This window comes from Camellia sinensis, chromosome 15 (genome assembly GCF_055761805.1).
Source record: "Camellia sinensis isolate YWXY chromosome 15, ASM5576180v1, whole genome shotgun sequence".
Classification (NCBI taxonomy): domain Eukaryota; kingdom Viridiplantae; phylum Streptophyta; class Magnoliopsida; order Ericales; family Theaceae; genus Camellia; species Camellia sinensis.
This window is the reverse complement of record NC_138975.1, coordinates 9,018,466-9,090,554: the sequence shown is the minus strand read 5'-3', so window position 1 is coordinate 9,090,554 and position 72,089 is coordinate 9,018,466. Positions and strand designations below refer to the sequence as shown.

Below are 72,089 nucleotides of genomic sequence, written 5' to 3'. Positions count from 1 at the left end.
TAAAAAGGGTAAATTAAACTGATCCCCCGTCTTTAGAAAAAAGAAGGTAAACTTTATAATTTTAATATAGTTATATTAATTTATATTTTAATAAAATTAATTAAGTTAAAATTAATCCATACGGTACGAAGACTATGAGCTCAATATAATTATATTAAAATTACAAAATTTATTGTATTTTTTAAAATCTTAAAAGAGATTAGTATAATTTACTCAAATAAAAAATATAATTATCACATTTTTTATAATTTATCTAAGTTATTTTTGTCTAATAATGTATGAGTAAAGATTACACTAAATATAAATTTGTAAAAATAAAAACTATAATTGTATAGAGTATAAATAATGTGACAATACTGCATTCATTCTAGTGGAGTACATGTCCTATTCAAAATTAATAGTACCACCAACCAAGGATTTTGAACATTTTAAAAAAATTTGTTTCAGACAAAATACAGCATTTTTATTTTTTTGTACATTGCCTTCTTTTAGGAAATGAGTTAACTTTTTGACATTTTGACTAAACTTAAGCTAAAAAGTCTCATTTATGATGGATTTTTTTGACTTTTTTAATTTTTATGAAAAAATATAAAATAATTATAATTTGAATGTGACATTTTATCTTATTAACTTGTTAACTTATTTTATTTTTTTGTGTGAATATTTTAACCTACCCTCATGTACCAAACCAAACGAAACCACTCTCTGTGGTACGCGTTTCAATTGTTTGTACATTAATTTTGACAAATATTTTGAAAAGTAACATCCCAATTATTTGTAGGTCTTGTATATCTAACATGATGCAAAAAAGTCAATTGTTTGTAGATTATTTTTAACAATTATTTTGAAAAGTAACCCGCAATTGAGGGAAGAACATCCCAATTACTTGTATGATAATCAAGACAGAAAATGTCTTGTATATCTAACATGGTGCAAAAAAGTCAAGTGACAATCACAAGAGAATATCATGAATAAAGGAAAAGTTATGCTCAGCTAGCTACGGTACACGACCAATATCTATACAAAAGGAATAATATTTACAATACGCATCTTATTAATTTTATTTTTTAAAAGAATATTGTTAATATTAAACAATCTCTTTTAACATTTGCTTAAATTGTAATAAGAACTGTGAGTTTCATTAGTATAGAACCTTGACAAACTTTAAACAATAACCTTGACTACAACCACCTAGCCATTGTTACTCATAAAAAGTCACTTTTTTAAGTCAGGTTTCCATCAATTTTATTCACGTAAAAAGGTGAGAAAGACACACCTCTGCACACATTTCTCTAACTATACTACTAGCTCACAAAAAAATTTAATTTATTTTAAGATAAATTATAAATATACTTCTTGAGTTTTGCTTAAAATATAAATTATTTTCTGTGATTTAAGAAATTACAAATACACCATTGTCAAAAAATTTTATTTAACAGAATTAATTAAAAAAAATAAAATTCATAATTGCTCTTATATACAATAATAAAATCACCTAAATTATTAATTGATTTTATGATTTATTAATAAAACGAGTGATTTATTATGAAATTAGAAATCTCAGGAGGTGTAATTAATTTTCAAAATCACAAAACTAATTTATATTTTAATCAAATTTCAAAAAATACATTAATAATTTACCCTTTATTTTATATCTTCAATCTAAATACTATTTCATTATTCCACTCAATCATTTATATACACAAGTTTCGTTAATCTAATCCGACAACTATGGCCTACATCTATTAGGCACTTCACTTTTTTTCTTAGTTGGGGGTGGAAGATGGAAGATTGCGAATTTGGAAGTATAGCTTTTTAAGTATTTTTTTTAAACAATTTTTAATATTATTGCTAAAGTAAAATATGCTTTTTTTTACAAAAAAAAAAAAAAAAAAAAAAAAAACTTGTTAAGGTCTTTTACATTTTAGAACCTATCTAAGCTAGAAGCTCCTAAAAAAAATAAAAATAAAAGACAATTTTTGTTTTTTTTTTTAAATAGACAAATAAATTCAAAGAAAGCAACAAGTGGCAATGCCGCAATGGCAAGACACGTGAATTTTGATCCTACGACAGGAAATCTGGAGAGAGAGCATGGTGTACGAGCCATGAATAATTTGATCATTAAGAAACTAGCAGGAGGACCCACCTTTGGACCAATCATTCACCATGGCTCTGAAATTTCTCCGCAATAGGACATATTTTTTTTAAAAAAAAAAATAAAATTTGATCTTGTAATAAAATAAAATATAAATTTTATTTTTTAATTTATTTTCATTTTCAATCAATTGCTTACGCAAACTTAACAATAACAAAAAAAAAAAGGCATTTTATTGTCAAACACAATGAAAAAAAATATTCTAAACATTTTATGTATGCTTAAATTAAGTTTAATAGTTAAAATATATATATATATATATATTTTTATAGATTTTACTTATTGAAAATAGACAGATAATTTAAATTAAAAACAAATTAAAAGATCAAAATGTAAATTAACAAAAAGTCATCATTAATTTAGTTACAAGGTTAAATTTTTTTTCATAATTTCCTTTTTTTATATGTTGTATAGGCACAAAAATTTATACCAAAAAATAAATAAAAAAAACAAAATAATATGAAAAGTCGTTATTCTATTACTTTAATATAAAAATTTATTAAGACGATTTCTATTTTTTTAAAATGTCACAATTACATTATTCTTGTCAATAATTCTATATAAAAAAAATCTATAAAAATATAATTTTAATTTTACATTTTCTTGCATAGTTGTCCCACATGTTACTATTTCGTTTTTTGAGAGCACTATGTTTTTTTTTTGGTAGTGCGCCTTGAAACAAAAGGTTTTTGCATTCTTAAGGAATTTTAAAATCCTAGCTCTATAATTCTTACAGCCTATTTTGGGAAGTAAAAAAAAAAAAATTAAATAATTAACATTTAAATTTTTGTGGCATTTTTTAAAAAAATGTTAAAATAAAAATGAAAATATGATGTGATTTACGTAAGCCAATAAATTGACTTTTTTCCTAACTTTTTTCCTAATTGGCAAAATAGGCCACAATTGGTCTTTTATATGTTCTTTAGGCTTGGTTTGAGAAGTAGGTTAGCTTTTTAGCCTTTTTAGTCTGGGGTTAAAAAACTTAATTTTGAAAGGACTTTTGATTTTTTTTTAATTTTTTAATTTTTTTATAAGAGAAAAAATATAATGATTATAGATTAGATATAATATTTTATTTTATTAAATTAAAAAACTTATTTTATTTTAGCTAAAAAACACCTCCAAACCCACTTCCCAAACAGACGCTTATTAATGTATTTGTTTGCTTCCCTGATATCTAGCACAAGGAGACCCCTAAAGTTATTGATGGACCCCAACCCCATACTTTTCTCTTAGAAGATATGTAATAAAAAAAAATTATACAAAAAATCTTAATTTTTTCATTTAAAAATAAAATACCATCAAATTGGCTTATATTTTAAAAATACCACTACTAGATCATTCTATCCAAAAAAAAAAAAAATTGTGTATAACCAGTCCGTATGAATATCATTTTCAAAATGAAAATGTATAAAATGGAACGGTCTATAGACAATAGAAAAAAAGGGCAAATTACATATACCCCTCGAGGTTTGGCTAAATTACAAATACCTTTCTTGAGGTTTGAGAAATTACAAATTCCCCCTGAATGCTATATTTGCATAACAAATTAGGGAGTAATTTGTTATGAAATTTAAACCTCAGGAGGCAAATTGTTATGAAAATACAAACCTTAGGGGACGGGATGTAATTTCTGAAACTTCAGGGGTATCTGTAATTTAGCCAAACCTCAGGGGAGGTATATATAATTTGCCCTAGAAAAAAAAGAAGCAAAAATAAACAAAAAAAGGTGTGTACTTAAAAAATGCTATAAAAAGTATCTCAAAAATCAATTATGCAGTAAAGATTACACTCAGAATATATATATTTTATTTTCAATTTTTTTAATTATTAATTTATAGTTTGGCCTATAATAATCAAATAAGAGAGAGAAAGTGGTTGAAAGAATGAGCAAAATAAATACATAAATTGATAACAAAATAAGCCCATTCACAGTAAATATGTTAAAAATATAAATATTAAAAGTGTGTTATAGGATAAAAAATAATAAAAATAAGACTAAAAAATATGTGTCAAAAATTTATTAATTGAGTGAGTGAATAATGAGACAATAAATATATTAAGGGTTAGTTTGGGATGTCTTAAAAAAGTGTATTTTTTATCTTTTTACGAAAAGATGGGCAGAAAAATAGAGATGTGATGTGATAAAAAAAAAATAAAAAGATAAAAAGATGGATTATATAAGTTATGCCAAACCTAACCTAAGACGGGGGTTAAAAATATATATAAAATAATAAATAAAGTAAATAACAGTTAAAAAGTGCAATGGGCCCACCCCACGGCACTATGTCAGTCTCGCTTTCTCTTTTCTCTCTCTCTCTTTCCTTTCCCCCTGTCTCTCTCTCGGCTGGCTAAATTGGTTGGTAACTGTGACCAGCTCCTTGCCATTGACATGTTTAATGGGGTTTTGCAATATTTCACCATTCTAAAATTTAGGAATGGTTCAGTATGTTCTAAATAAATGTATTTTTTAATTTTTTATAAAATATAAATTAAGTTTGAAGTGATATAGTAAAAAAATAATATGATTTAAATAAAATAATATAATTTAAAGAAGATAATGACTTTTTAATTTTTTAACTTTTATTAAAGATGTCAAACTCGTTTGGGAACAGGTTAATTTAGTAACTTTTTGACTATTTGGCTAAAATATGAGCTAAAAAAACTAGTATGTTTGAGATGACTTTTTGACTTTTTACAAAAAGATGTGCAAAAAGTAGAGAGAAAATATAATCTTTGACTTTTTAATATGAGTTATTGACTTTTTGGTTAATTTAATAATTTTTTGATTTTTTGACTAAAAATGAAGGTTGACAAACGGAGCCTTAGTCCTGACATTAAAACATTGCTTAACATATCCACTATGATGTCCTAAAGACAAATTGTTTAGAAAAACTTTTTTCAAAAAAATATAAGAATTTATGCGTAAGTTTTAATAAATAAATTTAGGATTAATTACATTAATAGTCTTTATAATTTAGAAATTGTGTCATTTTTATCTTTGACTTTTTAATTGTAATATATTTGATTCTGAATTTTAAATGTTGTTTCAAATAAGGACATTTGAAAATATTATTAAATTTTTTAAGGGTAAAATCGTCAATTTGATAAAATATAAATTAATTTGACAAAAATAAATGTCAAAAAATCATTTTTAATTTTTTTAAAATTATTTTTATCCACCAATGTAAAATTATGTAAAAATTAATAAAAATTACATGATTAATTTTTTTAAATTAATTTTACATGATCATCATCTTAACACATAATAAAAATTAATTTGGTAAAAAAAATATATAAAAAATTTATCAATTTTACATAATTTTATTTTTAGTAGGTAAAAATAATTTTTAAAAATTAAAAAATATTTGTTTGACATTTATTTTTATCAAATTAATTTATATTTTATCAAATTGACAATTTTACCTTTGAAAAATCTAATTATATATTCAATTGTTCTTATTTGGAACAAAATTCAAAATTAAGATCAAATATGTCATAATTGAAAAGCCAAGAACCAAAGTGGTACAAGACCCAAACTATAGGACTATTTGTGTAATTTACTTATAAATTTATTATCTAATAAATTTTATAAAAATTAATAACATTTTCCACCGATCACTATTAGAAACGTCACAAAAAAAAAAATGTTGAATTCTGTTATTAATTTCTTCACAAATAAAACAACGAGAGAGAGAAAAAAGAGTACTCACCTACTGTAGCAGAGTGGAAGGTAGTGCTTCCATCTTTCACATTTCTACTTCCAGTAATAATGGTAGTCTTCCTATCATCTCCCAAAAACATAATGTTAGTTTTCTTCTTAGGCACCTCCACATTTTCCCTATACACCCCAGCTTTAATCCTAATTACATATCTCTTACTACTCTTCTCCGGCGCTGCCGCCACCGCCGCCTCCACCGTCTTATAATCCCCACTCCCATCTGCCGCCACCACCACATCCGGCGTCACCGCCGTACTCTGCAACAACCGCCTATCCCCGGCGGACAACCACTCCGGCCACTCTCTCTCCTCCACCTCCTTCAATTTCCTCCCAGTCAATCTCACCTCATTCGCAATGTCCGAATCAGTCATGTTTTTTATCATCGCTAAAGCATTGCTACACATCTTCTCCACGTGATTTTCACCTTCCTCCAACACCTTCCTGACGCGCTTGTCCGCTCCGTCGTGCGAGAAACCGTCGAGGCACGTCTCCTGATTCGTCATGGCTGCGCTCATTAGGGTTTTGAGATCGTCGGCGTGTTGTGAGAGAGATTTTTTGTTCGGATACACATTGAGATCTAGCTCGACTTTCCGGAGCTCGTCGAGCGTGTCGTCGATCGTCTCGAGACAGTCGTGGAGAGCGGTTTTTTCTCTCCCCGTCAAGCTATTCTTCCTCTTCTTCTCGAGCTTTTCCACTATGAAGTAATTGCGTTCCACGGCGGTGATTGTGATGTTCAGAGACATCATAATCACGTCTTTCTGGTTGGTGACTTTTTGGCTAAGTCCCGGAACACTGGCTATGGCGGAGAAGCATAGATCGGGGTAGAATGTGCTGCTACATGAGGATTTGATAATGGCGTGGTTTGCAGAGGATTCGATTGTGTTGTTTTTGTGAGAGGTGACTCCGGCGACAATGCCGATTACGGCGGCAATGAGCAGGAGAGAAGAGAAGAGGACTAAGAAGAGCTTTTTTTTGCGACTGGAGATGGAAATGTGCTTGCCGGAATCTGACATTCCGACGAAGAAGTATTTGATTTGGCTCATGGCTTGGGGTTTTGGTTTGGGAGGAGGTGTGTGGACAAGGGTTTTTATCGGGGACTTGAGGGAGTGTTTGGTCTTTTAATCATTCAATTTTTTAATTGCATGCCATGTGAATCATAAGGCAGGGTGCTTTTCTTTTTGGGAAAATTCCAATTCAGGTTAAATTTTTAAAAATAATTATAGATAAGTGATAAATTTTATAATTATTAATTATTAAAACTATAATCTTATTATAAAATTGTAATAATTTTTTAAAAGTACAACACGTAATTTCTCTTTTCTTTTTTTGAAAAATGTTTTTTATCTTTATTCTTAATGTGACACTTAACATTATTTTATATTGTATTTCGAATATCTCTGGCACAAGCATAACTTTTATTGTTGATGTGTTTTTAATTTTTACTTTTTATTTATTAATTCTTAATTAGAAAAATTAGTTCTAAGCATACTGTAGGAATGTTTTGGGAAGATAGTTAAAAGTTAATTTTTTGACTTTTTTATTTTTATTTTTTTGTAAGAGAGAAAGTGAGTTAAAAATCAAGAAGTAACTTTTAACCCACTTTTCAATATACCCCTTATACGGTTTTATAATAAAAAATCATTTTAAGTCTTCATTTATGAAGTAGGTTGACTTTTTGACTTTTTAATTATTTTAACCTGGGGTTAAAAAGTCTCGATTGAGAAAAACTTTTTGATTTTTTTTTTGACTTTATAAGAGAAAAATGAAATGCTTATAGTTTAGATACGATATTTTGTTTTATTCACTTTTAACTTAGGGGTTGTTTGGGGTGTCCTAAATAAGTGCACTTTTTGTCTTTTTAGATTAAAAATTGAGAAAAAAATATGGATGTGTAGGTTAACTTTTTGACTTTTTATGGAAAAATATGTATTAAAAAATTGTAAATATTAAGAAAAATTAGGATTGAGAGTTATGCAACCGTAATTATTGACTTTTGGTGAATATTATTAGCTTTTTGACTTTTTCTTATCTTCCCAAACTTGACCTTATTTTATCTTTTTGTGATGCCAAACATAGCTTAAGTGATAACAAAAAAATATAACTATGAGTCATAATCAACACTGCAATAATACATAATTTCTATATCATACTTCATACTTGGCACAATAAAAATTATCACTTCATAAAATAATTAGTATGATTTTGTGACATAGTAGCATCACAATAATGCCTAACTAGCATATAATAAACACCCAACATTACCCACATCTCTTCCATATGAGATAAAAATGCATATGATGTATCTATATAAGCAAGTAATTGTTTGTTTATTTGGAATAAATATTGGATATTCATGATTGTCTTTGTATTATTAAGGAGTTGTTTGGGATATCCTAAAAAAGTGTACTTTTTGATTTTTTGAATTAAAATGTTGAGAAAAAAATATGATTGCTTGGGTTAACTTTTTGCCTTTTTATAGAAAAATGTATTTTAAAAAATTGTATAAATTAGTGTGTAGGAGAAAATTAAGATTGAGAGTTGTGCAACCGTAATTTTTTACTTTTAGTGAATAGTGATAACTTTTTAAGTAACTTTTTAACTTTTTAACTTTTTGATAACTTGTCAAACTTGACCTAACTGTCAAATTTTTTCTGTTGTATGAATGAGACATCAGGGATATTCAGTTAACCTCATTTTTGTAATATTTTATTAACTATTGACATTACGTAAGATAATAAATTTTAAATTTTTATTGAAATTTAATCAATAAATGGCCTTCCGTTTTTTACGAGTGAAAATAAACGACGAACATTTCACAAAGTTTTCTAAGTTTCTTATTAGCAAACAACACGTCGCGAATTAAAACCAAACCTAATAATTATTTCTTTTGTTTTTTAATTCATTGATTTGTTATTTTATTTAGTAGACATAATTTTTGAATGACAACACGTGACCGAGGTGGCATGAAGTGTCAGCCGAGGTGCTACGTGTCCTGGTCACAAAGGTAAGGTAATCTCGGCTAGGCCGAGGTTATCTACGAAAATACCGGAATCCAGAATAAGCGGATAAAGGACAAGAGCCCTAGATTGGGAGAGGACTTTAATTTGGATAAAGATGAGACTCTTAGAGAGTTTATCACAATCCTGCTGGGAGTCCAAGATTAGCAGTAATCCAAAGTCCATCGAAGTTAGGCTTCTATTGGGATTAAGTTTGTGTTGATTATAAAAGAGAGGCACCCCCATGGGTCTAAGGTACGCTTTTTATATTCTAAATAGTGAGTTAAGCACTTTTGCTGTCTTTGAGAGATAACTAACTTGATCGTCGGAATGCTCCCGGGTGGACGAACCACCGCCGGAATCTCTTCTTTCTTTGACAGGTCGTTCGGGCTTAATCTATTCTGCCGGTGCTCTCCAGCTAAGTACTAGTTTGGTAATGTGGTCAAAAATCGACTCACACAATTTGGCGCCGTCTGTGGAAAAGAAATGAGAATAAATGGCCAATACCGGACAGAAAAAGAAGATTGAGGACGACACTCCTACTGGGAGTGAGAAACCTATTGACCTTGACATCGAATAAGACAATTGCAACAAAGAGACTCATGATAAGAATCACGGAGAGAAGGACGTCGGCCAAGAGGGTGACGTACCAAAGAAATCAGATCGAGGCGGGTATTATAATGAAGGCGACCTCCAGGTATGGAAAGATAGATGCCTGCGGAGGGACGACGAGATGAAGGAACTGACAAACAAATTAGCGGAACTACAATCGATCGTCAATTTCATGATGCAAAACAACGTTATGCAACCACTGTTTCCGTTACAAGATACACCGATTTCAGCGGCCAAAAAAGATGCCCAGACAGGGGGGCAGAGGACGATTCCTTCGACTCCGCAGCACGATAGAACTAAGAAACACTCTCGCCGGCCTTCAAGGGAGGTCAGGCGAGGAGAATCAAGAAGAGGAGATTCACGGAGGACGCATCACACTAAGGAAGCCAATCCCAAAGAACATTGGCATGTTCATGGGAAAGAGCTGTGTTTCGACGCAACTAATGGAGAGGTCCAAAAGGACTCACAATGATACTAGGAGTAGCACACCAAAAAGGCTGAAATCCGTTGATAGCCGAGCTCCAGGACGGACCAAAGAGGATCTGAGGAGTTACTGCTAGAGGAAACAACAAGATGCGAAGGTAACCTCTCCGGTCAAGCCTATTCTCGGTGGAGTTGGAAAAATTTGAGGCCCCAAAAAGGTTCAAGATGTCGAGGTTACAGATATACGACGGTATGTTAGACCCTAACTTTCACGTCGGCTTATATCTGAACTCGATGGCATTGTACACTAGGAACGACCCGTTGCTTTGCAAGGTGTTTCCCTCATTCTTCGAGGAAATTGCATCAGATTGGTTTCACAAGTTGCCAAAAGAAACTGTGAAAACCTGGGAAGGCCTGGCCGAGATGTTTGTGGCCAGGTTCGTGACAAACAAACTACAGCCATTAAGAGTGGCCGCTCTGATGGCTCTAAGAATTGGTGAGGACGAAAGCCTTAGAGCCTATGCTGAAAGATATTACAAGGTATTCAACTGAATACCAGGATGTAACCAGGAGGTGGCGGTCGTATCTTTTAAGAACGACTTGAAGGATGACTGCTTGCTTCGAAAGTCATTGGCAAAGACATTGCCAAAAAGTATGGAGGAACTTATGGCCAGGATAGAAAAATATGCCAGGGCCGAGGAGGGCATGTAGAGAATAAAGGCATCAAAACAAGAGAAGAAAAACGGCTTACCGAAGCGAGACCGAGGTGATAGAGGATACAACAAGCAAGAGACAAGACTAAGGGCCACACAAGCAGTCACTACAGTATTTCGGATTCTGATCTACAAAGTCCTAGAGAGGATCAGAAACCAACCATATTATAGGGCACCAGAGAAGGCTCCTGGCGAGTTTATGGGACGAAGCTTGGGAAAGCACTGCGTCTACCATAATAAGAATGGGCCTCTGACTCAGAGATGCAGGGCCCTAAAGGCACATCTAGAAGACCTGGTAAGACAAGGTCATCTAAGGCACCTAGTAGATGAGACCAGGACAAGAGAAGAGCAAGCAAGACTGCCTTATGCACCAACAACATCGCCACCTCCAGCATCGCAACCGCAGGGAGACAGACCTCGAGTGAATCTCGAAGGTCAATGAGAATGAAATCCGTGGGGAGACCTAGAGGGTAAAGCAGTTGCAGCATGTGTACCAGGTCCGCCAGAAAAGACCTAGGGTAGACAAATGCCAGGGATCAGTGATGTCCTTTACAGAAGATGATCTGGAGATGGTACAACATCCACACAACGATGCCTTGGTAGTATCCCTCCAGATTGGAGAATGCTAAGTGAAACGCATCTTAATCAACCAGGACAACTCTTGTGACATTATGTATGTCAGATGTTACAAGGAGCTTGGCCTTCATCAAGACGATCTGGAGCAATCCAATAGTCCTATGGTTGGGTTCAATGGAACACCGACATGGCCCTTGGAAGCAGTAAATCTGGAGGTACAGGCTGGCACCAAGAAGATTAAAACTGAGTTCACTGTAATTGATACTCCCTCACCTTACAATGCTATCCTGGAAAGGTCGTGGCTGCATGCAATGGGGGTTGTTCCCTCAACATTGCACCAGCTGTTGCGGTTTCCAACAGAGCATGGAATTGAAGAGGTCAAGGGGGATCAACTGCAGGCAAAGAATTGCTCCATGGCAGCAATGAAATCTACCTACAAGGTAAGAGAAACAGAAATAGCAGAGATCGAGGACGATGATGTGAAAGTCCTGGATGACGTCGGTAAAGAGCCAGCCGAGAAGAGTGAGGAAGCCCTGAAGAAAATCTTTGTCTAGCAAGGAGATGAAGAATGCTTCTTCCTTCTCGGCTCGGGCTTGGCCGAGGAAGAGGAAAAAGAGTTAGAGGCATTCCTAAGAGCAAATCTAGAGGTGTTTGCATGGACACCATACGAGATGCCTGGCATTGACCCCGAGGTCACTTGCCATAGACTGAATGTGGACAGGTCGGCCAAACCTGTAATCCAGCGAGCAATGAGGCCAACGTTAATGCATGTGGAGACAGTGGAAGAGGAAATAGATAGACTTCTGGAGGCCAGAGCCATTTGAGAGGTAAACTACTCGACATGGCTATCAAACACAGTAATGTTGAAGAAAAAGAATGGGAAGTGGAGAATCTGTGTGGACTTCACCAGCCTGAACAAGACGTGTCCCAAAGACAGCTTCCCATTACCCAAAATTGACCAATTGGTAGATGCCACTTCAAGGCATGGAAGGATGAGTTTCCTGGATGCCTACATGGGGTACCATCAGATCGCCATGTGCCCCCCAAATGAGGAAAAGACTGCATTTATCACCCCAAAAGGGCTGTACTGCTACAAAGTGATGCCTTTTGGATTGAAAAACGCAAGAGCGACTTACCAGAGATTGGTGACAAAGATGTTCAGACACCTAATTGGCAAAACTGTGGAAATATACATAGATGACATGGTCGTGAAGACCAAGGAACCTGAAGGTCATCTAGAAGACTTGAAGGCAGTCTTTGACATCCTTAAGACATATCGGCTCCGACTCAATGCATCGAAGTGTGCATTTGGAGTAGGGTCTGGTAAGTTCTATTCTTAGGATATTTGGTTACCAGAAGGGACATTGAGGCTAGCCCGGATCAGATTAAAGCCATCTTAGAATTGAAGAGCCCAACATCGACAAAGTAAGTACAGATGTTGACTGGAAGGGCCGCTGCCCTAAACAGATTTATAAGTAGAAGCTCTAATAAGTGTAAACCTTTCTTCAACTTAGTAAAGAAAGCCATAGACTTCTTATGGACAAAAGAGTGCGAAGCCGCCTTAGTCGACTTGAAGAAGTATTTGACCACAGCTCCAGTTCTCTCAAATCCAGTACCTAGAGATGAGCTGTTCTTATACTTGGCAGTTTCAGAGCATGCAGCAAGTGCAGTAATAGTCAGAGAAGAAAAGGGAGAGCAAAAGGCAGTTTACCATGTGAGTAAAATCTTGACAGATGCAGAGACCAGATACCTACCCTTGGAGAAGTTAACACTGGCTTTAGTAATGGCTTCCAAGAAATTGAATCACTACTTTCAAGCCCATAAAATTATGGTGTTAACTGAACATCCTTTGAGGTCCCTGATGCAGCAAGGAGATCTAACATGCAGAATAACCAGATGGACAGTAATGTTGGGCCAATACGACATGGAATTCAGACCCAAGACAACAATCAAGGGACAAGTCTTAGCTGATTTCGTGGCCGAGTTCACACCAGACGCTGTTATACATTGGGCTCCGTTGAGCCGAAGTATACAACGTCCCAGTGAGCAAGGAAAAACCTAGCAGGGGACAGCGGAACAAAGGAAGGAAGAAAAACTTAGGCCCTGCAGTATTTACATCGCGCGACTCCTTCCGGTTATTTGTTGATGGAAGTTCAAATCGACAAGGAGCGGGAGCAGGAGTAGTGCTAGTATCTCCAGATGGGTAGGTATTGGAGCAATCCATTCGTCTGGGGTTTAAGCCCTCAAACAATGAAGCAGAGTATGAAGCACTAATAGCAGGATTAAAGCTGGCAGCAGCTATGAAAGCTGACGAGGTAATAGTCTTCTGTGACTCCCAGCTTATAGTCAACCAAGCAACAGGGAGTATGCAGCCCGAGATGAAAGGATGTCGGCCTATGTAAAGGAAGTGGACAGACTGATAGCATTGTTCCAAAATTGCCAGCTATAACAAGTCAGCCGAGATGACAACAACCATGCCGATGCCCTGGCCAATCTAGCTAGTGCAATGAAACCAAGAGAAGCAAGAACAATAATGGTTGATTACTTGCAAGGACCAAGTATAGAACCATTGAACACAGAGCATGAAGCAATGTATGTGGAGATGGGACCAAGTTGGATGGATGCAATAAAAGTATTCCTTAAAGAAGGAAAACTGCCAGATGATCGAAAAGAGGCGCACAAGATCAGACTGAAGTCGACAAGATTCTATTTAACAACAGAAGGACATCTCTACAGAAAGTCTTTTACTGGACCCCTTCTGAGGTGTGTGCATCCTGCACAAGTTGAAGACTTTCTCTACGAGATACACGAAGGGGTATGTGGAAGCCATGCCAAGTCACTTGTCCATAGGGCCATTACTCAGGGGTACTGGTGGCCTTACATACAGAAAAATGCTGAAGCCTATGTCAAGAAGTGTGAGAAGTGCCAAAGGTTTGCACCTTTGATACATCAACCAGCAGCAGACCTGAACCCAGTGTCCAGCCCTTGGCCATTTGCCTAGTGGGGCATGGATCTTGTTAGAAAACTGCCTCAAGCAACTGGACAAAGGAAGTACCTGCTGGTGGCAACATATTAATTCACCAAATTGGTAGAAGTTGAACCCCTTGCCAAAATTCGGGACGTTGATGTGAAGAACTTCATATGGAAAACCATCATCACCAGGTTTGGAATCCCAAGGGCAATAATAGCAGACAATGGTACACAGTTTGACAGCAAGCTAATTAAGAACTTCTGTGCAAAATACAAGATCAAGAATTACTATTCTACCCCAAGTTTTTCTCAAAACAATGGGCAAGCAGAAGCATCCAACAAAGTTATCTTGTATGGGATTAAGAAGAGGTTGCAGGCAGCAAAGGAAAAGTGGGTGGATGAGTTACCTAGTGTACTTTGGACATATCGGGCCACGCCGAGAAGATCAACTGGGGAATCCCCATTTGCCATGGCTTTTGGCGTAGAGGCAGTAATTCCATTGGAGGTCGGCATCCCAGGGATCAGACCCCAAGGAGTAGAAAATGGGACCAATGAGGCATTCTTAGCCCGAGATCTAGATTTGCCAGAGGAACGAAGGGAAAAAGCAGCAATTCAGTTGGGGGCATACTAGCAGCAGCTTGCCAGGGCTTATAACACGAAGGTTAACCCACGAGAGTTCCAAGTAGGCGACCTCGTCTTAAGAAAGGTTGTCGGCAACAAGAAGGATCCCAGAAAGGGCAAGCTTGGCCCGAATTGGGAAGGACCCTATAGAATTATCTCGGTCTTGGGCAACGGGGCATATCGACTTAAGGATTGTGAAGGCAAAGAGCTGCCAAGACCCTGGAATACTTGCAATCTGAAATTTTTCTATTACTAGATTTTCTTGTCTCTTAGAAGTTTTCTCTTGTTTTGTTATTAGTCAAAGTATTAACAAAGTTTCAGCTTGATTTTTGAACTTGTGTATTGTGACTAATCAGGTACTTGACGATGTTTCTAAGTGAAAACTGATGAATAACTTAGACTTATTGTATGATAGAGTTCCTACTTGCATACAATAGAGTTGAACTAAGTTTGTGATGCTTTTGATTGAAACATGACGAATAACTTAGACTTATTGTATGGCAGAGTTCCTGCTTGCATAAAATAGAGTTGAACTAAGTTTGCGATGTTTCTGATTGAAACATGATGAATAACTTAGACTTATTATATGGTAGAGTTCCTACCTGCATATAATAGAGTTGAACTAAGTTGAATCAAATTGAACTTGCCATATCAGCAGGGTAAACACAGATCGAAGCTAAGTGCATGCTAGTCAAGATTAACAAAGAGGCCGAGGTTGATAACCTTGGCCAGTCTTTGTTTGAATCTGACCTCGGCGACAAGGTCAAAAACCCTATGCTTAATGAGAACCCAAGTGGAACTTAGGTTCATATTAGGGGGCAGAGAGCTAGAATAATCGCTTGGGAGCCGGAATTTACAAGCTAAAGTTGGCTGAACATTTGTTGAAATTTTGAGAAAAATTTACAAGTTGAAGTTAAACCGAGGTTATGTTAAAGGAAGATGGTTTAACACTTGTTGAAATTTTGAGAAAAATTTACAAGTTGAAGTTAAGCCGGGGTTATGTTAAAGGAAGATGGTTTAACACTTGTTGAAATTTTGAGAAAAATTTACAAGTTGAAGTTAAGCTGAGGTTATGAAGATGGTTTAACACTTGTTGGAATTTTGAGAAAAATTTACAAGTTAAAGTTAAACCAAGATTATGCTGCAATAATAGAAGACAGAGGACTTGAGTAAAGTGGCAAGTTGTGAGTAACACTTGTGAAAATATTATGATAAATATTTTCGAGTGTTAGGTCAAAGCCGAGGTAAACTGTTAGTGGGTACAGCCGAAGTATTCCACATTGAGGAGATTACACAGTCAAGGTATACGTTGAAGACATACAAATTGTTCAAAGAATAAGAGTCATATAAGAATAAAAGAAGACAAATATGCAAGCATTCGAAAGAAGAAGTTGTATTCACATTCAAAAGAAAGGGCACATCGGCCTACAAAAGGATTACTTGTGCGAAATACAAAAGTGGCACCTCGGCCAAATTAAAGCTTACATTTGTTCCAAAAGTGAAAGAAAGTCTAAGGTACAGAAAAAAGAGAAAAACGTAAACGAAACTACTCGGCGTCAGCTGCGGATTGTGTCTCGACCCCAGAAGACAGTTGGGAAGACTTCTCGGCATCCTTCTCAGCCTCGAGCTCAGCATCGATCTCCTGTAGAGTTTGATCGAGGCTCTTCTCGGCGATAGGCACCTCGAAGTTTGTCTTCTAGGAGGAGGCATCCTTTGAGGCCTCATCCTTCTCATCCTGAGTCAAGTCACCTTGCTCATTCAGAGTAAGGGACTTGGCCCCAGCAGCTTCCTTCTTTTTCCTCACCAAAGCTTCCTCCTCGAACTCAAAATCGTCTTCGGATTGTATTGGAGTAGGGGGGAATGACAGGGGGAGGTCGCCAGCATTTTTTAGGGGGGAGTCCTCAAGGACATCAAGCTTTCAAAATTTCTGGAATATTGTTCAACTAATCCATTCCACAATGGATGAGATTTCATACTAAATATTATGATGATATTTCAACTTGTGAACCTTAAATTAAAAGTCCTGTTTAATTTGCAAATAAAATTGAGCTTGATATTTATTTCATTAAATGTATTTTAGTAATTTTGTACTAAAAGTAAAGAGTTTTAAAATAAATTAAACAGGTCATTTAGTTTCGATTTAAAAGAAATGGAATGGTTTCGGTTCCATTCTGCTTTTTGGGAAGCAAAAACTCCATAGTTTGTGATCTAATCTAAGCTACACAGTTTTAAAATCTAACAAAATAATTTCTGATGATCATAGTCTTTAGATGAAGCAATGTTCATGCTTGGATCTACAAATCAACATACATTTATTTCAATAATTAAAGCAAAATTCAAATATAAACAACATTGAACATAAACAGAAAGTTTATCAGCATATAGGGAAAGAAAAATACATAGATATATATATATATATATATATCAGTGTGTGTGTGTGTGTGTGTGTGTGTGAGAGAGAGACAGAGAGAGAGAGAGAGAGAGAGAGAGAGAGCATGCTGACTAAGCTCGCGCGAGAGAGATAGAGAGATCGTAATACGCCGTCGCCGCACCATCGCTAGCCGTCGTCGCTCTTCGAGAGAGAGATCGTCGGTGAACACTCGCCGTCGTCGCTCGTCAAGAACCTACCTGTCACACAAACTCCTGTGATTGTGATTGTGATTGTGATTGTGATACACGAACTCGAACTCGTCTATGTGATTGGGAACTCGAAATCTCTGTGATTGTGATTGGGAATTGGAAATAATATATAAAGTTTTAGGGATTTTGGGGGTTTTGAGGGAGAATGGTCTTAGGGATTTTGGGAATGAAAATATTTTGAGGGTTTTGATCGAGCGCCAATTGGGCTAAAGGAGAGGGAGATGAAACATTTCAGTACTTTTTGCAACGGTATAGATAAACCGTCACAAATGAGAAAATCCATTTATTAAAACGACACCGTTTTAATAAGGGTTTTTTTGCGATAGAGAATTGCTGTCACAAATATCCACTATTTGCGACGGTAAATTTCACCCGTTTCAAAAAAATTTCTTTTTGCGACAGTACACAATGCATCACGAATACTTCTCTATTTAAGACACTTTTTCTTGTGTGCTTATTAGCAATGGGGTAACTACCGTCGCAGAAGACATTTATTTGAGACGGTTGCAAATGCCGTCACAAAAGATCACTTTTTGCGATGGGATACACGTCGTCGCAAAAAGTTCCGTGTTTTATAGGCACTTTTCTTGTAGTGAATATAAGATGATTACAATATATAGCAACCTTTTATGATTTATTATTAGATAATGATATCAAATACAATGGTTGTTTGCGTTTATTTTTTGGGTTATTTTAGCAAGATTTTCTCAATTATTAGTGAATATTATTTTATCTCCCTTAACTATAAAAATGCATTATTTTGACCCCCCACAAACCCTTTTTAGACTACCTTTAAAAGGATGTATTTATACAACTTTCATAACTGAGGGGTCAATATATACGGATTCATGGATAATGGGTGTAAAGTGATATTCGTTAATAGTTGAGGGGTCTTACTATAATTAACCCATGCCTTATTTGGTGACTTTTTTGACTTTTTGAAGAGCTAAACATAGTGTTTGGGGGGTTGGATTTTTTTTTTAATATATTTTTTATGAGTGAAAAAATTGATATAACATCTATTTTTTTTTTAATTGATGGCAAAGCAGCTTAATAATTTTTTGACTTTTTAATCATTTTAATTAAAAATTAACTTTTTTAAAAGTTGCCAAATGACCCTACAGATAGTGACATAATATTGAAGTTATAACTAATTTTTTCTCCAAAGTTCTTTGGTTGGTACCTAATAAACCTGTTACTTTATTTCTGTTTCTACAAATATAGTCCATTTTTTTCTTTTATTAGCCATTAGAGCATTGTATCAAAATAGTCAAATTTTTAATTAAATTTTAACTAAAAGTCTATTTTCTATTTTAGCTAACCATCTTTTCAAATACATTCTCTAACAAACTTTCTATTCTTTATTTTATTTGTTGAGTCCTCTTTTTTTAGTTACATGTAGCTAGTGATTTAATGTTTAATTAAAGTAGCTAGTCAATAATTGAGTTTGATGAAATGTGTTTCTATAATTCTGTACTAGAAAATAGTCAAGAGAAAGCTCTAATGAACTTGGCAATAATGCTCTTACAATGATCTCACTAGAACAGCTTGAGTGAGATGAAGCTAATTAGCAATAGCAAATATGCCACTAAAAATAAGCAAGACAAATGAACACATCCATTACCTCCTATTGAATTTCTTTAATTGCTTTTAAAAAACCAAACACAAATAAAGAAGAAGAGTACATAGAGGAACAGCCAAGAGGGGACAGAAAGAGCAAAGTAATCAATCAGGTACTTGATTTGGTTAGGTTAGCACCACATGTGCCCTTTGAATAGGTCCAAAGGGTCGCAGTGGGCAGAAGACATGAGTCCAGATCCCCACCTTGAGCCCCTCCTTCATTCCCTCCTTGCAGGGACCTTCGGGTCCACTTTGAGGCCCAGTTTTGATAATTCGAACCGTTCATATTTTTAGATTTATTCATTATATTATACCTTTAAAAAATCAAGTTGATCGGATATCAGAAAGTATGCGTTCAGAAAATTGGGATTACAAACTATTTTTTAATAAATAGTTTTCCGAACACATACTTTATGATATTCGATCAACTTGATTTTTTACAGGTATGATATACTGAATAAATCTAAAAATATGAACGGTTCAGATTATCAAAATTGGGCCTCAAAGTGGGCCCGAAAGCCCTATAAGGAGGGAATGAAGGACCGAAAGGAAGGGGAGGATCCCAATTCAGAAGACATAGGTCCTCCCTAAATTAATGCTCAAGAATCAAATATACATATGATAGTTATATGTACAACTGTATAAGAATTATAGTTTGAATAGTAATCCACAAATATAATATTTATACAAAAGTTGATATCAAATATACATATATAATAACTATATTCAAGATTTATTTTCTTAAAAGGGTTTAACTCTATGAATTTTTTTTTTTTTTTTTTTTTGGTGGTAGCAATCACAAAAATACATATGAATATATGAAATTTTACTTAATTTATTAGTGGAAATCATTTAAAATTAATAATAAATTATCCATTCACATACATTCTGTGATTAATTTTAGGACTAATTTATGTATTCTTAATTTTCCAAACAATTGACAAGCAAAGAATGTTAAACTTAGATGGCTTTTTCCATATACATTCTAATTTTTTGGCTTTCTCCATGTACATTCTAACTTTTTGTATATTGCTTTGCAGACCTAAATTTGAACTGAACCTTTATGATATTAATATAGTTTGGGTTTTCCACATGCTTGGAGTGGTAACATTCAAAATTGGTATCCAATACAAACATCCAAACTTTTCATTGTTACTTTTCTTTGTTATTTTTGCTTTTCACTTTGTTTGAATTTTGAATTTGGGAAATATTTACAAAAAGAAAGCTAAAATAATTACACAAAAAAATTACAGAAAATGAATGATGTGCCCGAGATTCAACTTGGATTTAGTGTGGGTCACATTTAAAATAATTTCTAACCACACAATGCACTTTATGTTTTTTAATTTTGTGCATTTAACATTTTAAAAAAAACAACTTCTACTTCATTTAGTAGAGTGGAGCAATTTGTAAAAGAAAAGAAAATAGAAACAAATAATTTTACTTTATTATTTTTTCAAAATTCAAAATTCAAATACAATTTCATTTGAAATATTTCTGTCTCCCACTCCTCACTCTTTTTGTAAGCACCATCGTTTCACACTAATTCTTCAAATGTAAAAGATAGGGACAAAATATCTAACATGATCAATTAAGGTATTTTTAATCATATGACTATTGCCCACTTTGAATTAACTATTTAGATTTGTTAAGATTGAACTACTTGTTAAATGATTGTGGCTTTTTCAATCTAGATTATGCCATCAATGCACAAAATAAGAGAGATGGCCACTACAAGAAAAACCAGTTTTGGCGAGTAAAATTCAATTTTTCGTCGCTGAAAGTAGCACAATTGGCGACCAAAATGGAGTTAGTAAAACAGTTTAGTAGCCAAACGTATAGTTATTGGCGACTAAAAATCAATTTAGTCGTCGATTATATGGGTTTTAGCGACTAAAGTTTTTTTAGTAGCCAAAAGTGAAGGTTTTTAGCCACTAAAATAATTTAGTAGCCAAAAGTATAGGTTTTGGTGACTAAAAAATAGTTTGGTCGCCGATTATACATGTTTTACCGACAAAAATAAAATTTGTAGCCAAAAGTGAAGCTTTTTGGCTACTAAAAAAAATTTAGTAGCTAAAAGTCTACAATTGGCGACTAAAATTCAGTTTAGTCGCCAAAAGTGGTTATTTTTAGGCGGAACTTATTTTTTTAGCAACTAAAAAATAATTAGTAGCCCAAAATTATAGAATGGGCGACTAAAAAATAGATTAGTCGCCAAAAGTCGCCCCAATTTTTTTTAGTAAATAATTTATTTTTTACATAAATTATATTGAATAAAAATAATTATATTTATATATATAGTTTTATATTAATACGGGTCAATATACTATATAAATAATATATATTACATATATATTCATGTGGTGTTGTAATGGCATGATGGAGGGAGTGTGTTGCTAAAGGTGTAAAAGGTGGAAAGCAGGAAAGTTAATTTTTTTTTTTTCCACCGAACAACCTTTGGCGACCAAAACTATTGGTCACCAAAAGTGTTTCTTTGGGCGGCTAAACAGTTTGGTCGGCGTTCATTAACTATTAGCGACTAAAACATTAGTCGCTAAATGTATAATTTTAAAAAGTGGAATTGACTATTGGCGACCAAAACTTTGGTCGCTAAAGACCTGTGTTTTTGCTGACTAAAACCTTTTTGGTCGCCAAAACCTCCGGCGACCATGTTTTTGCGATAAAACCGGCGACTAAAAAATTTAGTCGGGGAAACTAAAAATAAGGTTTTTGACGACTAAAAGTGGACTTTTGACGACTAAAAATTTAATTGCCGAAAGTGATTTTTCTTGTAGTGGACTCCAACATAGATACATGCATGTAGGTAAATTACATTGTATTTCTTTTATCAGCAAAATAGAACATATTGATACATCAAATTAAAGTATAATGTCAAGAGATACATCAATGAAAAAAAATAAATAAAAAGCAAAGGTTGGAGCATCAACTTTAGAGTGAGACCCAACAAGATTGGACCACCATAAATTACATTGTATTTGGAGAAAACATAACAAGATTAACGGTTTTAATATAATTATATTAGGTTCTCTTAAAATTTTAATTAATATAATAATAATTTTTTTAATTAATAATTAGTTAATTATAAACAATTATGATCTTATAGACAAAAATTTAAAGGCAAAAATACTTTTTAGGAATGAAATATCTTAGTTACTAAAAGTGTTATCGTTGTATTTTTAACAATGGAATAAGACATATAGCCATGAATTACTATCATTTTATGACCAAATTTATTATCTAAAAAAGCAAACCTTTTTGCATCAACTTGTTTTGTCACCAATGCATTTATTAGCAACATTTACAAAATTGTCGCAAGAGGTTTTTTGTTGGAATGATTTTTAAAAGACAACCCTTGCAACAATATGAATTGGTTTCTAAATATTTTTTACAATAAATTTTTCACTTTTAAGAACAAAAAAGTTTGGTCTCTAAAACCCTTATATGATGTAGTGTTATTATCATATCTTTTACACTATAATATGCATTTTATATATTATTTATTTTCGTATCTTCACACTATTTATATTACTTAACCTTACTGAAAAGAAAAATAATATAATTATATTAAAATTATAAAATTGGCTATGACCCTGTTTGGTAGAACTGTGGGAAAGTGATTATAATTTATACCCTAACAGCTTATAGCTTATAGCTGTGAACATAAGCTGATTTTTGACTTATAAATTAAGCTTTTCCTCCTCCACTCAAAGAATAAGTTGATTTTTGACTTACAAAAAATTATAAGCTGTATTGTTAAGCTGAACCAAACATATTAAAATAACTTAAATTAAACTAAAAACTGAAATAAGTTAAAAATAAATCTTACCAAACAGGACTTATATACTCCAAACGATATGAGTATAATTTGTCCTATTATTTATGTATTATCACTTTGCATGAGCAATAATATAGCATTTGAAATAATGAAAAAGCACATGGAGGAGGGACCCATTACTCCATGTGTTCATTGGCTGTCCAATGAGGGCCAGATCCAACTCTACCAAGCTCTATCTTATTCTTCTCATATAAGTCTACTTTTCACACACACTCTTCACCACCAAGCTTCTCATATTCAACTTTGGTTATCCAAACAGTCTCTCCCCACGAGATTTCATAGCAATTAGTGTCTTTGTATTTTTATCAGCCATTGAGATTGATAGGGACTTACTTTTTGTGATTGCCCATGGCCACTTAAATCACGCTTTTAATATTCCACTTTAATCATATAATATTATATTATGATCGTGTTGCATGGAATTTCTTTACAATATTTGACCCTACAAGTGTTGGAAAGTGGGAACCAACTTTATTTTACAAAGAAATGCAAACGAAAGCTGTGAAAATCTTGAATACGTTAAACAGTAAAAGTGCTTTTAGTTAATTTATTCTCCAACAAAACTCAAGAAAAAAAATTAAAAAGAATCTCATGAGCATATTAAGTTATTGATGTCAAATCAATAATATTAAAATTAAGGATAAATTATACTAGTGATCCTTACATTTTATCCATTGTGTCATTTTGATCTCTCCACTTTCAATTGGCTCAATTTTGACAATTAACATTAAATTTTGTGTCATTTTGATCCAATTAATAATTCTGTTAGTGTTTTTGATTGAATTGGTTAAGTTTGTCTTATTGAGTTTAGTAAATTTAGTTTTATTCTAAAAAATATCATTCATGCCACTTATATATATAGTTATCATAAAAAAAAAATGCTAAAAGTTGTAATCAATTGTATCGAATTAAAAAAAAAATCATAAATTTATAGTCAAAATCGAATCAATTGAAATTATAAAGATCAAAATGACACAAAAACCAAACTATAGGTTCTATTGTTGCAATTTGCCCTAAAATTAAAATTTGACATTATGCCGTGCTACAACATTATAAATTAGTAGTCTAGTCTTATAGTGTAAAATGTAATTTTTTTTTTTTTGACAAAATGTCAAAATATAAATATTAAAAGAAGATTTTGTCAAATTTTAACAATTACTAAACCTTGTCTTACATTTAATACAAAACTTAATAAATTATAATTGGAAATGCTTTTTAGAATCAAATTTTGGCTTTAGCATTTTTTTTGTTTGTATGTTTGTTTGTTTGTTTGTTTTTTTTTTGGTAACAAATTTTGAGATTGATACATGGAATTAAGCATAACTTTGTAAAGTAATAATCCACTTGTTTCTCGAAAAAAATGAAATGAGATGAAACGTACTTAACATTATTTGATTGATGGGAAATGTTTTAGTGCATATTGTATACCGTATGTAATTTTATATAAAATTACGTAAATTTTTACGAACTTACCTAAGTGACATCACAAAAATATGTGAATTGAATACAAATTCTCATAAATTCATAAAAACTTAGTGATTACTTGAATTTGTATTCAACTTACACATTTTTGTAGGATTGTTTATGTAAATTCATAAAAAATTATATAATTTTATATAAAGGTGTATACAGTGCACATTGCACGCCAGATTTTTTTCCTGATGATTGGAATAGTGGATCCCACATCTTGCAATTTGCATAAAGAAATCCTCCACTTCAATTGAGACAAGCAAACATGAGATAACAAATCTAATTTTTCACTAAGATTTCAAATAGCACTCCCAAATTTAAGTGAATTATATTTTTCATGCTTTTTAGTACTTCACCAAGATGCTATAATAAAAGTTGGTATATCAAAGAATACTGTAATGAAGTTGGAATATGGATAATGATGTCGTGTAGCTTTAAAACACTGTGTGGCATGGAATGTACATAAACAATAATTTTTTTTTTTTTATCAATCAAAAGAAGATCTTTATTAATAAATCAATGGACACAAAGAACAGCCAATACATTAATAAAGGGAGGGGGAGATGGTGCAAACATCATCATAGCTCACCTCCTAATCCCAACCAGGTTGGCACCAGGAGGCAAGTACAATCATCTGACAGCACCACCTCAAAGCTGGTGAGAAACCGACCAAAGGAGATGGAAAGACAAGAAAACAAACAGAGCAACAGCAATAACAGACAACCTAAAATAACCACACCCATCCACCTGTACATAAACAATAATACTAGAAACACATATTGGATAATAGAATAATTCACAGAAAATGTAATAAAATTGTGAGATTAAACCCAATTATAGAAGGATTCACATTTAGAATAAATCTCAACCAATACAACAATTATCTGATTAAAAAAAAAAAAACCAATACAACAATTACATTTTTCACTGAGTTATTCTATATTTTAATTTTCTTGACATTAGTGGTTACATACAAGGGCTATATGCATCCCTCAGATGAATTCTAGTTAGAGGTCTTGTGGTTGGTGGGAATTAGGTTTGATGATGGCTGAACTGTTTATATAGCTATTTGTGTGTCAAGCTTGCCTTCCTCAGGGTCACTCTCTCTCTCTCTCTCTGAATCTCATCTTACATTTTCAAAAGCAATGCACAGAAGCAACCAACTAATGTGAAATATATATCCAAAAATAATATATGGCTGAATCCTTGAATGTCTTTTTTCATTTTGAAATTTCAAACAATTGTACCTTTCAAAAGACCTACATAAGCAGCCTTATGAAATGTCCAAAATAGTACTAGGATCTTAAAAAATAAAAATAAAATAAAATAGTGGTGGGATGTCCCAAAAAAATACACTCAGAATTTTATTAAAGAAAAGCAATGTATTATTCAAATTCATTCTAAGTGTGGATGTCATCAAAGATGAGTCGAATGTAGATCTCATATATTTTTTATTTTTTTTAATAAAAAGATTAATATAAATGTATATAACACTTAATTTATTAATGATTTTAATAAATTTAAATTATTTTTGTCAAAATATTTTTGTCATAATTTGAGTAAGTGAAAAAAAAAAAAAAAAAAAAAAATCTTAGAATTGTCACGGTTCTTGCATACCTTACATTTTTCAAAAAAAAAAAAAAAATCAAAAATTTATCTACAAAATGGGACCCATATTAAAGATTAAGGGGTGAGACTTACCTGGCTCATATATAAGTCACATTCTTTATTTTTTATAATCATTGTTTAATTTTGTGAATTATTTTTATATGCTTAGCACAACTGCGTTGAGTGATTTGGAAAGAGAGAAAAAATATATGAGGGAAAAGGGGGATTGGGTTCAACTTCTTTAGATTACAAAAGGGAGAGAAAGAGAGTAGGAACGTGAAAATTTTGAATTAATTGGTTTTAGGAAAATGCGTTGGACTCCTAGTGGGGTACTGGGGGTTCTCTCTGATTGGAGGAAAAAAATTGTTTTATTTTGTTTTGTTTTTTTTTTTTTTTTCAGCCAATGGAGAGCCGACACCTCATTAGGGGTTATCAGTGGGGGTCAGCTCACTGGGAGTCGGTAGCACTACTCTTGGTTTTAATAGGGAGAAATGTAAAGAAAAAAGAAAAAGTACATTGACATTAACAAAACTTTTATTCCCTCTCTCTGAGTCAATTAAAAAAGAGCAATGTTCAATGATATCACTACTCTTTCTCTTCTTTTCTTTTTTTCCTTGCTTTCGACTAGAATACATAAAACGGACTAAAGCAAAACACTTTATAAAACTATGTCACTTCCTTTAGTTAATTTTTACTATTAGAAACAAATTGAAAGAGTGTAAATTATTACTTTCATATACAATAACCATTAGCATTGCAGTAATGATACAATATTACCGATGTATTGATTTTTTTTTTTTTTATTTCAAAATAAGTCAATCTAAAAAAGTAAGTTGATTGTTGTCCACAACAAGGATTGCTCAACTGATGTAAATATTAATGTTATCAATGGCCACGTTTGAGAAGTAATCCATTTTAATTTTTGACTATTTTAGCAGGTTACAATTTTTGTGTTTGGAAAGATGATTGAATTTTTTTGTACTTAAATGTGATGTTTACTAGAGAAAAAGTAAAATGATTATAGGTTTGATGTGATATTTTATCTTATTAACTATTTTAATTTATTTTTGTCTTTTTGTGAATTTTAGTCCAAAAAATAGCCCAAAACCCACTTGCCAAACAGGGTCGAAGAAGTTATTACTTTCAATGGGCTTGGTTTGGTAAACTTCTTTGGAGAGGTTATGGATTTGAATAGAAGATTTTAGCATGTTTGTTGCAATGGTTGAATTATAGTAGTTGTTTAAATAAATTGTAAAAAGAATTTTTTTTCACCAATGCTATTATCCCAAAATTTTTGTCCCAAATTTTTTCGGAGTGAGATGTTTATGTTATTGAATTGGTGTATCTATTTGGTTCGGAGTTTTTAATTCGTATTTCATATTTTATATTTTAAGTGATTTTTAAAAGTATTTTAATCATTTTTTTAAACTTTTTTAGATCTACTCAATGTTGATATATTTAAGAAGTATAAAATTTGTAAAAAAAAGTTTAAAAAAATTTATTAAATGCAACAAAATATAAAAATGTACTGAATTTTTATTTTTATTTTTTTTAAAAAAATCACTTTCTAGGTGTATTAAAAAATAAATAGTTTTCATAAAATATTAAAAAAAAATCACTAAAAATACAAAAAATAAAATATGAAAAATAAAAGACTCAATTTTTTGAAAAACAGAGATAACCAAACACGGGCCAGCCCGTGTACTCCAATCTTGTGTCAATGACCTAATTGCCATGGGTCACATAAAGGATAACCCAACTCTTCCTTGGTTTTAGTATTAGCCCAAGTTCATGAGTCCATCTCATGAGCCCAAAAATGAAGGGCCGTCTCTTTGGGTATTTGAGTTGACACGTCGGGTTAACGGGTTGTACCAATTTGGGATCCATAATACCCATTTTGCAAATTCATGTACCAGGGTTTAGGGTTTTGCATCCCCCCCCCCTCCCTCTCTCTCTCTCTCTCTCTCTCTCTCTCTCTCTCTCTCACACACACACACATTGATACACGCACAGCTAGATGGTTCTACATATCTAGACATTGATTTCCCTAATTTATTCAAGAAAAATGATTTATACCCCGAGGTGGAGGCCCATGATTGGATGAAAAAAAACAGTTTTTTATTTTATTTTTTTTTTTTGAGTTGGCTGCCAGTGGGGGCGCGCCACCTCACTGGGGGTGTGACCCCCACTGGGGGTATAAGGCACAGCCGTTTACTCAAATGTTGTTATTATTATTATTGTTTTTCAACCCAGGTGATTTGCAGCTTGCGGTTGTTTTGTAATTCATTGTTAGTTTTTTCGACTTTTTGTAGGGTTTGGTTTGAGTTTTTTATATTAAGTTTTTTGAAAAGTGAGTTTTTTATTTTTTGTGTATTTTTTTTTTTGTTTTTAGTGAATATTTTTAAAATTTTAAGCATTTTTTTTACTTTTTTAGATACACCTTACTTAGATGTATCTAAAAAGTAAAAAAATTGTGAAAAAATATTTTAAAAAAATTAAAAAATACATAAAAATATGAAAAATATACTAAATTTTTTTTAATTTTTTTATATTTTTGGTATTTATTAAATTTTTGAAAGATTTTTTCACAAAAATTATACTTTTGATGTGTATTTATGTTAAGTGTCTAAAAATTAAAAAAAAAATTGTTTAAAATATTAAAAACATTCAGTAAAACAAAAAAATACAGAAAACAAGAAAGTAAAATTTTTTAAAAACTGTTTTCAGAAAAACGAAACCAAACGAATTGCAATTTTTTCGTGCAGTTTGCTTGTAATTTATGTATCTTATTACACAAAATTACATTGAGAATTTTTGGTTTTTTTTTTTTCCCCCCTCTCTTGCCTCGCATTAAACATAACAATGATTGATACACTACAACAAAAAATGATTTTTCCGGCGCGCAATGTACGCCGTAAAAACCTTTCTACGACGTGCATCAACACGTCATATTATGACTAGTTATGGAAAGTCATTCACTTTCAACGACATGCTTCGTACGCCGTTAAAAACTATTTAATAGCAGATTTTGTATGTCGTTAATTTTTCTACAACATGTTATAGTACGCTGTTAAAAACTATTTAACGACAGATTTTGTGCGTCATTGTTACTTTTTATACGACCACTTTTGCATGCTGTTATTTGGTGGGACAAATAATAGCGCTGATTGTGCACCGTAAAATATATAATACAGCCACTTGCTCAGCCTGCCGTAAATAAGTAGAACATACCACAACATACATGGAATGCTGTGAAAGATTTCATACAACGACCTAATTTGCTTGCCGAAGAATGTGTATTTTCTTTTTTAAATTCAGCAGGTCTATTTGGCATGTTTTGTACAATCTAATATTACAAACAAGATTCACCAAAAATATTAATCAACCAGCAAAATATTATTTCAACTATAAAAAATAAACTATATCTGTACATTATAAACATTCAAAAATTGTCAATATATACATTCCAAAGATCCAAAACCTAACTGCAAATTCAAAAACATCCAAAAGGACTATCCTTAAATTCTAAATTATCAAAAAAGTTATAAACCATCCAAAACTGTACATATATAAGTTTGTAAACATTACCCAAAACTATTCGAAAATCATAGAAATTTATTCATTAAAGTCCTCAAAAACTATCCATAGATGTTAGTTCTAAAGTCAAAGCCAATGAAATGGGTTGGCCAAGCAACGGTGCTTCCAATAGCATCCTCAAGCACAAATATCTCATGATTAGGGTGAAACAATGGTGCATTGACTATGACATAATTAACCCATACTTTCCAACACCCAAGACCAAGAGGCATGTGATGTACCAATGCTTTAGAATTTGTTGATGCAATTGTGCCTTCCGCAACCACCACTTTTGTTCCATCCCAATTCAACAATTTGCATTTGGCATTGTCCAAGGATCCACCATTTCCAGTTTCATTTGCGTCATGCAACTATTATGAAAGCAATACATAAGATAAGCTAATGAATTGAAGACAAAATTCAAGTTATTATTAATGCCACATAAAATTTACCCAAATATCTTCATCATCTTCATTGTTTTCGTCACCCTAAAAAAAATGTAATACAATATCAAATTATATTTGTTTATCCAAATTTAGTAGACAATGTGGGATGTATATGAAAATTTGACAAAAGCTCTTGAGTAAAAAAGCAAGCAAGCAAAGCAAACAAAAGCAGAAGCACGAGAAAAATGAAAATGAGTAAATTAATAATGCCAAAATAAAAGTGGACCTAATTCAACAAACTTGAAAATCAATAAAATTATCGTTTTGCTATCAAACAGCCGAATTGCTCCATGAATTTACTTTCAAATGATTACTACATTGTCTAGACAAATATATAGTCTCAAATGGTATTGAGGCAAATGTGTTAATGACATTCAATAATTTTACGAGCAAGAGGGATTGATCCCAATGCTCGAAGACAAGAATATTATGCCCATCAGCCAATCAATTCAAAGCTGCAAAAAGATTATAAAGCAAGTGCCAAGAGATACAAAGCAAGAATACTCTATTTTCTTTCCTTTTTTCAAATAGATTCTTTTGCTAAAGCAACATAGAGTGATCATGGACAACAACAAATTTCTAAACCAGACACGTGGCAGAATATATCCCAGGTCTTCTAAACCTCAATTTTTTCCTTTTCATTTCGGGCAGTATATGGACAACAACAAAGACATGTGTGTTGCTTACTAAAAGAGACTTAATATAAGGCCATAGTGCATCCAAGCAGTTGCACCAATCACCCAAGATCAAGAAAAACATGGTGTGTTTCATCCGATTAAGGAAATGCATCACCAAGTCTATCCACAGCATTATTTGCAGCCATATATGCAAGATTTCCATTGATAAATTTGAAGTCCTTAATACCGTGTTTGTGTTATTTGTTTAGTTCAGCAATTTAACATCAGAGTTGAATATTATACGTATTCAAACATATCTAACAAACCAACAAAGAATATAGTGGAGAACAGAAAGAAAAAAATAAGTAATGTGAACACTGTAATAAAACACCTCATATATTTAATAAATACCATGCCAACAGAAGAGCAAGGTCCAAGAGTCAATAAAGTAATAGCTGAGATATTAAAAGGGTAACATGAATGATTGATATTTTGGATCACCGCATATTGATCTATTATTGGAAACAAAAATTTGATATTGGATGGTCCAAAAGCAGGCATATCTTTGAAATGCTACACGTAGCATTTGACACGAACACAATCAACGCGCTATGTTTCCTATTTCCCATGAGAATAGGAAGTGTTGTAGAAGTAATTCTATTCAGCAACACAACAAAAAGATACTGATAGGATAAGATATGTAAGATCAAAGTTTGGGATTGCTGCCATGTAATGTAAGAAGTACCTTGTATAAATCTGGACGCCGATCACAAAATACTCCCCAACTATGTCTCTTGGATTTGATCTTGTCAAAGATCAAATTGGGCTACAAGAACAGCTCCGTCTTTATCATCAGCAGACACAACAATTTCTCCAGTGGGTCCTGTTCATCAAGGTAAAAATGTTAAACCATATCTGTCAGCTGTACAAGTCCAAAATTACAATATATGAACAAGCATTTAACTCTACAAATGCTACAAGTCAATAAGGTGGAATACTTGCTATAAAAGAGTTGCAATAGAATATGATCTCACTGTTTCCATGCTTAGTCTTGATGATCTCCTTCCCAATGCGATTTGAAGCAACTAGAGGTACCTGAATTTATCTAAATTGATTACTTTGTTTTTATCATTTCATGATACAACATTATGATGGAAATTTTAAAGCAAGTCCTTGGTTTTGGTCACCATGAATATTGATAACAGGGAACCAATATTACTTTGAGACACATTTACTTGTTCCATGTTACTTTTCCATGGCTAAATAAATAGTATAGGTTGTAAAATAAATCAGCCTTTTCATCATCAACTCTTTACATAAAGCACATGAAAATTAAGAATAGACTAGAGTTTCTCGTCATTAGAATATGAAAATTACCAAATTGGCCCCAGCATGCCCTTGTATCACTCGCGTCCAGTGATCACGAGAATCAAGTCTTGTATCTTGAGGTTCAAATCCAATAGCAGTAGGATAAAATAATATTTTTGCACCTTGGAGAACCATAGCTCGGGCTGCCTCTGGAAACCACTGATCCCAGCAAATTACTGTCAAAAAATATACATCAGTTCAATTAGAGATTTTTACTTCCTTTGTGCTTTTCATGATGTTTGGTAACATATTTACATTGCAAAGTTGAAGCCCAAATTACAAACAACAATCTAAATGTATGATTTCTGTAAACATCCTTTGGCCCCGTTTGTTTTGGGAGATAGAATGGAGGGGATTGATAGTGAGGGGATTAATAGTGAGGGGATTATTAGTGAGGGGATTGATAGTGAGGGGATTAGTAGTGAGGGGATTGATAGTGAGGGGATTAGTAGTGAGGAATTGTTAAATTATTTTTATATAAAATAATAAAACAAATAAAAAAATATAAAAAATTAAAAATTATATTTTAAAAAAAATTTCCCATATATAAAAAATAAAAAAAAATAAAAAAATTTCTAATCCCCTCACTATTTTTCTAATACCATCTCTACCTCCTCCTTACCAATCCCCTCTCCAAGGGTATTAGTAATACCAAGGGACTAATAGTCCCAAGGCATTCTCCCAAAACAAACAAGGCTACTACTAATACCTTGGTATTAGCAATCCCAATACCCTCTCTTTCACCCAAAACAAACGGGGCCTTTGTATATATAGCCAACTGCATTTGGCATCATCGGAATAAATTTACAAGCATGCTCAAAATACTAAATAAACAAAGTAAAAAATAAGGAACAAAAAAAGAAAAAGTTCTTACCAACTCCAACTTTTGTAAATTTAGTTTGAAAAACCTGTTTACAAATACCAGAATGGTAAATGGAAGTTCCATAAAAAAATAAATAAATAAAAGCAAGTCACCATCAAAGTTGGTTTATTGAAATATTAAACATACCTTAAAGCCAGTGTCTCCTGAATTAAAGTAAAACTTCTCCTGGTAACCTGACAAGAAGAACTATCCATCATAATCAAATTGAAAATAAAAACATGGCAGATTAAAGGTTAGGTTGTAACCCACGGCCAGATCCACGTACCTGGTCCATCTGGAATATGGGACTTTCTATAGAGTCCAAGATCCGTGCCGTCAGGATCAATTATGGCTACTGAATTGTAATGGGCATTGTTTGCTTCTTCAAAGAAGCTAACTGGTATCACTACCCCAAACTCTTTTGCGAGTTTTTGCATCCTACAGAGCATGCACATAGCCATATCATAAATGTTCAACTGGATTAAAATGTCTATGCAGTTGGAAGCCAAGACATGTTCTTTTGTTCTACAGCACGGAAGACATCTTCACCTGACTTGGCAAATGACGCTAGTACCTGCTTCTTTAACCTGCATAAATCAAACTTAGTCATAAAGTAAAATGAGAAGAAAAATCCATAGATACGTAAACCACTAGGCTATAACATCGTAAAACATGTAATATTTTGACAAATATGTATATTTTGTTTTTTGGGTGAATAATTCATAATATAAAAGACAAAAGAATACAAAAAAACCATAAAAAAAAAACTAAAAAATAAGAAAAGACAGCAACAACCATAAAAAAAACCTGAACATAAACCATAGAAAGCCACATGACTAAGAAACTAAAATAGGAAAGTAACCCATTTACAAACAAGGACACCATGTACAGCCCACATGAGAAAGCAGAACCCAACCAGAAAAAAATAAAATAAAAAACCAGAGTCACAAAACAGCATGACAGCCCAAACAACAGCTACACACAACTAGTAACAGCCTTTTGAGACCAGCTCCAGCTGAACCTAAGAAAAACCAACAGCAGCAAACTCCAAAAAAAACAACTAGTGTTGCACGCCAGCACACTGCAGCAGCAGACAAAGGAAGCTAGCAATAGGACACCAACAACAAAAACCAACCCTTCAACGCAACACTAACAATAGGACACCAACACAGAAACCTCAATCTACTACACAAAATGTTGTGGCGTTGTACGGGGAGCAAATATTCCGGCAAGCCCGTACTCTTTTCTTCCAAGCTCCGTTTATGTCCGATCACCTGCGAGCAAATAATGGTGAGCTGCCTGGCGGTGTGTGGCCGGAAAAACCCTCCGACGATCAAGTTAGCACACACCTTAGGATAGAGAGAGAGAGAGAAGAGTGTTTGAGTGTAAGAATTTCCTTACAGAATGTTCGTCTGTCCCGTATGGGGGGCGCAGACATGCTTATATACCTTCTGCGCCCCATATCCACTCCCAGTCATCTCCTGACACGTGGCTCCGCTATCCCATCTGTCAACGTAAACCTTGCTGAACATCACCTAATCTCAACTGCCTGCCTTCTTAGCTGGAGCTCGGCAGCCGAGCTTCTCTATCCACGGCCATGCTGTGCTTCATTCCCAAGCACTTTACTGGCTAAGCCCAAGGAAGACCAGGCTAGGCGACATCTCGGCAAAGCCTAGCCCAGGGCACCTCCTGTGGTCGGCCTTCCTGCCAATCAAACGATTACCTCGGCTGACCACGCCTTTCCGGGCGCCGGTCGCTCAGCTTGACTGGCTCCACCATCGCCTGCTCAAGTAGCTTGGTCCAACCGAGCACTGCCCTGCCGAGCAGCTTCCTTAAGGTCTGGGGCGGCACATACTTGGCCTAACTCCTGCCCGGCCCAAGTCCTGGCAGCCCATCCCTGGGTGGATCGCCGGTCATCTCGGCCCCATGCACCATTAGGCTCTCAACTTGCTCGGCCGTTACCTCGGCCCAATTCCAGATCATAAGTCTCCCTCTCAATTGCCCCTTAATTCCGTCCACGCGAGCGTGACTGGGATTACCTATACTTCGATCGGGGTAACATTTCTTCGGTCTTCAAAATTCTAAAGGGCGACCGGGTTAGTTAACATTACTGTCTGCCAACTTGCCCGGTTATATTCCTCGGCTGACGTCCTCTTCTTTGAAAGTAGCCCGGTTGTCTCCTTGACTCTTCAACCTGTCTCTTCAGTTCTGACGTTGTCATAAATGGGGACACGTGGCGGGCTGCCATTGGTTCTCAAGCAGCCAACCAGCCGTTTTTCCAAAATTTGAATTTGGACGGTCTCTTTCGTCTATATAAACAAGACCCTTCTTCCTCCTTTTCCTCCTACTGTCTTTCTTGCTTATCAAGCTTCACAGAGCTATTGCCCATCCTCTGCCGTTCCTGAACTCGAGCTCCAAGGTGAAGAACACATTGCCCTAACTTGGTAAGTCCTGAAACTCCCATTTTATTGTCATTTTCTTCGATATTTCACACATTAGGGGAGAGAAACGCAGCTTTTAGGATTCGAGCACCAAAAACCATCCTAAACCCTCCAATACTCATGATGTTCTTCATTTTTCCTGAAGAACACTGAAGAACTGGGGCTGACCGGGCTCCTGGTCTTCATTTGATCCAAAAAACCAATCTAACCGAGCAAATAACATGTTTGTCTCAACCCCAGCAAAAACCGAGATAGCAAAAGGAATCGGTCGCTCGACCGGGCTAACATTTGGTCTGCTTGGGCGACCGAACTCCTTAGTTAGCTTAGACGACCGAGGTGGTTTGGCACTCTTAATGACCGAGCTAAAGTCCAGCTCCTTTCGCGCAACCGCCCTCATACTTACACTCGCCATCATTTTCCTGCAGAGTCCAAGGGGACCACTTGTCCACTCCTGAGGCTCTCCAGGCCGAGCAACAACCAATTACCACAGTGCCAAACTCCTCAGCCGAGCTATCCTAGGCCGACCACAAATGGGGAAATTTCGATTTCTCGTAGATACTCCAGCTGCACTGGCTGCATTCAGGGAGGAGTACGGCATCCCGGCCGATGTCCACCTTGAACTTGTAGAAATTGAGACAACGCTTTGGGGCAGGGAGGAATGCCCCTTCACCGTGCTATCCATCGTCGAAGGGGGCCTTCGTTTCCCACTCAACCCATTGATTACCGAGTTCCTACGCCGAACCGGGCTAGCACCCACCCAAGTGTCCACCAACACTTACCGGATAATAAACGGCGTGCACAAGCTAAACAACCGGTTAGGCATAAGCCTAGGTTTAGCCGAGATCCTGCGCCAATACACCCTAGGCCACACCGGCGACGGCCTCGCCTATTATCTTAAGATTAGACCGAGCAGAGAGAAAATCGTGACCGGCACACCAGACAAGGATCTTCACGATGATGATTTCTTCTGGATGTCAAGCAATTACGAGACAGCCGAGGTACCGGGCTGGATGATAAGCAAAAACTTTGGCAGCACATGTAAGCCGCGCAAATTAGCTCGGTTAATATACTTTCTTCATGTTTCTGTACTTAGTCATTTTCTTTCTTGTTTCTTTTGCAGCAATCCAAGCCTTGCAAGCCAACTATCATTTCCCCAACGTAGAGGCAATCAGGACCGCGCTCCGCTACCGCGACCGAGATTGCAATCAATTGCTCAGCTACAGTCCCACATACAGATACTCCGCTCCCCGCCGGAGTAAAGTTACAGACTTCCTCCGCACTCCAACTCCTCCACCAGATCCAACTCTGCCTGACGTTCCACTCATTCGCTTGACAGAGGAGCAAGAGATGGCCAAACGAAGTAGAATCAAGAACCTGCTTACCGCCACGTCTGCCGAGATGCCGAGCGTTGTCACCCGCTCGCCAGCCGCCGGTCAATCCAGCGGCGCCATGGTCGTTCTTGCCTCTCCAACGACCGGGCAGTCCAGCCGAGAACCTGCTCCTCGCCGTGCTGGTAAAAGAGCTCGCGCAGACCCATCTGCCGAGCTTGTCGCCGAGCTGACTACCGAACATCCTTCTGACACTCCTGTCCCAGTGCCGGCCTGGCGTCCACAGCTAAAGCACTGGGGTCAAGACATCCCAGCCACGGCTTCGATCAAGGGCTATAAAGAGCATTTGCTCGCCTTCAATCTTTCCAAAGCTCTTCTTCTACCGAGCGACGTGGTCGGCAGCGACCACGTCCCTGACACTCGGTTGGTAAAATCATCAGTGAAGTCTATGGCTAGGGTAAGTCAATGTACCTCTGAAATTTTCACAAGTGTTTTCCCGGTTCTTTTTCTAATCAACTTTGCTTCTTGCAGGCCATTCAGAAACAACACCTAGTAATGGAGCGCATCCATAGACTTCGGCAAAAGGCCAATGACACAGCCAACCAAGTCCAGAGCCTCCAAGCCGAGCTCAGCCGGGCAAAGTCTTCACTTGAGATGGCTAACGCAGACAACAACAGACTGCTCGGTCCGCTCGATGCGGCCGTGAAAAAACAGGATGAGCTCCAAACCGAGGTAAACGCGCTCAAAAAGTCGCGGAAGAAAGACTGCTGGGCTACTAACAACGCCGGCTTCAACGAAGCCGAGCAGAGCTATAAGAAACAAGTCTTTGCAACACAAGACATTTACTTCAAAGCTGGCTGGAAGTCCGCCTGCGAGCATCTCGGCCAGGGCTCTGACACCGACGTATTTGCCAATCCTCCTCCTGCTTCGCTACCGGTCTACCTCGTGCTTTACGCAAACGACGTCTTCAGAGCTTTGCAAGCTGAGGCCGAGGAAGGGCTTGAAGAGGGAGACGCCAAGATAGATACAGAGGTAGAGGATGCCGAGGTGCAGGAGCAGCCCGGCCATGACGAGCCCGGTGCCCAAGACAAAAGTCCAACCATCAACCTTGATGCCGCCGAGGACGAGTTTACCAATCTCTCCTCCTTAGTTTAGTTTTCTTCTCTTTTTGTATTTTTGCTTTCAGCGCTTCCGATGTAACCGAGCTCTGTCCCCACCTTTTGTATTGACTTTCTTATCAATGAAAAACTCAAATTTTGCCAAGTGTTTGCACGGTTGTCATCAATTCCTTCTTCAGCAAAACATCTCGGTATAAATCATAGATTGAACAAAACACCTCGTCAACCGGAATTCATAACTCGGTTGAAGTGCTTAAGCAGAATAAAATAGCAAATTCATAAACCGAAATAACTATCTCTGTTGGTAATAACAAAGTTGAACAAATCACCAACTATTCCAACCGGAGTAAATCATCTCGGTTGGGAATAGCAGTTGAACAAATCACCAACTCTTCCAACCGGGATAAATCATCTCGGTTGGGAATCCTAAGTTGGACAAAACACCAACTTTTCCAACCGGAATAAATCATCTCGGTTGGGAATCTTAAGTTGGACAAAACACCAACTCTTCCAACCGGAATAAATCATCTCGGTTGGGAATTCGAAGTTGGACAAAACACCAACTCTTCCAACCGGAGTAAATCATCTCGGTTGGGATTCCGAAGTTGGACAAAACACCAACTCTTCCAACCGGAGTAAATCATCTCGGTTAGGATTCCGAAGTTGGACAAAACACCAACTCTTCCAACCGGAATAAATCATCTCGGTTGGGAATTCGAAGTTGGACAAACACCAACTCTTCCAACCGGAGTAAATTATCTCAGTTTTTTACATTAAAACAACAGTCCAAGTGCTAAAGCAAAATTACTTCTATATATTGACAAAAAGAATTACATTCTGCAGTGCAAGCCAAAAAATTCCTTTGCACAAGAAAAGAAAGCAAAATCTTAGAAATAATACAGTTTCAGGTTGGCCGCATTCCATGGCCGGGGTATTGCTCTTCCCTCTAGATCCTCCAAGTGGTAAGCCCCCTTGCCCGCCAGACCGGTGATCTTGTAGGGTCCTTCCCAATTTGCCTCTAGTTTGCCTTCACCTGGCACCAGGGTGTTGCCCATAACCTTCCTCAAAACCCAATCACCAACTTTGAACGGTCTGGGGTGCACCATCTTGTTGTATTTCTTGGAGAGCTCTTGTTGGTAGACGGCCACATGGATGAGGGCCTTCTCCCGACGCTCTTCCACTAGGTCCAGCTCCAAGGCAATAGCCTCGGCGTTCAGTTCGGGCTCAAAACTCTCGCTTCTTAGGGTAGGCATGCCAACTTCCAAAGGTATGACCGCCTCCATGCCATAAGCCAAAGCAAATGGAGTTTCCCTGGTAGATCGCCGCGGGGTTGTTCGGTATGCCCAAAGGACGCTGGGTAACTCCTCAGCCCATTTTCCCTTTGCCTTCTCCAGCCGTTTCTTCAACCCATCCAGAATAGTCTTGTTCAATGCCTCGGCTTGACCATTGGACTGCAGGTAAGCTGGAGTGGAGTTGTAGAATTCAATCTTCAAATCTTCACAAAATCCTCGGAACAGGCGACCGTCAAACTGGGCGCCGTTGTTAGAGATCAAGATCTTGGGGACGCCAAACCGCGTGACCACGTTCTGCCAGACAAACCGCTTCACGTCTTTCTCTTTGATTGTTGCCAAGGGCTCAGCTTCAACCCATTTCGTGAAGTAATCTGTGGCCGCAATGAAGAATTTCCGGTTGCCCAGTGCTGTTGGCAATGGCCCCACTATATCTAGCCCCCACATGGCGAAGGGCCAAGGACTGGTGAGGGGAAGAAGTTCCCTAGCAGGCTGATGGATCTGATGGGCGAATTTCTAGCATTTTTTGCACTTGCGGACGTACTTTTGTGCGTCGGCCTGCATGCACAGCCACCAGTATCCCTGTGAAATAGCTCGGTAGGCCAAGGACCTGCCCCCTATGTGGCTGCCATAAATGCCTTCGTGAATTTCGTACAAGAAGGCCTCCACACTACTCGGGTGCACGCACTTTAAATAAGGACCGGTGAAGGACTTTTTATACAACGCACCAGATGGAGAGAGCCAAAACCGCTCTGACTTCACTTGGACTTTGTGTGCTTCTTTCTTGTCGGTTGGTAGAGTCCAGTCTCTGAGGAACAAGATTAAGGGGTCCATCCAGGAAGGGCCTAGCGCGGCGCAGAGAACATCCGTCTGCCCGGCGTCTTTAATGCTTGGCCGTGGAAGGAAGTCAATTAACAGGGGGTTTGGAGACGTACTATCTACCATCGAAGCGAGGCCGACCAACTCATCAGCTCGACTGTTTTCTTCACGGCCTATCTGTTGGACACGGATTGCTTGAAACTTCTTGATGTGTTCCCTGACCAGAGCTTGGTACTTCGCCATTCTGTCATCCTTTGCTTCGTAAATCCCAGAGACTTGGTTAACCACAAGCTGGGAATCACTGTACACCAGTAGCTCGAAAGCCTTCATTTGAATAGCGCTCTTGAGCCCGGCGAGAAGGGCCTCGTACTTAGCCTCGTTGTTAGATGCTGGGAAGCCAAGCATGATAGAATGTTCAATGGTTAGGCCATCCAGGGAGATAAGAACGATACCTAGGCCAGCACCGTGACGGTTGGACGCTCCATCAACAAAAAGCTTCCACATTTCCCCCACAAAAAGCTTCCAGCAGTCTGATGGGTCTTGCGAGTTGCGAAGGGCAATGGGATCACGGTTTCTTAGCATTCTGGGTTCAAGTTCCGTGTTGATTGGTTCCACTCCAGCTCCCCTTGGTGATTCGGCACCGGACTCAGCAAGTCGGTCGGTAATGCTCAAGTCCGTAGACGAATCATCCGGTTGCGGTGCTATGTCGGCCGCAGGTTCTAAGCTGTGTGGTTCCATTTCTTCCCCCCTTGGCGATGCGGGACCGGACAGAGCAGATGGGTCGGTGATACTCAACTCCGTCATCGCATCACCGGGTGGTAGAACCGTGCAAACTGAGGGCGCTTCAATGGTGCGCGCAAACTCCGCGTCACTACCTCCATCAATTGGTTGTATCTCGGATGGTCTTGCGTGCATCTCATCATCTGCCACGGTAATATCGACCGGGCATACCGGATGAGTGCCAGGTGAAAACTCGGTGACGAAGTCTGCCAAAGTCTGGGCTTTGATAGCAGTGCGCGGCTGGAACTTCACATCAAACTGTCCCAACTCGACCGCCCACTTAAGAATTCGGCCTGAAAAGTCCGCCCGTTCAAACAAGGCCTTGAGGGGAAACTCAGTCAGTACGATGATGGTATGGGCGTGAAAATAATGCGCCAACTTCCTTGAAGCCATCATCAATGCCAACGCAAGCTTTTCCAGCGGCAAATACCTCCTCTCAGCCGGCAGCAAGGTCTTGCTGACATAAAAAATTGGGAGGTGCTTGATTCCTTCAGCGCGGACTATCACCGCACTGACTGCGTGCTGGGAGACGGCAAGGTAAAGGTAGAGTTCCTCACCCGGCTTTGGTGTAACCAACAGTGGCGGAGTAGACAGATATTCCTTGAGCTCGGCCAAAGCTCGGTCACACTCTTCGTCCCACGAGAACTTTGACTTCAATGCTTGAAAGAAAGGGCGGCACCGATCTGATGACCGGCTTATAAACCGATTAAGCGCGGCGGCCATCCCGGCCAGATGCTGTACGTCCTTATCCAAGTTGGGCTGCTTCAATTCTTGCATGGCTCTGATCTGAGTAGGGTCTGCTTCGATGCCTCGGTTCGTGACTAGGAACCCCAAAAATTTTTCAGATCCCACGCCAAAGGCACACTTTGATGCATTCAAGCGCAGCTTGTGCTTCTTTAGAATGGCAAACATCTCGGCTAAGTCGGACAAATGGTTTGCCTCATGTCGGCTCTTTACCACCATATCATCGATGTAAGCCTCCATTGTTCGGCCAAGCAAAGGAGAAAACATTTTGGTCACCATCCTCTGAAAGGTTGCCCCGGCGTTCTTCAAACCAAAAGGCATGACTCGGTAGCAGAAGAGTCCCCTTGGAGTCGTGAAAGAGGTGATCTCTCGGTCAGGCCCATGCATAGCGATCTAATGGTAGCCGCGGTAGGCATCCAAGAAACTGAGCCTATTATGTCCAGCCGTCAAGTCCACAAGCTGGTCAATTCGCGGCAAAGGGAAGCTATCTTTAGGACAAGCTCGGTTGACTGTCTTATAGTCGACACAAACTCGCCACTTTCCATGCTTCTTGGGCACCACTACTGTGTTGGAAATCCACCGAGGGTAGTGCGCTTCCTGAATTGCTCGTGCCTTAAGCAGGTTCTTCACCTCCTCTGCAACTACATCGGCGTGATGCAGTGCCGATCTCCTTGTTCGCTGGATGACTGGCTTTGCTCCAGGGAAGATGTTGAGGTGATGGCAGAAAAAACTTGGATCGAGGCCAGCCATGTCGTAAGGCGACCACGCGAAGACTTCGATGTTGGCTATCAAAAACTCAACCATTTTGGTCCTCTCTTGGGCAGTAAGGCTGGAACCGAGCAGGAAGAACTTATCCGGCCGCTCTATATCCAGTCGCACCTCAACCAGGTCTTCCACAGCTTTGTCCTCTGTCTTAGTGCCCATATCCTCCAGAACTCCTCGGTCTTCCGGTCCTTCTATCATTTGCACGAACCTTTTGGCAGCCCGGCTGCCGTTCACTGCCACGAAGCACTATTTGGACATGACTTGATCCCCCCAGATCTCCTCGATTGCCCCCATAGCCGAGGGAAATCTCATTACTTGGTGGAAAGTCGATGTCACGGCTTGCATAGCGTGAAGCCACCCCCTTCCAAGGATCAAATTGTAAGTAGATGGCACCTGTAATACCCAAAACTCCACTTTCTTGACCACGGATCCCGCTTTGACTGGCAGGATAATCTTTCCCAAGGGCCACTCCGGTTGTGAGTTGAATCCAACCAGTGGCGAAGTTGCCGGAGCCAAGTCTGTCTCCCAGAGTTTGAGCTGCTTGAACGTATCATAATACATGATCTCGACCGAGCTTCCCTGATCGATCAAGATCCGTTTAACATCAAATTCCTTGACGCGTAGTGTTACTACTAGGGCATCGTTGTGCGGCATCTGGATACGCTCTAGATCCCTTGAGGTGAAACTAATCACGTCTTTTCTTCAGTCTTCCCCCTTTTGATGGCAGGCTGTACCGACAAAACTTCCCTCATATGTTCTGCCTTTTTTATCATGCCCCGGAGTTTGTAAACACGCTCCGGTTTCACGATGCCGTGGATGACATTAATAACTCCCTGTGGTGGTGCATCTCGGTCATCCTGTCCCCTGGGATCGACCGAAGCCTGATTCGGCTTCACGCCGCCATCAATGTAAAGGTTTAGGTGCCCGACCGCGACCAGTTCTTCTAAGTGTTGCCTCAAAGGCAAATAATCCTCAGTCCGGTGGCCTCTCTCCCGGTGGAATGTGCAACGATACTGCGGATTGTAGCCCTTCTGTCCATCGCCCAACTTAGCAGGAAACCGGACATACTCCTCGTCTCGGATTTCACTAAGTATGTGATAAATTGGAATCTTGAAGACCGTGGTGATGCCAGTCCTTGCCTTCAATCTTCTGTTGGCATCCGCAACATCATCTCGGGGGTAGTCATCCCGGTCATTCCGACGTCCTCTGCCCCAGTTTTTGCGATTCGAGCCACGGTCCAATTTCTCTGCTCGGTCACCTGAGCAGCTGGACTCTTGCCCAATTGCGTGCACTTTGCCCGCTGTCTTCTTGTCTGTTGCTACCGGAGTTGCCTTCACAGTAGAAGCTGACGCGTCATCCTCTACTCGGATGTGCTCATTGATACGCTGCATGAGCTGGCCCATGGAGGTCGGTTGGTGCATGGTCAGCGAGTCCCGCAATCTATGGCCGACCGGGAGACCACGCTTATATTGCATGATTGCGAGGTTGACCAGGCAATCCAAGATCTCGTTGAAGGTTTCCCAGTACCTTGAGTTGTATACCTTCAGTGTGTCGCTCGGTTCCATCTTGACACTTAGCAAGTGATCGACTTCCTTTGGTATTTTTGTGTTGGTTTTGAAGCGTGTAACAAACGCCTCGGCCAACTGGTGCCACCTTTGTATGCTCTCTTCCGGCAACCTCTCGAACCACTTTAAGCCCAGCTCGCCTAAACTTGACGGGAAGATTAGGCACATAAGTCCGTCATTTCGCCTATGTCCGGCCATAACCTGTCGGAAGTGGCTCACATGCATGTAAGGATCGGTTTTTCCGGCGTAGAGTGTGAACTTAGGCTGGTGGAAGCCTGCCAGAAGCGGTGTTGTTTCTATTTCTAGGGAAAAAGGGGTGGCACTCAGCCTGGCCAAGTCCGTATCTTCAAAGAGTGGCACTGCTTGGCGGGGTGGAGGCATTCCGACCTCCTCGCTGGCGTGAACCCCGTAGGATAGCTGCTGGAAAGCCGGCATTCTCTGAGCTTCGCGCCGGCGAGCCCGCTCCTTTAAGACCGCCCGTAAATCCTCTGAATGAGCGGAGTAAGAGTACCTCGACGTCGTCACCGAACGTGAGGGTTTGTAGGTGTTGTCTTGCGCGCTAGACTTTTTTGGATGCGCGTCGGAATCACCAACTTGGTAACTTCTGGTAATAGATATGGACTGAGTACGTCGTTGACTCTGACCGCCTGAACGGCGGGATGAGGTGCGCTCACTGTGGTCTCCCACTCCAGCTACACCTTTCCCTTTGACATGCCGCTTCAGATCCTCCATCTCCGCCGCCATTCGCCGGATGACAGCGTCTTGGTCCCTCAACTTATTTTCCAGACGTCTGGCGTTGAGTCTCTCCTCCGCCGGTGACCGTCTGGACTCCGTGAAAGACCATGACTTCTTCCGCGCTTATCCCGCGCGTCTCCTGACTGTCCTCCGGTGGGCGTCCCCAAGTCCGCCATTGGATGGATGGCGGGAGGACTTTCTCTCCTTCGGGTGAACTCCGGGGTGGCTCCGTCTATGGCAGACAACGGAAACTCGTCGTTATTCGCCATGGACGGCGATCGGATGAACTTGGAAGACAAGGTTTTGTCTGTCAAGCTTCCCCCAGAAGGCGCCAATTGTACGGGGAGCAAATATTCCGGCAAGCCCGTACTCCTTTCTTCCAAGCTCCGTTTATGTCCGATCACCTGCGAGCAAATAACGGTGAGCTGTCCGGCGGTGTGTGGCCGGAAAAACCCTCCGACGATCAAGTTAGCACACACCTTAGGATAGAGAGAGAGAGAGAAGAGTGTTTGAGTGTAAGAATTTCCTTACAGAATGTTCGTCTGTCCCGTATGGGGGGCGCAGACATGCTTATATACCTTCTGCGCCCCATATCCACTCCCAGTCATCTCCTGACACGTGGCTCCGCTATTCCATCTGTCAGCGTAAATCTTGCTGAACATCACCTAATCTCAACTGCCTGCCTTCTCAGCTGGAGCTCGGCAGCCGAGCTTCTCTATCCACGGCCGTGCTGTGCTTTATTCCCAAGCACTTTACTGGCTAAGCCCAAGGAAGACCGGGCTAGGCGACATCTCGGCAAAGCCTAGCCCGGGGCACCTCCTGTGGTCGGCCTTCCTGCCGATCAAACGATTACCTCGGCTGACCACGCCTTTCCGGGCGCCGGTCGCTCAGCTTGACTGGCTCCACCATCGCCTGCTCAAGCAGCTCGGTCCAATCGAGCACTGCCCTGCCGAGCAACTTCCTTAAGGTCTGGGGCGGTACATACTTGGCCCAACTCCTGCCCGGCCCAAGTCCTGGCAGCCCATCTCCGGGCAGATCGCCGGTCATCTCGGCCCCATGCACCATCAGGCTCTCAACTTGCTCGGCCGTTACCTCGGCCCAATTCCAGATCATAAATCTCCCTCTCAGGCGTTAACAAGCTCAAATAAAATTTATGCATCCTCGGGTGGTGAAGGACCAAATAACATTCGCTCAAATTTTGTTGTATCTGAGGGGCGGGCCTTAGTGAACATGGAAGCATCCACAGGATTTGCCACTATGGTGTCCTAACCATTGGCTCCAATTGGCACTCCTACTGTGAATTCTGATGTGCAGGCTGATAAAATGCCTCACAATATCAAGTATGTGCTTTTTAATATATACTAATTGTTAACACCCCAAAAAGTGCTGTCTGTATACAGTTGGATGCCTAATGCTGATATGTTGTTCTTACAAGTCCCTTCAAACAGGACCTACTTCTTTCTGAAAAGACTAGTTGATATCATGTGGAATGGTGGTCCTAGCGTTAAAAATTGACCAACCTAGGATGATCTTATACTACTATTATTTTTTTGTTGCACTTGAATGTAATGCAGTTTGTCGTTTCTTCTAAGTGAGGCCTGATGATGTTGGACAGCACTAGGACACTTATAATGCTACCTATGGTTAGTTATATGGTGGTTTAACCTATGAACTCGTAAGAATAGGGTTTGTAAAATGTTGAAGAAATAATGTAGTGTTTAGAGTAGAAGTAACTGGAGTTTGGCTTTATTTGAAAGTGAGAGATTGCAGGAATTTCATAATGTTGTGTGGAAATTTTAGGAAAAAAGTACTTCTGGGTTTAGGAGTCGATTTAAAGTCCAAATTTAGTAAGGAAAGGATTAGCTCATGGAATATAGGCTTTGGAATGAAACAAAAGAAAAAAACTAAGGCAGGTTTGTGATTGAAATAACAGAATCTAATAGCAAAGAATTAAAGACAGAAGAAAAGGAAGAAAGAGAAAGAGAAGGATCTTATGGGAATCCCACTTTGATTCTTTAGGAATTACTCTCCAAGGTTGGGTTGCATCACAAAATAGCACAATCTTTAATTATCAAAATCCACTCTACTAAGTTGAAGAATAAGTGTTGCTATGTTTAGGTTGCTAAACTCCTACTTCTACTAAGATTAGGATCCCAAAAGTGGAAAACTTGACTTGTAACACAATCCTCGACCCACATTATCTATCACATGTGAGCATTAAATCATTTGGTTGACCAAGAACATAGCCTGTGTACTTACTATATCACAGGCCAATTTAAAAGTGACTAGAAATGTAATGACTTGAGAATAAACATAAATACTCAAAATTAACCCAAATTTGATTACATAGTAAGGTTTGAAGCATGCCCCTGTGAAAATCTCCAATTTGTACCTTTACTTATTGTGTTCTACATTAACAACTGTGTTAGAGCCTAATAGGTGTACACACGTTCTTCAGGACAGTTTGTTCATCTGGGGTAATGAGTTTTGGTTGATTTTACACTGCCTCTTTGTCTGTGTCCTGCTCCTGCTGTTCTTTCTTTTTTCATTTCCTCTTCATGTTTGAAAAGTTTGGAATGGGAAAGCAAAATGATTTAAAATGGGTTTTTAAATCTTAACTTTTAGTACATAGAGAACATATTAGCACATGCCTCATATCAGAGACACAGCCACACATGGCAATGAGATACAGAAAAACAACACAGCGAAAACTAAAAGACTCAAGCTATATAAAATGACATATTGTTGATTCTTGAAGAAATGTAACAAGGGTCTTCTTCTGGAAGCCAAGCCACACTAACCCCAGAACATTGATAGAAACATTAAATGGTAATATACATTATGGACAACATGCACTGAAAAACACAGTTGCTCATAAGATTACATTGGGTGACAACAATACAATTGGTTGCTAAGGCCTTGTTTCCTATCCTTGAAATGAAATGCTTTGGCAGTTGCTACTGCAAACCTTTTTATTAGCTTGCAAGCCATGCTCTCAAATTGTGACTTTTTTTTAGTTTATTTTGATTTGGTATAATGTATATGATTTTCCTCAACACTGTCCTATAATTAATCTCAAACTATAGTGATATGTTGACAAATGTTGGCAACTAGGATCTGGCACCCATATACTTTGGCATGATATGAAGCTAATCAACACTTCTTTCAGAAATCAAAATAAACTTTATAATATATATATATATACATTCTGAAATATCCCCAAAGATCACCTAGCAATTAAGATCATATCCTTAAGATCGATTAACTCCATAATATATTCTAAATATATCCAGAGATCACCTTCTGCAATCCTAAAATAATTCTTAGTACCTTCTCCAAAGCCCCAAATGACAATAAGAAGCTCAACCGATGCAGAACAGAAAAACATTCTGCAATGAAGAAAAATAAAGAGAGAAGGGGAAGAAGAGAAGAGATGGGAAGAAGCCAAGGAAAAGAAAAGGGAAAATGAGAGTTTTCTGAAAATAGAGAGGTAGAAATTCAATTCTTAAATCTTTTTAATCAATGCCAAAGCTAATAGCTCGTTACACGAAAACCATATATAATATATATCTTGGAAAAGGCTTAATAGTATTTACCTCTTTAAAAATAGATTGCATTGGTAAATAATTGTTTTATTATCTAATGGCAGTTTTTTGGTCCAATTTACCATTGGTCTGCCCAAGTTTGATTCATGAACATGCAAATCTAGTTTGAGTTTGAGAGGTCAGTCCAACACATACTGTGCGCCACGCGCGTACACACATGTAGGAATCAAAGAAATTTCTTAAATCAATAGAACGGTAATACTAAAAAGGAGACCATTGATTCAACGATTAAACCTGGCATATTAACCTTGAAATTGTGTGTTCGAACTTGAGGGTAGCTTATTTAAAATATTGTTGTTACCTAAAAAACAACCTAAGAGGGGGGTGAATTAGGTTTCTACGAATTAAAATTAATAATATCCCAAAAAAATTAACTACTAGTACAACAAATTATTTACAAGTACAATGATGAACTTAGCAGTAAATGATCAAGCAAAATAACAATAAAGTATAACTAACATACAGGGTAAATTAAATGATTAGCACATGAATATTAGATAAATATAGCAGTAGTATGAAAGTAAAGAGATTAGGAAAGAGGAGACAAACAGATTTATAGTGGTTCGACTTCAACCAAGCCTACATCCACTCCGCAAGCTTCACTTAAGTTTTTCACTATCTTCTAGCTTCACATGGTGCTAGCAATCTTTTCACAGATAGAGCAATCATCCACAGATTTTATACATAATTTCTAAGTCAAGAACACTGAGTGTACTACACTCTTACAAGGTTGAAAAAAAATGTGTTTTTGCTTTCATAGAAAGCTGCAATAATTATCTCTCAAAGATAGATATAAAAATGAAGCTCTGGTTTTTCTGTAAACTTCACACAGGAAAGATAAGTAGGGATGGCAATTTAAACCCGGCCTGACAAGGACCCAGGCCGCCCCATCCCGATAAATAAGGTTTTCCCCAAAAATTATTCCCCCTAGGGTCGGGGCTAGTATTAAAAAAACACATCCCCGATGATTTTTGGGCCGGGGACGGTGATAAATTCCTAGCCCTAGCCCCGATCCCGGCCCCGCCCCACCCTGCAATTTCCCCGAACCATCCCCGTTGCCCCCGTATACATATATATATGTATATAATATATGTGTGTTGGTGAGTGTGTTTAGAATATATTATAATATATGTGTGTTTAGTGTGTTTGATGAGTTTATCCATTCAGAATTTCAGATTCTCAACTCTTCTTCTCTCTCGGCTTCTCTCTCTCTCTCTCTAAAAGCCTCCCTCTTCCACCACTGTCCTCCTCTCCCTCCTCCGCTGCTATCCTCCTCTTCCTCACCCCCGATTTCTATCCCTCCACTGTAGGATCTACAAAGATCTACAAAGAAAGTGGTGTCTTTGGTCTTTCGCAACGTAGAGAGCATTTCAAAGATCTACAAAGAAAGTGGTGTCTTTGATCTACAAAGAAAGCATTTCAAAATATGTTTGTGGTGTTGTTTTATATTGGTCTTTGAATATCTCTTTCTCTCTCTGAGTTTCTTTATAATCATCATATACAAACAGCCCCCTTTTGGGAGTTGCCATTCCTAGAATGTCTCTCTCTTTCTATCTAGATCTAGGTTAGAGATGAAGAACAAGCAAAATTGATTGGTAGATAGAAAGAGATTAACTGGTATATATATTAATTTTGATGGTGTTAATCTGAACAAATCATTGTAATTTATTTATTTATTTATTTTTGCAGTGCTTTTACTTGCAATGCTTCTACCATTTGATTTTTTCCCTTCTTGCTGCTATTTTTTTTTTTGGTGATTCTTCCTCCTGTTGCTGTTATTTTTTTTTTTTGGGTCAGGGAATTTTCAGGGCCGGGGAAACCTGATTCCCGGTAGGGAGTAGGGGTGGGGGCGGGGGCGGTGATAGGTTCCCCATCGGGGATCGAGGACGGGGAGTGTGATCCCCGGCCCCGCCCCGTTGCCATCTCTAAAGATGAGCTTAATGCTATAATGCTCAATGTATAATTTCTGAGAGAGGATGTAAACAAAAATTGAAGAACACTTCTCAGAGAATAGATGTGAATGATTATAAATCAAAAAATATTTTCTGATTTTTTGTAACTTGTTTACATTAGAGGCTTTGGTATATATAATGAAACTTATAGCCGTCGTATTCATTTGAATTTATAGCCGTTGTATTCATTTGAATTTATAGACGTTTATAACCGTTGTACTCCATCATTACTAATTTGAATATCTTCCTCTCCATCATTACAAATTTGAATATCTTCCACTTGAACCTTTTGAACTGCTGCTGTGCTGGACTGTTTGAACCTCTGTTTTGGGCTATTTGAACTCCTGATTTGATCAAATATTAAATACATTCTAACAACATTTAGGATAAAGGTTTATGTGAGAAATAATGGGACAAAATAAATTTTGATTCTATTTTTCTCTTTCAAATAAATCATCAAAATAAATTTTGATTGTATTTTTCTTTTTCAAATAAATTAAAGTATAATTAAATAAATCATTAAAATAAATTTTGGATTCTATTTTTCTCTTTCAAATAAATTAAAACATAATTAAATAAATCATCAAAATAAATAAGTTTAATAATCTCTCCCCTTTTTATGATGGCACACAATGATGTTTTGATTTGATTTAGGAGTAAGAAAGGCTCTCCCTAAGTCATGCTCCCTAAATTCATTTCTAAAGACATAGGTTAGCACATGTGTAATAAATAAACTTTAATCACCAACATGATATAAGATTAAGATATCAAACTATAAATACATAATATCAAATTAGTTTGAAAATAATACCATAATACATAACATCATATAATTTCTCCTCCTGTGATATTATCAAAAGGAAATCATGGGTCAGAATCTGGAGGAGGAGAATGATAGTGATAAATAGCATCTATACAATTCAAAACATATATATATATATATACATACACATACAACTCGCCTGCGTCTCTCTTTTTCCTTCGATAAACGCGTTTGACACGCGACCTCACTTTTGCATCATTAGCTGACAAAAGCAGGCCTCGATTTGTACTCGCCTCGGTTCCCTCTCCCTCATTGTCTTCTTCTTTTTTGCCTTCTTCTTAATCACACACTCTTCCATTTTCTTTTTCACTGTTCTCTTCTATCTCTTCTTCACCACTCACGTCTATTTCTTCTTCCTTATCGAGAGACCAAAAAAAAAAAAATTGAACGGAGGAGGCCAAACCTCAGTCTATTCTCTTATATTTCTCTGCAACTCATTTCTTTTACACCTCTGACCTCTAAACCATGGCTTTCTCATCCCGTCCCTTCACTCTGTTTTCGGACCTAAATGTTCCCATAAGCTCTGCTGGACCGAGTGTCCCTCCTCCTACTCTTTCGGTCATTCCTCTTCCTAACCTTCCTATGATGTCGATTGAGCAAATCATGGCAGCTCAATCTGACATAGAAGCTAATCATTTCACACTAACGTCCTGTATGGAGACGGTAACGGCAGTTACAAAATTGGCTCACCAATTGCAGAAGAGGACGAGTGAGCTCCATTAGGTCAACACCCAACTCTCTCTGCTCCAGCGCATGTACAAGGATGCGCGAGCAGAAATAGGTGCACTGAAGGCCAAAAATAAAGAGCTTAAATGGAAGACCACTTCCATGGCCCGATTTGGAGCAATGTCGTTCTTGGCCTTTGATAGTCAGCGGGGAGTCGTCGCTCTCGACGAAAGCATGGGGGTAGAGGCGTCAAGGGTCGCCCAAGGTGATAAAAAGAATATGAAAACGATGGAAGAGGCGAATAAGTAAGATCGGCGTATGGCCCGAAAAAAATGAAGGGTTGTTTTTTTTTATGTTTTTTTTGCTCGGTGTGTGGCCGTAAAAAAAATGAATGGTTTTTTTTTTTTTTTTTTGATTTTTTTTATGTAAATATTTATATTTTGATTTGTTGTTGTGTTTATGTTTAAGTATTGAAAAATGAAATTAAAAAGCAGAGAAAAAAAAAGAAAATTAAGCCCAAACAAAAAATAATAATGAGAGCAAATTGTTAATGAGTATATGAGAAGCGTTTAAGCATGATTTAATTCTCAATTTCTTAGTAAGAGCATACCAATCTCAAGACTATAATAGACATAACAATGCATAGATCAAACAAGGTTGCCAAGCAAGAGCTTAAATATGGAGCTTAAGTTCAAGTTAATCTTCCTTGAGGAAAACGATATTCCTCTTACATTATCAACAACTAATCAGCTCAAAGGTCATGTTGTAAGAATTAAGATACCAAAAGCATAGAGATACCAAAATAATCAGAGATACTAAAACAATCAAGTCTCTTTTTCTCCCCCGATGACATTTTCAACAAAATCAAGCACAAAAGAGAGTATGGTACATCATATAGGATGAAAGAATATAAGTTTCATTATAGCACAAATAATCATCCATACCAAGATAGCTCTATGATACCAAAAAAATGATAGCACATAATGATCATACAATTGAAGCTCATGCTATTTGACAATGATGGGCAAAAAAAATAGTAACATGTGAAGGTACAAGCTCATAAGTTTGATGTCAAAAACAGAATAGAAAATGAGGGGTTTTAAAAAATAATCAAGTTTAAATTCTTCCTCGTGTTTCATTTGGCAAAATCAATAGGAGATATGATAAATGAAAGCTCATAACTGAAATGTTCTCATCAATAATATCAAATAGGATGCCAAAATGATACCAACATGCAATCTACCAAGGATACTAATATACAATCTAGAAGATTTAACAATCATAACTCAAGCATTATGTAGAATACCAAATATTGCTCATAATAGGTTAAACTCAATATAATCTCATGGAGCTAATGTAATTTAAAAAAAAATGAAACATGTTCAAGGTATAGCAATCCATATGTCAAGAAAAATCATGAATTTCAATATGTATCACACATTTAAGCATGGGCATGATTTTTAGGTAAGAGCATCATCAAAGAGTATACATTGTCAATCACATGAAACATAATCAATCTTTTTCATATCAAAGTAATAACAGTATTAGCTCAAAGGATATAAGATAGAATTTTTACCTCAAAAGCTTAAGAGAGTATATGAGGCATACGTTAGGTTCAAGAGATGGAAGATTTTCAATCTTCAATTTTCTTTCATGAGGAGTTCATCTCAAAAAGGTTTAACAAGTATACATTGCAAATCATATAAAGCATAATCAATCTTTTTCATATCAAAGTAACAACAGTATTAGCCAAAGGATATAAGATAGAATTTTTACCTTAAAAGCTTAAGAGAGTATATGAGACATACGTTAGGTTCAAGAGATGAAAGCTTTTCAATCTTCAATTTTCTTTCATGAAGAGTTCATCTCAAAAGGGTTTAACAAGTATGTTAGCAAAATTGTTTCTCCCCCTAAGTTGGTACTACCATTTTCTAATGTGATTTGTGTAAATATAGCATTCATAAAACAATAACTATTACTCAATAAAAATACAGCACAAATCACTTCTTATCACAAACTCAAAAAGTGAAAAATAATTCAATGATCAAACAAGAGTTTGGAATGCTATTTTTCAGAATTTTCAAGTTGCAGCACATAGCATAATATGCATAAGAAAATAGTGTTATGCTCTTTGTTTTATTAAAAAATGATGCAACAATCTCATTTAATCACATAACATTATCAAGAGGCATTTTCATCAATTCAATCCACATACTCAAGTGTAATAAAACATTTTACTCAATGTGGAACACAACATGAATGCTATAAACAATTAATTCAACAATTTATCAATCAAAAGCATTTCATGAGACGTGTGCCAATATAATCCATATTCAAAAGATATTCAATAGGATAGATGCAATGTCTCTACAAACGTATGATACTTCTTTTCATTTAGACATTATTGATGGATCATAATCAACGAATTTCATAACTCATTCAAATATTCCAATGTAAAACATATAAGCATGAAATTTTCATATTAAGCATATTCTTGAGATCATAAATGTACAATTCAAAATATAGATAGTATACATCTCAAAAACATGCTATGACATCAAAATTGATTCTATAAAGATATGACTAAAAAAGGAATTAACATATTAGTATGAAGTCATATATAAGATGTGAAAAGTATGCTCACAAAAAATATTTATCACTTCTTATCTCTTTTTCATAGCAATGGATGACATGATATACAATGTTAATGAATACATGAATCATTCATATTCTAATAGGCATTCATCAAAATAATATAATTCTCATTTTTGAGTTCAATGAAGGTTTGAAAGAAACTAGCAGAACATGACTTAGCAAACTTAGTACAATTAGGTTACATGGAAGCAATGATTAGACACAACCTATTATACACAAATCACTCCTTAAAGAATATAGAACTTTAAGCTTAAAGGTGTGTTAGTAGTTATACCTTCATTTACCTCTTTGGAATCTTCACCCATACATTACCTCTATTGTTCATCTTGGTGATTTTCATTTCATCATTCTTTTTCTTGTAGGAGCTGATTTTGCTCTTTAGATTGAATACTCTTGTTGTGCATTTCCTCTCGAAGTTCTTAGTGTTCTTTGAGATTCCACCTACAAAATATCTTGATTTCTTTCTTAGTACCCCTACTTTCTTGGGTACATAGGGATTAGTCTCAAAAACATTTAATCTCATAAAAGGTTTAGGAGGATCAAAACCAATGCATACTTTATCAAAAACACATTTTTTATTTCCAAGAAGCTTGTTGAGGCTTTCTTTTCCTTTTACAAAATTTTCAAGAGTTTTGTTTAAATCCTCAACATTGTTTTTCAAAATGTTTTTCCCATTGACAATAGACGTAAAGTCATTTTTCAAAGTAGCATTTTTCATTTTTAAAACATCCACATCATTTGAAAGAGAAGTAACTAATTTCTTTAATTTAGAATTCTCAACACAAACATTTCTAAATATGTCATGTAATTCATTGAAAGCACTTTCAAGTTCTACATAATTAGAAATTACATCATCTTGAGTGGATTCTTGTTCTCCAAGAGCTATGAGACACAGGTTGGCTACTCCATTATTTTCTCTCCAAATGGCTTCATTTTTGCTGCCATCTATCATTGAAAGTTCATGAGCCATGAGTGAGTCTAGGAGTTCTTCAATGCCTAATTTTGTTAGGTCTTTTGCTTCTTGGATAGTTGTAACCTTAGCTTCCCATTCATTTGGCAAAGACCTAAATATTTTTCTTACAAGCTCATCATTAGTATAAGATTTACCAAGAGATTTTAGAGCATTAATAATATTGGTAAATTTATAAAACATGTCAGAAATATATTCAAATAATTCCATAGTAAAGAGTTCATAATCATGAATAAACATGTCAATCCGAGACTCTTTTATTTGGCTAGTTTCTTCATAGGTGATTTTAAGTTTATCCCAAATCTCTTTAGCAGTAATATACCCAGAAATTTTATTGTACTCATTTGCATTTAGTCCACACACAAGAATAAGCTTGGCTTTAGCATTAGCTAAAAGGAGTTTATAATTACGCTCATCAAATTCATCCTCAAGTTTAGGCACACTGATATAGTCTACTACCTTGGTAGGGATTTTAGGACCTTTAGTGATAATGTGCCATAAAGCATAATTGGTAGCTTGAAGATGCAAAGTCATTTTTTCTTTCCAATGAATGTAATTACTACCATCAAAGAGAAGTGTCCTATTGCTAGCTTGTCCAACAGCAGAGTAAGTAGAATACATGGTTGCTATGGATCAAAAACTTAAGATTGTTAAATCTAAACAAGAGCCCCAGGCTCTGATACCAATTGTTATCTAAAAAGTAACCTAAGAGGGGGGTGAATTAGGTTTCTACAAATTAAAATTAGTAATACCCAAATAAAATTAACTATAAGTACAACAAATTATTTACAAGTACAATGATAAACTTAGTAGTAAATGATCAAGCAAAATAACAATAAAGTATAACTAATATACAGGGTAAATCAAATGATTAGCACATTGTAAACGCGCCCGAACGTCCCGAAAAAATCCCGTTTTGTTCATTGGGCTCACTACAGTTCGGACTCAAATGTCACGGTTCTGAATCTAATCCCGCAAAGTGCAATGCGAGACCGATAAATCACTAAAGAGTCCAAATCCGACAAATCATTTTGAAAAATAGATTTTTAGAAAGAAGTGCCAAACATGGACTGCTTTGCCAGACACAAAGTCGCCACCTAAATATTTTGTTTTGGGAGAATTTAGGAAACCCTGACTCGTGCCTAAGGCCACGTGTCCGTCATCACCAAAGTTGCCTCAGCTCGGGAACTTGGGTATGATTAGAGAAGGTCATTTCATGAGCACCCCCGCTCGCCCGATCGAAGATCGGCCACTACTAAGCATGATATCTAGTTTTTGAAAACACATGTGCTCTTATCCCGGTTTATTAGCCTAGAATTACTATGTGATGCGCACAACATACAAGTATAGACTAGATTGCCTAAATTGAAACAAAGCATCGCATATCTGTTTGTTTTGAAAATAGATTGAAGTTTGCTACTCGCAAGTAGGCTAAAACACGGGTTTCGACGAATTATTCCAATTCAAGCAACCCAACCTTCACCCACAGGCATTCAGGCAGTTATATCACATAAGCAGTTAGCCTCATGGTAAGCATGCTATCATGGCAGTCACTCACACACATGCAAGGATGCTAAAGCATAAACACTCACCGAGTACTCCAAGCCAAAACAGAAACTAGTTAGTAATCAATGCATGATCCTAGTTCATGTTAAGATGGCTAATGCAACACATGCAAAAAGCAACTAAGATAGGCTCGGCTATTCTAAGATGGCATATGAGATGCTACAGATAACATGTATTCAACTCAGAATTGAAATACAATGCAGTTAGTATGATGCGCCGAGCCCGGTGCATGCAAGACGGATGAATGAATGCAAACATGCGAAGCATAAGGATGTTAATTGAAAAATGCCCTAAAACTAACCATCGTAAGCTGGTAAATAAAAGGGAGAAAGACGTGGGGTTGGAAGACATGCATCACACACACGCACACTTATTACAACAGTTGGCCCTCTCGACGGAGGGTCCGAATAAATAATATAACATCAACTAGCTAATCTAAGCTAATCTAATTAAGCTAGTTATTACACAACTAAAATGAATAATAAATTACAGCTAATTATTACACAACTCTAATTAATTAACAAACTAACTAAGTAAGCGATTAAACTAGCTTGCAAACTACATGAATGTGGACTGCCTCAGCTCTGCCTTGAATGATAAAAGATGCATGCATGCTCGAGTCGCCTTGTCGGGAAATCTATCGCGATGCTCCAACTCGCCTTTGTTTGCAATTGATCTCAGAAACTTGCACAAAGCTCCAGAGAGATGGAACTCCACCCTAGGAATCTGTGGGAAGGCTGCCGACCAGCTTATGGGCATGGGAGACCACCTGCCGACCACCTTTTGTGGTGGAAACCAATGAAGGTGGTCGGCCTGCCAGAAAACCTGGTCGGCCGACTAGTTTCTTATCCTGGATTCTGTTTTTCTGCAACAAAGGGAAAGAGAGAGGCACGACAAAGTATTTGCAATACATGTGTGCACGACCACTCTTCTCATCATTGCATAAGCTCAAAGGAGTGTAGTCCTCAACCCTCGGGCCACCAATCATGCATTTCGATGCATGATGGCCGAGGAGCCGAATTGCACGACTCAATGTGAAATGAATGCACATATAAGCACCTAAAGCCAACAACTCCGTCATGGATAGTCAAGAGTGTCGGCAACCAGAAATCGAGGCACGTTTCGTCACTTTCAGTACAAAACCTCCCTCGTTTCCCGTGTTCGAACTAACTCCTATTCTGAACACAATGCAACAAACAATGGCATGCACAATGCGACTTTAAGTATGCAACCTAAATGCTATGCAACTAAGTGATGCAAACATGCAAAGCATGACATGCAAGCATGCAACTAGCATACACAATGCTATGAACTAACAATGGCATACTCAATGCACGTGGTACTTAGCATACACAATGCACCTAAGAACTAACATACACAATGAGATGAACAAGACATGCACAATGCAATGATCAATCATGCGACAATGTGGCATACTCAATGCTATGGAATACAATGGCATACTCAATGCAAAAATGGACTTAAACTAAAATGAATGGGTCTCAGCCACACCCAAATCAGTGGCCAATATGATGAAAATGAGGCAACAAGGTACATGCAAACATGCACAAATGCAAGAGACCAAACCTAAGACACAAAGTGCAACTCTACCAAAGTATGACAAGGATGAAATATGGCATACAATGACACATGTTTCAGCTCTGAAATGACATACAAGATGGTCTCGAATCATGCGAACAACTCACCCGATGCATGTTGGATGACACAATTACCGAAACTAGTGAAGTGCATTACAATAGAGGTATGCAAAGCGATGCCCAAATAACCAAACCAACCCCAAACAGTCTCTATGCAGACCCAAAACAATGGCAAAATGGACTAAAATGATGGCTTGAAATGCACAAAAATGAAGCTCATGCAATAGCCCAAAAATGAGGCATACAAGCACAACTCTCAAACGCATTTAAAGAATGAAAAACATGGGAATATGGCACAAGTATAAACTCTGAAATAACATGTTCAATGATGCTGAAACATGAAAACAACTCAAGTTAAGCATGCAAGAGGCTTCAAAACTCGAAGCTAGGCAAGGGTATTACACTACAAGCATGCATGGCAAGCATCATTCGACCATGGGACCTCAAAATAGAGCCAAGGCAGCCCAAATCATGAATAAAATCAGTTTAGAACATGGCCAAAATATGCTAGAATCAAGGGCCAAAACAACATGCAATGTGAGCTAGTGAACATGGATTACACTACAAGCATATGAAGCATTCAAGAAGCCACCAAACTAGCAAAAGTTAGAGACATAACATGCCAAATAAAGCCCAAAAACCCACTGAAACATGATCAATGCATGCAAGAATATTATGCTCCTTTGATAGGCTATAAGAGGGGTTTTTCTACACATGCAAGAGACACACCCAAGGTGACAAAACCAACTCTAGACAGAGCCTAGGCAGGCCCTAAAAGTCACTGAAAATGGCCTGAAACAAGGCTTGGAGGTGTGCAAATATGGGCTCCTTTGTAAGGCTAAAAATGCTAGTGAACAAGACAAGGAGGGAGAAGGTCACCCCTCTCTGATTTTGGCTCTCAAAAACACATGTTAACCACTGAAAATCCGCTAGATTTTAGTGGTTAATAGGTCAAGCAAAGGTCAACACAAAGGCCTTAGGGCATGGCTCAAAACAAGGCAAAATGAAGCATGCAAGGGGGTAGATGACCCCCAACAACAAAATGACCTTAAACAAACATGAAAAAGACCTCAAAACAAGATTTTTTTCAGTTGACAACAAAGATCAAATATGCATGCAAATAAGGCTAAGAGATGAATCAAAATGAAGCTTAAAAGAGGGAAGGGTGAGTTACCCTTGATGCTCAACCAAACCTTTAACCTCTGAAAATGACCTCTAAGGAGCTCCAAGCAATGGTGGAAGGATTAGGCTATGAGGTGGTGTACAAAGGTGCAAGAACAATACCCTTTTTGAGCTTGGATGTAGAGATATAGAGGGAGAAGTCTTGTATGCCTTAGACAAATTTCTCAACCCTCATAAAGGAGGGGGAGGCCCTCCTTTGTAGAGATACAAGGCCTTAGCTTCTCAAAGAAGCTAAAAACCAAGGCCAAAGATCCTCCATACATGTGTATGGAGAATGTAATACGTGCCTTCCAGCTGGCAACAACTCACAGAGACAGAACTGAAGGGAGTAGGCCGACCAGTTCAGGTGGTTAGCCAGCCACTTTAGGTGGTCGGCTGACCAGTTCAAAAGGGTCAACTCAAAGAAAGGTGGTCGGCCAGCCCATTTGGTGGTCTCCCAACTAAATGCAAGCTAGTGGTGTGGTAGGAGACCAGCAATTGTGGCTCAAAAATGAGGGAGACCAGTTACCTGACAAGAAACTGGCCGGCGGAGGAAAAGTGGTCTCCAAGGAGAAAAGGTGGTCTCTCACCCTTGTACCACCTTCCAAACAAAGAAAACAAGGTCCATGCCAAAAATGAACCAAGACGGATGCAAAACGAGGGTTCGGGGGTCAAAACACGCAGCCAGGTGCCCCGAAAATAGGCTGTTAAGCATCGAAAGTGGCGTGCGACCACAAAGGTGGTCTCCCGGGCCACAGTGTCCCTCTAGAGAGAGGAAACAAGGTGTGTGCAAAAACCGTGCCAAACGGAGAAAGTTAAGCGGTCCCGAACCGAGGCGCACGGCTGACGGCTCCGAAAATCGAAAATCGAAAACTGGTCTCCAAACAGAAAGTGGCCTACGACCACGAAAAGTAGTCTACGGCCACTGAGAGATGGTCTACGAGACCTCTCCCTCCTTTTGGGAAGAGAAAACAAGACCTGGTTCGCAAACCGAGGCAAAGCACAAAAGGGTCCCGAGGTCCTGGGGTAAGGCTCTCAGCTGAAACTCCGAAACCTCAGAACAAGCACAACATGCACCATCATCGAGCGCTCAATCGATGACGTCTGAGTCTTAAGGTCGGTCAAAAATGGGGTGTCTACATACATGAATATTAGATAGATATAGCAGTAGTATGAAAGTAAAGAGATCAGGGAAGAAGTGACAAACAGATTTATAGTGGTTCGGTTTCAACCAAGCCTACATCCACTCCTCAAGCTTCACTTGAGATTTTTCACTATCTTCTAGCTTCACAGGGTGCTAGCAACCTTTTCACAGATGGAGCAATCCTTCACAAATTTTACACAGACTTTCTAAGTCAAGAACACTGAGTGTACTACACTCTTACAAGGTTGAAAAGAAAGTGTTTTTGCTTTCACAGAAAGCTACAATAATTATCTCTCAAAGATAGATATAAAAATGAAGATCTGGTTTTTCTGTAAACATTACACAGGAAAGATGAACTTAATGCTATAAGGCTCAGTGTATAATTTCTGAGAGATGATGTAAACAAAAATTGAAGAACACTTCTCAGAGAATTTTTTAGAGAATAAATGTGAGTGAATATAGATCAAAAAATATTTTCTGATTTTTTGTGACTTATTTGCATTAGAGGCTTTGGTATATATAATGAAACTTATAGCCGTTTATAGCCGTTGTATGTATTTGAATTTATAGACATTTATAGCCGTTGTATTCATTTGAATTTATAGTCGTTTATAGCCGTTTATAGCCGTTGTACTCCATCATTACTAATTTGAATATCTTCCACTCCATCATTACAAATTTGAATATCTTCCACTTGAACCTTTTGAACTACTGCTGTGTTGGACTGTTTAAACCTCTGTTTTGGGCTATTTGAACTCCTGATTTAATCAAATATTAAATACATTCTAACAACATTTAGGATAAAGGTTTATGTGAGAAATAATGGGACAAAATAAATTTTGACTCTATTTTCTCTTTCAAATAAATCATCAAAATAAATTTTGATTCTATTTTTCTCTTTCAAATAAATTAAAATATAATTAAGTGAATCATTAAAATAAATTTTGAATTCTATTTTTCTCTTTCAAATAAATTAAAACATAATTAAATAAATCATCAAAATAAATAAGTCTAACAATTGCCAAAAGTTAAGTTTATACCCAATTTACCCCTCCCAGATCCCATCCAATGGGACTAACTTGGTGTACTTCTTTTAAAATATATAGGAGGATAATAGTACGTCCACTAAGTTGCCAAAATAGGTCATATAGGAAATTCCTTGAATAACTTTAGTGGGTATCAACATCAGGACCCTTTCAAAAGCTTAAGAGAACATCCTATGAAAAAGGTATTACCTCATACCACGTCAAACCACTCAAGTGACCATTTTAAAAAACTGATTCATATTGTTTAATATATTGTGAGCTAGAGTCTCAAAACGTCCCCTGCCGTCAACCCGCCGCTATAATAGGCCACATAGTTCATCATTAGGGGGGAGAAAAAACATACCCCAGGACAAACTTGCTTGTATTGCTGAACAAATCATTAAATAATTTCCTGAAATGTATCAGTAATTGAATTTAGCTTTCATAAACTTCGAATTCCCCAATTGTCAAAAGAAAAAGAAAAATAAAGCAGTCGAGAAACCAAAAGATAGTAAAAGCATTGTAAATAAAGTACCAAACAAATTCTAACCTTAACATACTCGAATAACCAAAAAAATAATCTGTCCAGATAGATAATAATTGAAATTCCCAACCTTAAGGCCATTATAGCATTAGGTTAAATCATGACTTAAACCGTTGAGTGTAGACAAACCACCCTAAAAAAATAATATATTGTCAAGAACCAATCTACTCAATTGCCAAAAACAGCAAACCAGATAATGAGTTACAAACAAAAAAGATAATCACATGGGTAACCACAAGTTTACTCGACAACAAGAATATACATTATATGGATAACCATAAAACCACTCTAAAACATATAATCTAAAATTAACATCTGGATCACAAGATCACACTAAAACACATGCATAACAGTAAGAAAGAATGACTATACAACAAGGCTTTCATTAACAGCGTAAAATAACAGTAAAAAAAGGTATTTGAGTGACCCCAACATTATTCTAGAAACATAAATGGAAAAGCAATATAAGGGCATCTCCAATCCTTACTCAAATATTGACTCAAACTTAAATTTGAGTTGAAAAAAACACCCCAAACACCTCTCCACTCTTTGAGTCAAACTCATACTAAATACCCAAATGAAGGGAGACTTAAATCTTGACTCAAATGTTCAATTCAAAGGCTATGCTTGCTTCATTTGAAGTTTATCATTTAGAGAACTGCTATTCTTGTGATAAGATGGGAATTTTTAGAAAGAAAATTGGTGTTTGCCATTGGAGTTCATGTCAAATGAAGCTTTTACTCAAAATTCGAGTGAAATTGAGTGATGATTGGGAGATTTAATATAGAACTGTATAATTGCTCTGAGAATTTAAATAGTAGTCAAAATTATCTCATCTGGATAAGCTCCAAATATGGTCTATAGTTCAAAATCAGAATTTGAAATCAATCACAATTTTCAGTTTAGCACACTAGAGGACTAACAGACTCCAGACTGAATCCAGTTTTCTAAATAATCCATAGCAACCATTTCCTATAATCAAAAAATGACTGAGTCTGACCACTACATCCATCACTGGTTTACACCTCATTTGTTCTACAAACGTGAACAAATGCTAGAGGAACATTTGAAAAGTTACAAAAGGGACTTACAATTGAGGGAAACAACCATGTATAGAAGTTTAGGATACATCACAGAGGTATACATCACAGATGTGGCCCAAAGCCAAACAGCATATTCGTCATCATCCAATTTAGGGTAGTTCTTAATAAAACACAAAATCAAAAGAGGGAAACAAAAAAAAAAAAAACAATTCAATCAAGAAACTCATGTACATAACTAGATGATCTGTTTGGCCCTCAAGAAAACACTATGTTTGGTAACCAATAAAAGAATCTAAACAACCCAGAAAATGTACCTATGTTCTTCTTCTGTCCATGGAGTTCCTTTCTTCCTCTCGACCTCGCCGTGCTTTGTCTTTGCTGTCGACCCAAACAAGGTCTGACTCCTCTTCGACTCGGTCTCCTACCTGAACGACGACTCGTCAGAATAACTCTGCAACTTGACTCGGCCTGACTCAATCTCGTTCGCAAATCTGTGAGAGAGAGAGAGAGAGATGCCCCAAATGAGATATGTTTATGGCAAATCTGTGAGAGAGAGAGAGAGAGAGAGAGATGCCCCAAATGAGATGTGTTTAGGGCAAATCAGTGAGAGAGAGAGAAAGAGAGAGAGAGAGATAGAGAGAGAAGAGAAGAGAAGAGAAGAGTATGAGTGTGTACCTTTCCTTATCTTCCTCCCTGTGCCCGACACTGTTAAGTGGAGTTGTTAATGTCGTTTTGCTAATCGAAGCCGCAAAAAGACAAGTTAGAAAATGGAAGTGAGCAAAGAGATAATGAGGGAAACGGCGATGGATGCCGCTGTCGAGCCAGTTGTCATACCGGCGATGGATCCCCTTCGAACTAATGTCTAATGATTAGAATCTATTAGAAGCCAAAACAGTTGATGTATATTATCTTTTGCGAAATATTTTTCTTTTTCTTTTTTCTTTTTTTTGGTGAATTGACGCCAGAAATTTTATTTTGGCACTTCTTTGTTTTTTATCATACAATTTACGACATACATTGTCCGTCATAAAAATTGCAAAACTTTTAACGATAGGCATTGTGTGCGTCATGTATAATTGATGTATTAATGGCACGCCATATGTATGTCGTTGAAAGTTTTATTATTTACAGCGTATATTGTAAGTCGTAAAAAAATTATTGTTATTACCATTCACGGCCTACGCAATAGACACATTGTGGTTGGAAAAGTATTTACGACGTGAAAAAAAACAAGTCATAAAAGTGAGAAACTACGGCGTGCATTTATTGTATGCCGTTGATATGGTACCGTAAAAAGTCAATTTTGTTGTAGTGATAGTTTTCAAAATTCAGTGATATTTAGAATTTAGTTGTGGGGTGTAAAGTTATCTAATGTATTATGAATAAATAGATAAGTGCTTAGTTGAATGATTTAATTTGTTTAAATTATAAAATTACCTTTTTGTCTATTAGATTAGGTTTTTGCACGGATTGTCTCCAATTGAACCACATTAGTTGAAATTAAAAATAAAAAAAATAAATAAAAAAAAAACAAAAAAAACTTTAGGGACTACATAGATGAAATTAATAATTAGGGATGAAATAGAAAGAAAAAAATGACAATAGTTTGAGGGTATAAGAGAAATTAGCCCTTAAAGTTATCATCTTTTCCAGAAATAACAATAATATATCATATTCTTATTTATTTATTTAATTTTTTTTAATGCAAAGTTATATATCATATTCAAATCATTGTTTTAAGGGGTTTCTTGTGGTTCATTTTTATTCCTGAATTTCAGTCATTTTAGTTTTCATTTATTCAATCTTGAGGCCTTGCAGGTAAGCGTGCGCTTCTGCGGCTAATGTCATGTATCATGACATGAGCACTTGCACCATTGCAATTTGATATTTTTTTAACATTTGTATTTTAAATTTGTTTATTATTAATAGGTTTATTGCAAGGAACCATTTTCCGGGAATCTGGTTATGGTTTCTATTGGCTCAAAAGCCTTGCCACTAAGAAAACACAAAACTAGTAATTTAACTGAGGACAGTTTCATGGCCGGGGAAGATAATCCTTATGGAAAGCATGGAAAGAAAGGAAGCATGAGCAGATAGTCATTTAAAAAACGCCCTGGTTTTGATGGAGATCATTCTACTGAAAATTTATCTGGTGGTATGCCCCATAATTCTGCAAAATCTTCAAAAGTTTCGAAGCCTAAGAATGTTTCTGTGCCACTTAGGGATGGCAATGGGGGCAATGGGGGCAATGGGGTGAATATTCATTCCCCATCTCTATTCTCCTATAATAAATTTTTCTCATTCCCCATTCTCCATTCCTCATGGGTACCACCCTCCCCATTTTTTAATGGGTATGGATTTTCCCCAACCCACTTGAATCCCCATTTTATTTTTTATATTTAATGTTAAAAACCATTTTTTTTTTCTTTTTTTTTTTCTTTTTTTTTTTTTAAGGTTCACAACAAAAACAAAATATACCTTCAATCTTTTTTCTTTCTTTTTTAATATATTTAATGTTAACAACCTTTTTCTTTTTTTCTTTTTTTTTTTTATAAAGGTTTTAGCTAAATATACCTTCAATCTTTTTTCTTTCTTTTTTAATATATTTAATGTTAACAACTTATTTATTTTTTTATTTTTTATTTTTTTAAGGTTCACAACAAAAGCTAAATATATATTCAATCTTATTTTATTTTATTTGGTTCAACAACAAAATCAAATACACATTAATTAATTAATTAAAAAGTTTGTTTTATAATAATCAAATATATAATTTTGAGACAATCAAATAACTTTTAGTAATTGAAAAAAAAAATGTGGAAGAACGTGGAAGATTAAAAAAAAATTACAACCATCTCTCTCTCTCTCTCACTCTCACTCTCTCCCCTGCATGTTATAAGAACCTGATTACAATGTTATAAGAACCTGTTTGAAGAAATAAAATGTGAAAGAACCTGTTTGAAGAAAGTGTTATAAGACCCATATTAAATTGCATCAGGACATAAACAATGAATTGTTTGTTGATCTCTTAGCCACAGACATTTTATACATTAAACCATCTTTCTCTTAACAAATTTGAACCATTCATTTTAATTTATCCAAAATCTAATTATACCTTTAACAAATCTGAACCACTCATTTTAAGATATATATGCATTACCACACCCAATCCATCCTCCATCTTCTTCCTTTAGTCCCCCACGAATTTTGTTGTTTGTTACTTTTAAAAAACAAAAAATGTTTTTTCAATTAAATTTTTACTAATTTCACAACTCCATCACCACTATTCTCACTTTCACTGTCACACTACTATCACCATAGCCACTACCATCATCATTGCCGCCATCACCCTACCACTATGTAACAATCTCTACTTTCACCTTCGTTCCATCACCACCACCACCAAATATAAAAATATATATTTTTAATTTTTTTATAAAAAATATTTTTCATTAAAAAATAGTTTCTATCTAAATAAATGAAGCATAACATTGGGAAACAAGCTGATTTTAGTTAAATCTGTTCATAACTAAGAAAAATTCTTTTAATTTAAAAAAAAATATTTAGTAAGACTTTGTATCTCCTTTTTGTTTTTCCAGCAAATAAATCTTTGTACCTATCATTTCTAACCAATCACGACTCATGCTTGTTTTGATTCTCTACAATTTTCTTATTTTTAAATACATTCATATATGTATATATATATATACTAGGGATAACCCATGCCTGAAGGCACGGTCAATAATTTTTTCGATACCACACGTGCTACAGAATTCAATTAATAAATCAATTTAAAATAATATATCACTCACGTTTAATGCTTCACAAATAAGAAGTTAAAATTGCTTCTACACAGTAAACTGGCAAAAACATTTAGCGTAATCATCCTATCTAACTAAAAAATAATAATTAATCATCCAACGTTTCTAATACGGATCAACGACCTGCAACAAAAGCACTCGCTTAAATTTGCTTTAAAAACCCAATAGCTATGAGGAATCAACAAAATGATAAATCAACAAAATGATTCTTCAAAAGCAACTCTAATTTAACAACAAAATGAACTCAAATGATTCTTCAAAATAATAAAAATGATTAAGAACAATAAAAAATGCATGAATAGCTTAATATAATATTATTGAATCAAATGATTTCATGGTTTCAATTTGAACAATACCAAAAAAATGCAGCAAAACCATGTTTAAGAGTGATAATTGCATGTTTCACAATTTTTTGCAATGGGACTAAAGCTTGGTTTGATTTGGTTTGGCTTGGTTTGGACATTGTTATAGCAACAAATAATCTTCTTTCAATTTGTTTTGTAATTAATCCCCTTCTTTCAGCACAAAATTCATGTACTTCTCTAATAGCTCTGAATATACCAGTGGTAAGCATAATTCTGACCCTATCATTGGCTGAAACACATATGAAGAATAGCATTGAGCAAAGATTCTAAACATGAATGTAAGAGAGAAGTTTACACAGGTTTTACATAGTGAAACCTAACAATAAAATGATAACTCTTGTATAGAAGTCTTCCTAGTTTAACCGGGGAGCAAATTTCAACAGCAGCTAAAATATGAATTAGACAAACCTCTCCAAACACTTTGATCTAGATAATGAATTACTACAGTGAAGCAAACATAGAACACGCATTAATAAACTTGCCATTTTTTCAATTATCTAAGCTCTGTAAATAGATCAAATAATAAAAAATAAAATTAAAAAGCCCTAAAAAACATAAACTATTCATTGCAAAATTCACGAAAAAATTAAAAATTTGTGTCATCACTACTACTATATAAGTCCAAAACACAAAATCTTTAATCTTTGAAAGACATGACGAGGCCACAATTTTATATTCCCAACAATGCATAAAGCAACACATGACAAATAAATTGAGGGGAAAAAAAAAAACAGAGATGATATGAAACACATAGTTTGTATTGGTCACAACAAACACTAAAACTAATTTGGAAGGAAAAAATGAATCTGAACAATAATCCCGCAAGCAAAAATCAGTTTTTTGCTTTGATATAAAGGACCAATCATCACTTCACAAATAAAATCAAATGTTGCACATAGAAACAAAATGAAGATTCCATCTAAGTTTGAATGAGACATGAGAAATTGCCTTTTTACTCATAAAGACTTGAAAACAATATTTAAGTGATAGCTATCACAAAAAGAATCTCATGGATGACTAAATTAGTGCATCAAATCTTTAGTTAGTGTATGGATATTACTCAGTACAACTATATCAAATCATTCTCCCATTTTTTCTAATCTATTGTATTTTGTCTTCTACAAAACAAATTGCCTCCCTAAACATTTAGAGTTTTCAAGTGCTTTATGTGGTTCAGGCCATCCCCAAACCCATCTAGAGAATAAAAAAATTACCAAGATAAAATGTGGGAAAGTGAACGACAACATATCTAAAACCAGTTAATAAAGATATTCAATCTTTTGACCGTACACCTAAACTGAGACTTGAAGCAGCAAAGGAGCTATACATAACCATAAAGAAAAGGAAAATTAAAATACAACTAAATTATGTACAAAGCACAATCCCAAAGACAGAAACCCTCAATGAAATTCACAAAAAATTTCCATTATCGTCACTTGCAAAGAGGTTGTGTGTGTGTGTGTGAGAGAAAGAGAGAGAGAGAGAGAGAGAGAGATAGTAAACTAAGTAGAGCTCTTTCCGTTCTTCAAATTATGTTGTAAAGAAACTAACTTTTAAGGTAATCCCACTTACATCAAAACCAATAGAGCTCTTCTCCTCGTTCAAGTCTAGGAATTCAAACTAACTTTTTAAGGGGGAGAGAGATGTTTATGATAGACAGAGGTACTGGTAGGCGAGAACCAGAGGTCTAGCATCAACACAGATTTTGTTCAACTTATACTTTTAACTGTTAGATGTTGATTAGGATTGATCTCAACCATTAAAAACAATTGTAAGACATTTTCAAAAACCCTTGTGGTTTATTATATAAATAAGTGGATGTTCATTTTTGTTTTGTGGCCTATCGAAATATTTAACCCACTTTGAAATCAACCATCAAAAGTATTCCTATGCAATTTTCAAAAACCCTTGTGGTTTATTATATAAATTAGTAGATTTTCATTTTTGTTTTTTGGCTTGTTGAAATATTTAACCCACTTTGAAATCAACCATCAAAAGTATTCCTACGCAATAACAACCTTTATTGCATCAACGAAGAAGCCATCCTAAAGGGCTTTGGATCAAGAGCTGGTGGGGAGGGGAAGAGTATGCAGATGTGAGAGAGTGAAAGGGGTTTGTATATGTATGTATATACAACTATTTATAACAATTGCAAAAATTAAAGTCATCAAACACAAATAAAAAGTTCAATTTCAGGTTCTAACCACATTAAATCTTAACTCTTAAACATGATTTCAGAAGTTCAACTTTTAGCCTCTAAACACTTAATAGAACATTTAGAAAAATTGATTTAACAAATATAATTAATTTCCAGCCAATACAAAAATTTATGAACATAAAATTTAGCATGTAGCATAAATATTAGCTATCCAGTTCATACTGATATTTTTGCCAACGTAGATTTGTAATCATTTTAACTTATATCTCCTCTTTTAAACTAAATCAAATCCATTAATTCAATTGCAAACCATTTCCCGCTACGTATCCTCCATATCTTTCCCTCACTATTCTATTTATTTGTTTGCACTTTTTTTCTCCCTATACTTCCATTTTCCGTCATCGCACAACCTCATTGCGCAACCACACACCCTCTTTCCGCTTTTTGCTTAAGTTCTCTCTCACCCATGACATACCAATGCCATGAAAATGCATTTTCAAAAGTAGACCAACTAATATACTTCAAACAAAAGTAGCTCTTTGAATTGACGCTTAAGGTGTTTAAATTTGGATTTTTTCATAGTCATGCTCAATCTGATTTTAAGATGTTTATATTATCCAAAATAATGTGCGCAAGAAAAAAGCTCAATGTAGTTTCGTTATCATGAAAGAGTAAAATATGAACAATTTATCAAATAAAATAGTACTCAAGATGTAAAAAATGTGTTTATGTGACAAAACATAACAATTGCTCCAATTATAGACTGAGTATCAAACAGAGAAGCTACATTTTGAAAGAAAAAAATAACATGAAGATGAGGTTTCTTCGTGCCTTATGCTAGTGACCATAGAAATTGAATGTCAACTGCAAACTAAATTGATCTAGACATAAATCGTATTGCACAACCACCACCCTCACTATATTCCCCTCCGAGAATATCATTTTAAATTTAGATAGGAATTTAAAAGAGAAAAAGAAAAGATGAGGGAAATATAAAGTTATTATGATTCAAACACAGCCTTACATACATAAGCAAAAATTATTTTTGTTGACGAAATGGTACCAATACATGTTTTATAGAGGGGCCAATTTGAGAGAGAGAATAGACAAATGCATGCTCTTTACAACTATCAATTAGTAAGCAAATTGATACGTATGCAGTTCCCCTAATAAACCAGTTAATTGAGAGAGAGAATAAACAAATGCATGCTCTTTAATTATAATTCATAACTACACAACTGAGTGTGTAATAGGCCTATGAAACTGGGCAAAACTTTGTCAAGCCAAAATATTATTTCTGCCAATATACTCATTGGCAATATAAACTTAGGTTTTTGCTTAATGTTACCCCCAAGCCAAAATGTTATTTCTGCCATTATACTCATTGGCAATATAAACTTAGGTTTTTGCTTAATGTTACCCCCAAGCCAAAATATTATTTCTGCCATTATACCTATTGGCAATATAAACTTAGGTTTTTGCTTAATGTTGCCCCCAAGCCAAAATATTGGTTTTGCCACTAAACCCATTGGCAATCTAATTTAATTATGAGGCTAGGCTTGATTGTTCTAATGCTATGTCTTGAAACCATAATGTTGAAACAATAATATAAATATAAAATTAGAAAATATTGTTCTAATGCTATGTCCTACCAAGACTAATATATTGAAACCATAATAGAAATATAAAATTAGAATAAACAGCACCAAGAACAAAGAGACTATCATTATGTTTAGGGACCAAGTTTAAAACATTAATCAGCTTTTAGGAAGAGTTGTCTCAGTTTATGGGTGATGCTACATTCCCTCCTAGCAAAGGAACAATAAGGAGGATGTGCTCCTAATAGTGCTTGATCTACCCATTTGGCATCTATTAGGTTACTAAGTGGAGTAAATGATCTTTGACAAAATCATAGAATCCAAAAATTATCTCAATAGAAAGAATAACAAACTGAATGAATATTAAATTAAACTGAGTGAATATTATATTGTGTTGTGTCCTATACATGGCATGTTATGTTGTATGGTAGGATAACAAACTGAGTGAATATTTATGTACAAATTAAACAACATAGAAATTAAAGCTCTATTTCTATCTATAAAAAAAAGGTCTCGTCAAATGGTTCAAGTTCAACAATTTTCATCAATTTTCGCCAAATGTTTTAGCAATTAGAAACTAACCTCTTCGTATCTCATAATGGTTCATCAATTTTCATCTCTCTCTAACCCATTTTTGTCAAATTGATTGTCTCTCACAATAAAATCTATAAATTATGTCCTACTTCAATTTAAAATATCAAATTTAGTAAATAATAATTTGAATCTGAATACATAAAAATATCCAATTAAACTAATCAATTATCCAGTTAAACAAATTTGAATCTGAATAAATATACGTAAAAATATCAAATTTCTCAAATGCCCCATCAACACCCTTGTTTTGTTATATAGATTTATTGAATTAGCAAAGACTTCAATGGAGAACTAATCAATTAACTTG

The 72,089-nt window shown here is 36.4% G+C and overlaps 2 protein-coding genes across 12 annotated transcripts in view; both read right to left on the bottom strand.

Moving 5' to 3' along the window:
* The window catches only part of LOC114277773 (pectinesterase), an 11,242-nt gene extending 4,215 nt beyond the window's left edge, over positions 1-7,027 (bottom strand). The window contains exon 1 of the mRNA XM_028219721.2: positions 5,869-7,027. Within this exon, the coding sequence (XP_028075522.2) occupies positions 5,869-6,919 (1,051 nt within the window). The 5' untranslated portion in view covers positions 6,920-7,027. The remainder of the gene's footprint in view (positions 1-5,868) is intronic.
* Positions 7,028-29,358: 22,331 nt separating this feature from the next.
* Positions 29,359-64,279, bottom strand: LOC114256952 (N-carbamoylputrescine amidase). Of its 11 annotated transcripts, none has more exons than XM_082908824.1 (13): positions 63,922-64,130; positions 63,561-63,737; positions 62,024-62,336; positions 54,410-55,199; positions 33,400-33,437; positions 33,137-33,288; positions 32,998-33,044; positions 32,863-32,896; positions 31,998-32,164; positions 31,619-31,725; positions 31,366-31,503; positions 30,010-30,045; positions 29,359-29,928 (listed from the first exon to the last, which is right to left on the bottom strand). In XM_082908824.1, the coding sequence occupies exons 4-10, from the start codon at positions 54,413-54,415 to the stop codon at positions 31,666-31,668; spliced, it is 504 nt and encodes a 167-aa protein (XP_082764950.1). In that variant the 5' UTR covers positions 54,416-55,199; positions 62,024-62,336; positions 63,561-63,737; positions 63,922-64,130; the 3' UTR covers positions 29,359-29,928; positions 30,010-30,045; positions 31,366-31,503; positions 31,619-31,665. The 11 variants fall into 11 exon arrangements, with proteins under 11 accessions (XP_082764950.1, XP_082764951.1, XP_082764946.1 ...); XM_082908825.1 differs by having other exon boundaries at positions 31,655-31,725; positions 63,922-64,129; XM_082908820.1 differs by having other exon boundaries at positions 31,619-31,715; positions 63,922-64,127.
* Between the last annotated feature and the right edge of the window lie 7,810 nt (positions 64,280-72,089).

Bases quoted from the DNA above. Each gene is read 5' to 3' on its own strand.
- LOC114256952 (XM_082908819.1), bottom strand. The intron at 55,200-62,023 runs GTATGTTTTTTC...AAAAATATTTAG, and splicing joins ACAAGCAAGTTTGTCCTGGG to GTCTTTGCCAAATGAATGGG.